This window comes from Candoia aspera, chromosome 1, assembly GCF_035149785.1.
Source record: "Candoia aspera isolate rCanAsp1 chromosome 1, rCanAsp1.hap2, whole genome shotgun sequence".
Taxonomy (NCBI): Eukaryota; Metazoa; Chordata; class Lepidosauria; order Squamata; family Boidae; genus Candoia; species Candoia aspera.
This window is the reverse complement of record NC_086153.1, coordinates 342218340-342289232: the sequence shown is the minus strand read 5'-3', so window position 1 is coordinate 342289232 and position 70893 is coordinate 342218340. Positions and strand designations below refer to the sequence as shown.

The 70893-nt window shown below is 51.2% G+C and overlaps 1 protein-coding gene across 1 annotated transcript; it reads right to left on the bottom strand.

Annotated features, from left to right (window-relative positions):
- Positions 1 to 12490: 12490 nt before the first annotated feature.
- On the bottom strand, positions 12491 to 50781 carry NRTN (neurturin). The gene is made up of 3 exons (XM_063290999.1): positions 50706 to 50781; positions 18746 to 18992; positions 12491 to 13099 (listed from the first exon to the last, which is right to left on the bottom strand). The coding sequence occupies exons 2-3, from the start codon at positions 18963 to 18965 to the stop codon at positions 12651 to 12653; spliced, it is 669 nt and encodes a 222-aa protein (XP_063147069.1). The 5' UTR covers positions 18966 to 18992; positions 50706 to 50781; the 3' UTR covers positions 12491 to 12650.
- Positions 50782 to 70893: the final 20112 nt, after the last annotated feature.

Sequence of the window (70893 nt, the reverse complement as noted above, 5' to 3'; positions counted from 1 at the left end):
CTTTCCATTGCCAATGTGGCCATGTGTTAGGGTAGCACAGAAAAACAATAAGCCAATCCCACCCACCCACATTCTTGGCACTGCCACGCCCCAGATCGCTCTGAGGTCCTTCCTCGTGGTGCCACTGCTGGAAGTAACTTACCAACTTCAGCACAGTGGCACAATATCGCCATCCGTGGCACCTCACAATTACACGCAAGCACCTGGGCGCATCGACTCAGCCCCCCTTTAGAAAGAATGTGTGATTAGTGATTGCTTCCCCCCCACACACATTTTGTCAACATCCATGTAAGCATCAGCAGCAGAGAGAGAAAAAAGTTGCCAAGGAATTAAAGCAACTGGAGTTAATTTCTTCTAGCTGGAACCAACACAGAGCGGTCATGAAGGAAGTCTGCCAGAAATCTCTCTATTTAGTTCACATTAATTAATGTTATATCCTGGGAAGATTCCACTGGGATTTTTCAGATCTGAGCCCCAAGGTTGGGATGGGCCACCTCCTGCACGCAGCCGGTTCAGACCCCCACACCCGCAAAGGTAGGGATTCCCTGCCTTTGGGATCTGCTGAGCAGATAGGAAGATACGCAAATTGCACGGGTGGGGGGGGGGGTAGGGGAGGCAAGAAGAGAGAGAAAAGAGGGAAGAGACAGAGAACAGAAGGAAACGAAGGAGTTGCAAGGGGAGAGAGAAATGCCTGTTGTGTGACCCCGGGAAAAATGGTCCTGATTTTCCCCACTGGGTTATAAAGCTGGCCCTCCCATCTTCAGCCACTTCAATATCGCACAGGGTCTGCAGCAAAGAAATGGCAAGCCCACCCATTGTGATGTCACCGTGCAAGCCCCTCCTTTACATGCTTGTGTTGTGATGTAGCTGCGGGGGGCGGGGCATGGTATTTATGTCACAGCACATGCACAGACATTGCACAAGCAGGTCTGGCTCCTCACTTGCTGGCAAAAAACAGTCCAGCTGGCCCAACTGCCTGTTGTCTGCTGGTAAGTGCCAATTACTGGCCAAGAGCAAAGCAGCTGCTTTTTTTTTCCTTTTTCCTTTTTCCTTTCTTCTTTCTTTTTCTTTCTTTCTTTTGCTGCTCTCTGCTTTGTTTTTTTTATTTTAAATTTTCTGGGAATCAAATTAGGTTGTCTTCAGGGACTAGATGCATCTGGATGCCTCCGTCTGCAGGAACCTCCTGGTCAATCTTGAAGGGCACATGGTGCCCAAATATTATTCCTCCGCCCACATCCTTTTGCTGCCAGAATTGTTTAGCAAAGGTTGACAATTTCATGTAGAGACCCAGACCTCAAAGCACCAAGGTCCACTACATTCAAAATGTCTCGTCATAATTTTCTGGCATTCTTGACTTCTTCTGCAGATCTTAAGAATTTCACCTTATTACGGACATCTGATTTGCATCCTCTGCAAATACAAAGCTGTCCACGCACAGTCCCTCTCTAGCCCAGCCCTCTGTGCCTGCTCTAAAGTCACTGGTCATTCTCTGACTCGTCACCAGTACCTCAGCAGCTCTTAGGGGCAGCTACATGCTTGTGAGGCCTGGTGGATGATGGGTAGCTGGGGCTAATGGGCCAGGAGATCCATCTTGATTTTGTATCTTTATGAACTCTGTATTTGAACTCTGTATACCACCTTTAATCTTTTTAATCTGGTGGCCTTACACATCTATCAAATCATTTTTATTATCATTATTATGGTTTTGAAGAATATGATGGAATGGAGGCCACTCCACTTCCAGGCTGGCATCCCCCAGAGGCTGCAGTGCAGCTGGTTCCTCATAAATCTATATCAGGAGTCCCCAAACTCTTCAGCTCATCAACCCCTTCATGAGGTTTCAGACTGTTCATCAATCCCCAAACATTTATTATATGAAAATAATTTAATAAATACTACTTTAACTAATAGTACTACAAATAATAGTAATAATAATAATAAACATCTGTCTATCCCAAGTCTTTGGGAAGGACTCGATAGGTGGACAAAAATGCCAAATCCAGTCTAAACATCTGGCTGACTGTGCGATCAACCATAACAACAACAATGGATAGTCCCATTGAGTCTTGGGCGTCAATATTGACTATTCTGAGGAACCCTGATCTATGTAAAAGATGACCAGCAGAGGCATCTTGGAGGAGAGGTCAAAAAGGTCAGGATGGCAGCCATAACCATGTGGATGAAGCCCCACCTCTCTGAAACATGTGTTAGCCAGAGAGCCAGTTTGGTCTAGTGGTTAAGGCTCCGGGCCAGAATCCAGGAGACGGTGAGTTCTAGTCCCGCCTTAGGCACAAAAGCCAGCTGGGTGACCCTGGGCCAGTCCCTCTCTCAGCCCAGCCCACCTCACAGGGTTGTTGTTGTGGGGAAAATAGGAGGAGGAGGGAGTATTAGGTATGTTCCCCATCTTGACTTATTTATGAAAATAATAAAGGCGGGATAAAAAAATTTTTAAAAACATGCAAAACACAAAAAATTAAGAACCAATAGGGCTTTGATTGTATGCTCATAGCTGCCATCTTAACTTTTTTGACCCCTGGTGATCCCCCACAGCATCTTTTTTCCTAAAAAGAGATCTGGAGACCAGGAAGCATAGACTCCTGGAATGGGAAAGGGGCCCTTGAGGCCATCCAGTCCAGCCCCCTGGTCAGTGCAAGAGTCCAATCCAAGCCACCCCAATGGATGGCCTATCAGCCTCCGGTTAAGCCCATCCAGCGAAGGGGACCGGCCGCTCCCCGGGCCATTGGCTCCCTTCTCCATACGGCAAAGCTCTTTTTTCTAACATTGAGAACATCTTGCCCCCCGAGGGGAGGCAGGCCCCCTCACTCCTGACCTTCCGGAGGGCCCTGAAGACGGTTCTGCCGTCTCGCCTGGGGCAGGAAAGTGGGCAACCATTCTTGGGGGTGGCTCGCACCCTGGAGCCCCTCCCACCAGCCTGGAATTTTCTAGCCTCTTGGATTTTATATTTATGTATTGCATTTTATATTTGTAATGTGCTTTATTTTTATGGGATTTTAACGTCTGTTGCTGTTGCTTGATTTTATTGTAAGCCACCCAGAGTCCCTCTTTTGAGGGAGATGGGCGGTAATAAAATTTGAATAATAATAATACTTCGAACAGCATCTGTCTTCCTGAAATGTTTAAACAGAGACATCTAGACTGTCAAGACTAGTTTAAAAATGGGGCTGGGTGGTTTATGCCAAGTTGGGGGACACACCCGTGGTCCAGTGTTGCCCTGAGTCTCTGTCTCCCTTATCTGGGCCGCCTGCTAAGAAAGTGCCCTTTGCTTCCCCCCCACCCCCGCCTCCCTGGGCCCACCTCCCACAGGTCTCTTCCCCTCCCCGGCGTCCTCCCCCTCCCTCGCATCTTTCCCAGACCCCCTTTGTGGCGGCTGTCCTCGGTCCCTCTGCAGCGGCTGCATCGTCCTTCAGCATGCTTGGTGGCCAAGCCTCCTGGATGGTCCGAACGCCCTCCTTGGAAATCCGCTCCGTTTTCCCGGCCCCCGGCCCCACCCGCTCCCCACAAAGAACCCCCCTGGGCTGTACGTTCCTCTTTCAAGAAATAAGATTTATGAGACTCCAAAGATGCTTAATAAAATATTTACAGAGTGTGGCTTTGGATAGTTGAGTTCCCCTGCCCCCTCCCCTTCCTGCTGCTGTCAGAAATCTGGGTGGCACGAGGAGAAATGTAAACTGAGCATTCTTCCGTTCCGCAGATGAGATAAATCTTCAGGGTTTTCTAAAGCTGTTTTTTTCCCCTCTACTTTTTTTTTTAAAGGGCACCATCAAATCTTTTTCCAGAGGTCTTATTGCCCTGCATTCCTATGGAAACCAAGCTTCTAGTCCTTAAGTTTTATGTTCTTTCATGTTTTAATCGTTCCCAGATTTGGGCCTTGTGCTGTTTGAAGCTGCCCGAGCCGAGCGAGTTCCTGTAGGTGTCTCTGCAGAAGGGCAAAAGAAAAAGGCCAAAAAAAAGGGGGGGTGCAAAAAATGTATTTCACCCTTCTCTGCACACACATAACATTGAGTGGGGCACTTCAATGGTAGCAGAGCCGCTCAGACCAAAATTCTCATTCCCTAGAAAGGAAACATACGACGCACAAGCAGGAAGAGGCGGCGGCCTGGGTGTGCATAAGATTTGTACCTACCCATCATTATACTCTTCAGCAAAGGATCGTTACCTTGCCGTGGTGCTGGAGCTTGAGCACCTCAATGATGCCATGAGCTAAACCGTGAAGGGCCACCCAAGACGGGAAGGTCGTGACAGAGAGGTCAGACTAAATGCGATCCCTGGGGAAGGCAATGGCAACCCACCCCAGTATTCTTGCCGTGAAAACTCAATGGATCAGCACAACCAGAGATATGTCGGTATACCATCGGAAGATGAGACCCCCAGGTCGGAAGATGGTCAAAATGCTACTGGGGAGGAACAGAGGATGAGTTCAACTAGCCCCAGACGTGATGACGCAGCTAGCTCAAAGCCGAAAGGACGGCTAGCGGCCGACGGTGCTGGTGGTGAACGGCGAATCCGATGTTCTAAGGATCAACACACCATTGGAACCTGGAATATAAGATCTATGAGCCAGGGCAAGTTGGATGTGGTTATTGGTGAGATGTCAAGATTAAAGATAGACATTTCGGGCGTCAGTGAACTGAAATGGACTGGAATGGGCCACTTCACTTCAAATGACCACCAGATCTACTACTGTGGACAAGAGGACCACAGAAGAAATGGAGTAGCCTTCATAATTAATAGTAAAGTGGCTAAAGCAGTGCTTGGATACAATCCAAAAAACGATAGAATGATCTCAATTCGAATTCAGGGCAAGCCATCTAATATCACAGTGATCCAAATATACGCCCCAACCACAGATGCTGAAGAAGCTGAAGTAGAACAGTTCTATGAGGATCTGCAGCACCTACTGGACGACACGCCTAAAAGAGATGTTATTTTCATCACAGGAGACTGGAATGCTAAGGTGGGCAGTCAGATGACACCTGGAATTACAGGTAAGTATGGCCTGGGAGAACAAAACGAAGCAGGACATAGGCTGATAGAACTTTGCCAAGACAACTCACTCTGCATAACAAACACTCTCTTCCAACAACCTAAGAGATGGCTTTATACATGGACTCCACCAGATGGACAACACCGAAATCAGATTGACTACATCCTTTGCAGCCAAAGGTGGCGGACATCTGTACAGTCCGTAAAAACAAGACCCGGAGCTGAGTAGTAAAGATCACGAACTTCTTCTTGCACAATTTAGGATCAGACTAAAGAGCTTAGGGAAGACCCACAGATCAGCTAGATATGAGCTCACTAATATCCCTAAGGAATATGCAGTGGAGGTGAAGAATCGATTTAAGGGACTGGACTTAGCAGATAGGGTCCCGGAAGAACTATGGACAGAAGTCCGCAACATTGTTCAGGAGGCGGCAACAAAATACATCCCAAAGAAAGAGAGAACCAAGAAGGCAAAATGGCTGTCTACTGAGACACTAGAAGTAGCCCAAGAAAGAAGGAAAGCAAAAGGCAACAGTGATAGGGGGAGATATGCCCAATTAAAGGCAAAATTCCAGAGGTTAGCCAGGAGAGATAAGGAATTATTTTTAAACAAGCAATGGGCGGAAGTGGAAGAAGACAATAGAATAGGAAGGACAAGAGACCTCTTCCAGAAAATTAGAAACATTGGAGGTAAATTCCAGGCCAAAATGGGTATGATCAAAAACAAAGATGGCAAGGACCTAACAGAAGAAGAAGAGATCAAGAAGAGGTGGCAAGAATATACGGAAGACCTGTATAGGAAGGATAACAATATCGGGGATAGCTTTGACGGTGTGGTCGGTGAGCTAGAGCCAGACATCCTGAAGAGTGAGGTTGAGTGGGCCTTGAGAAGCATTGCTAATAACAAGGCAGCAGGAGACGACGGCATCCCAGCTGAACTGTTCAAAATCTTGCGAGATGATGCGGTCAAGGTAATGCATGCTATATGCCAGCAAATTTGGAAAACACAAGAATGGCCATCAGAGTGGAAAAAATCAACTTACATCCCCATACCAAAAAAGGGAAACACTAAAAAATGTTCAAACTATCGAACAGTGGCACTCATTTCACATGCCAGTAAGGTAATGCTCAAGATCCTGCAAGGTAGACTTCAGCAATTCATGGAGAGAGAATTGCCAGATGTACAAGCTGGGTTTAGAAAAGGCAGAGGAACTCGGGACCAAATTGCCAATATCCGCTGGATAATGGAAAAAGCCAGGGAGTTTCAGAAAAACATCTATTTCTGTTTTATTGACTATTCTAAAGCTTTTGACTGTGTGGACCATAACAAATTGTGGCAAGTTCTTAGTGGTATGGGGATACCAAGTCATCTTGTATGCCTCCTGAAGAATCTGTATAACGACCAAGTAGCAACAGTAAGAACAGGAGTACGGCAGGGCTGTATACTCTCCCCCTACTTATTCAACTTGTACGCAGAACACATCATGCGACATGCTGGGCTTGAGGAATCCAAGGCTGGAGTTAAAATCGCTGGAAGAAACATTAACAATCTCAGATATGCAGATGATACCACTTTGATGGCTGAAAGCGAAGAGGAACTGAGGAGCCTTATGATGAAGGTGAAAGAAGAAAGTGCAAAAGCTGGCTTGCAGCTCAACCTCAAAAAAACCAAGATTATGGCAACCAGCTTGATTGATAACTGGCAAATAGAGGGAGAAAATGTAGAGGCAGTGAAAGACTTTGTATTTCTAGGTGCAAAGATTACTGCAGATGCTGACTGCAGTCAGGAAATCAGAAGACGCTTAATCCTTGGGAGAAGAGCAATGACCAATCTCGATAAAATAGTTAAGAGCAGAGACATCACACTGACAACAAAGGCCCGCATAGTTAAAGCAATGGTGTTCCCCGGAGTAACATATGGCTGCGAGAGCTGGACCATAAGGAAGGCTGAGAGAAGGAAGATCGATGCTTTTGAACTGTGGTGTTGGAGGAAAATTCTGAGAGTGCCTTGGACTGCAAGAAGATCAAACCAGTCCATCCTCCAGGAAATCAAGCCAGACTGCTCACTTGAGGGAATGATATTCAAGGCAAAACTGAAATACTTTGACCACATAATGAGAAGACAGGACACCCTGGAGAAGGTGCTGATGCTGGGGAGAGTGGAAGGCAAAAGGAAGAGGGGCCGACCAAAGGCAAGATGGATGGATGATATTCTAGAGGGGACGGACTCGTCCCTGGGGGAGCTGGGGGTGGTGACGACCGACAGGAAGCTCTGGCGTGGGCTGGTCCATGAAGTCACGAAGAGTCGGAAGCGACTGAACGAATAAACAACAAAATCATTATACTACAAATGCAACTTTGGAAATGACCACCGTAATGAAACCAAGGCACAACGCACTGGATATGTCTGGCCTGGAGAAGAAAAAACATCCACCTTCAAGAGCCTGCAAGGAGGCACAAGGCAGAACTGTTTTCGAGCTGTTCTGGAAGGCAGGCCAAGACACAAGGGGGTGAGGTCACAAGAAAGCAGATTTGGGTTTATCACCAGGAAAAAAAATCCTCCCTGGAAGAGCTGTTCAGGAATGGGACTGGTGGCCTCAAGCGGCCTCAGGCTCCCCTTTGCTGGAGCTGTTTCAACAACGGCGGGAGGGCCACCTGTTGGGGAGGCTGCAGTTCACGGATTCCTGCTCCGGACAAGGGGTTGGATTAGATGACCTCCAAGACCCCTGCAGGCTGCGGAAACCTCAAAACCCCTCTCCTGAGAACGCCGACAACCCAGAGACCCCAAGCCCTGATTCTCTACAACCGCACCTCTCTCTCTTCTTAGCTTCTGGGCTGGGCTGAGGAGACTTACAGACTTGGAGGCCCTAATAAATGCCCAACGTCCCTGGTTTTTACCGCCATGTAAAGCTGATCCAGATTTTAGCTTGCGGCTCAGACTCCACTCGGAAACAGCCTGCCTCCAGTTCGGTTCTCCTGCCTGGAGCAAGCGACGGCTTGCAAGGCCCCTCCAGCCATAAGGTTGTGTTAGTTGTGCCATGAAGGGGAATCAACACAGAAAGCCTCGTGTCTTCGTTAAGTCATTCTTTTTAATTGCTGCCCCCTGCTTTGGGTACGCATCACCACTGTACTTGGTTTTTTTTTCTTTTTTTAAGGCATGTACTCATCATTATTTTACTTTTAACTCATACTGCTTTTTGTTCAGAAGGAAATGGTAAAAAAAAAAAAAGCCAAAGGTTTGGTACCATTTTTGTGCAATAAATAAAAAACGAGGGAAACAAGAAAACAGGATGGAACCGTCCTCGATAGATAGATAGATAGAATGCACTTTGGATGGTACCTCAATAAATATCATAAGTTACTTTGAATAAATAGAGCTCATCTATAATAAAATACAGAGTTATTGCATCAACTTCTTAAGCTAAACTCACGAATATGTTTAGGACGGCCCACTGGAGAAACCAGACCCAGGATTTGTGGAATGAGGGTGGCCGGCCAATCTGCCAGGAGGAAATCTGCTGGGAGACAGCCCTTGAGGCTCTCCCATTCGCTCCTGTCCCTGCCTGCCCCTTTCCCAGGGCCAGCCTGACCTTTGGTGGAGTGCCCAGGCTGCCTCCTCCTTTGGGCGGATTGTTGCCGGGGGCCAGCCAGACCCACATCCCTAAAGCGCCCCGGACGAGATGGAGGACCGATTCTGGGGCTCTTGCCGAGCACTGTTCCAAATGGCTTGTGTGTGTGGAGGGCAGAGGGGGCCATGCACAGAAGAGGGGCTTAGCTGATCCTCTTTCCCCCCTTCTGCATTGGCTTCACCCCCTACAGGTAGTCCTCGACTTATGACCACTTGTTTAGCGACTGTTCAAAGTCATGACAGCGCTGAAAAAAGTGATTTGCAACCAGTCCTCACACTTACGACCATCACAGCATTCCCCCACGGTCATGTAATCAAAATTTCGGCAATTGGCAACCAGCATGTATTTACGATCACTGCATCCCAGGATTACATGATCACCACTTGTGACCTTCCCTGCTGGCTTCCGACAAGCAAGTCAATGCGGGAAGCTGGATTCATTTAATGACAATGTGATTCACTTAGTGACCACAGCAAAAGGTTGTAAAATCAGGTGTGACTCACTTAACAACTGCCTCACTTAGCGACAGAAGTTCCAATCCCAATCATGGTCCTAAATCACCACGGCCACCAGGAGCCCAGAAAGAGGGTCAAAGGGGGCTGGATGGAAACTGCTCCCAGTGGAAGGAGCTCTAACTGAGGACCGTTCTTGGGTGAGGAGGTGCCAAGAAGGCGAAGAAGGCAGCTCGGGGATGAGAACCCTCGAAGTCCAGGGCTGAGCGCCCTCCCGCAGGAAAGAAGGCTGGCCGGGGCCCTCTGGTCAGCACCGAGGCAATGAGGATGGAAAAGATGGCGCACGCCCCTTTTATCTGCCCCCCATCACTGGCCTGGCTGTGGAGGATGGACAGCCAGCCGCAGGGCTGCTTTAAAAGAAGGGCCTGCGCCAGAGAGGGAAGGGGCAGAGAGAGAACAGGGGCCCTTGGAAGACCCTGCCGCAAAGGGGCATCGTGAAACAGGGCCCTGCTGACGGCAGAGAAGCAGAGAGAAGTAAGCAGAGGGTGTCCGGAGCCGAAGTAGGGTGGCCGAAGAACCGGGGCTGGACACACAGAGAGCGGCCAGTCCAGCCGCCAGGAGGGGAGAGGGTGGGGCGCAGCAGGCAGCCCTCTGCCGGGGGTGAGAAAGGCCCCAGGCTCAGCCAAAGGACTCCCGGTTAGAGGAAAGAGAAGCTGGTTTCTGCCAGGGGCAGCCACCCTGCTCTGGTCTGGGACGCTCCGGGCATGCTTGGATTACACTCCCCCTGGCTGAGGAGGATGGGTCAGTTAAACATCTCATGCACACCCCAGATGCAGGAAGTTGGCCACAGAGCAGCTGGAGAGAGAGGGACGGCGATGACCCCTGGTTCTGAAAGTGTGCAAGGGAAGGGCGAGCAGAGGGCGCAGCTTGGATGACCCCCTCTGTGCTCCAAGGAATCACAGTGCGGAATCCGGGGAGGCGGCCCCACAATCCTGCCCTGCAGGAAGGGGAGCCTTTGCAACCCCCTCAAGCCACAGTGGGTCTCCCCCAGCCGACGCAGCTGCCCATGCACAGGGAGGTCTGAGGCTCAGGCCCAACCCTTGTGTCCACACACACTTGGGGATGATAGCTGGGGAGCCTCTGTTCTGAACACAGGCAGGCTGACCTCTCTGCTGCACGCCCAGACCGGACCAAGGGGCACCGGGGGAAAAGCAGCATTTCACAGCCGTGCCACGCTGTTTATTCCAGGAGAGAAGCAATCCGCCGTGGGACTCCTGCCTTTGCCTGGCCAGCTTCGTTTGTCTCCTGAAGAGACCCCCGTCCCTCCTTTGTGGCCCCCCAGGCTAAGAAGATGCCCCACAGAAGGACGAAACGTAATGTCCTGTTTCCGCCACGGGCATCAGCGGAGGGAGTGGGGCAAACGGGTTTCTCTCCATTCCAAACGGGCCGTTCTGCCCACAAGCAGACAGTCCTCATGGATTTCTGCACACAAAGGCCCCAAGGCCCCAAGACTGGGGAAACCCAGTCATGAAGGAACATCTTCGCTCCCGGCTGGCAAAATGGCAGGGAGGGAAGAGGCAGAGATGACCGCCATTTCCCTCCCTGATCGCCGGACAGACGGACCTCCACCAGGGAGGACCCAGGGGAGGGGACCCTGAATAAACTGGAGCAAGTCCAGGGAAGGGCTACCGAGATGGTGGAAGGACTGGAAAGCAAGTCCTGCGAGGAGCAGTGGAAAGACCTCGGTATGTTGAGCTTCCAGAGAAGGCTGGGGGGACGTGAGAGCTGCCTTCAAATACCTGAAGGGCCGTTGGCTTATAGTTGCTCCAGAGCAGGGTTTCTCAACCTGGGCCACTTGAAGATGTGAAGATGTGTGGACTTCAACTCCCAGAATTCCCCAGCCAGCCATGCTGGCTGGGGACTTCTGGGAGTTGAAGTCCACACATCTTCAAGCGGCCCAGGTTGAGAAACCCTGCTCCCGAGAGTAAGACTAGAATGAATGGGATGAAACGTCAAGGATGTAGATACAGATGAGATATAAGGAAGAACTTCTGGACAGGAAGAGCTGTCAGTCAGTAGAATAGGTTGCCACATGGAGCAGTTCCTTCCCCTTCCCTGGAGGTTTTCAAACAGAGGCTGGATAGTCTCTGGGGAGGGTGTAGTGAATCCTGCATGGCGCAGGGGGGTGGGCTTGATGACCTCTGAGGTCCCTTCCAACTCTAGGATCCTAGGATTCATGCTGGCCAAGTTTTTTTCCTGACTTAAAGTCAGATGTCCGGCCTTTCAGCTCAGCAGCGGAGAAGGTCCAAAGGGCTGCCTTCAGCTGGGCGCGAGCCTCACTCTTGAACCCGAAGCCCCATCCCCACTCCTGCTGGGCTGCGTTCCCTTCCCAAATGGAGGCAAGGCAATCAGACAGCAGAGTTCTGCCAATCGCCCTAACCCTCCAGGAGGCTGAAACTCCAGCCCTTCTTTGTCTACGGCCTGTCCCCTAAAAGTAAACTAAGATTCTGGTCCTCAGGACTCTCTCTGTGCCATAGGAACTTCGGAACAGCTGCCTTATGCCGAGCCCACTGACTAATATGTTTGGCAAGACCGTCTCCTTCCCAGCATTCCTCAAAGACTGAACCCAGGGCCTTCTGCATCCAAAACAGGTGTCTCGTCTCTGAATGCCTCATTGATCCTGGCATCAGCTCTCCAAAGTGTACAGAACCTGCTTTAAACAGACCCCATTAAGAAGTTGATGCAGTGCCAACTGAGGAATGAGGTTTTGTACATATCTGTCGATATTTTAGACCTATGTCTACATTCCTTATATATATATATTATATATATATATATATATTATTTTTACACAGCACTGTGGATAACTGTGCCTGTGCATTAACATAACATTGGGATCATCGTCTGACAGTGCAAGAGAAGAATTCCTCAACCTGTCAGCCTTTTCTTCTTCAGGTCTGAAAAGAAGAAATCTCGGCCTGCCTGACAGGAATTGAGGCCCCGCTCCAGTTCCCAAATGGAATCACTTAACGGAGGACCTCCCAGGCTTCGCCTGCGCAGACCCTCAGTGGTTGCTCCAAGACGTCAGCAGACGAAATCTGTCGAAGATCACAGGCGAGATCCCTTTCTCAGGCACGTAAGGCCTGCAACGAGCTAAGCGCTCCTGGTTTTTTCCCAGCCACGCAACGTCAGCCTTGGGAAGCCCCCTCTTCTGTAGAACAAGTTTGCTAAGGATGCGAGTTGGTCAAGATTCAGAAGAACGGCCTTCTGCCACGCTGCCTCTCCACCCCTCTGGTCAGAAGGCCGAGTGGTGGAAGCCACCGGGGAAGGTCCACAATCAAGCCAACTGCTTGGTGTATCCTGCCAGAGATGCTGGTTCCCCAGCCCGAGACTCCTGTGGCCCCGAGGTAGACTCTCAAAGCCTTGTTGCCGTCTGGTCTTCTCTCACCTGCTCTCCTTTGCGCTCCTCCTTGGACGAGCACCCCGGCTCGCCACCCTTGGGTGCAGCCGAGGGAGACGGGGACTCCCTCGCTTCTTGTTGGCGTTTCATCCTCCTGCCACCCGGTCACACGCAGCCACATTCCTTGGCTGAGACCTCGTTTACCGTGTAGTATCGGTTCCCCGCATCCAAGAAGGAGATGTCGTCGTCGTAGGACAAGGGCCGACAGCACGGACGGGCTCGCACTTTCTCCTTCCGGATCTTCCTCATGCTCCGGACGTTCTTCAGGGAGATGTCGTAGTTCCTCACGGCTGAGTCACAGGTCCCACTGCAGTAGCGGAAGAGGACCGTCTCATCCGAGTTGTAGCCCAGGCCCAGCTCACTGATGGTCACCTCCAGCTCCTTGAGGGAGCAGGGCTTGTGGCGGGCCTTGGCGCGCTTCATCCGGTTGCCGGCTTTGGCCAAGAGAGGCAGCTCGTGGCCGCCCGAGTTCATGGACTGGCTGTAGCGCTCGATCAGCGTGGAGATGAGCTGGTGGATTTCCCCCTCTGTGTAGCGCTCAAACAAAGTGCTATCTGAAATTAAAAGAGGGAGGGACAGGTGTCAGCAGTGGGAGAGAAACCTACGGTACATGCCAAGGAAGGGGCCCTGCGCACAGCGCCTAAAAACCTTAATTAGTGCCCCAGCGGGCCCCAGCAAGGAAACGAAAAAACCTTGATGTGATTTTCTAGAACGCCGGGACAAGTCTCTTTACCTGTGTGCAGGTTTACCACTTCTCTGCAGCACGCACGTGTGTCAGTAAACATATGTGCCGGTACGTGTAGGCATTACAGGCAGTCCTTGCCTAATGACTGCCCTGCTAAGCGACTGTTCAAAGTTACAATGGCGTTGAAAAAGTGACTTGATGACCGGTTCTCACACTTACAACCATCACAGCATCCCCACAGTCATGCAGTCAAGATCTGGACCCTTCGCAGCCCACAGGCACTTATGACCATTGCAGCCTCCCGCGGTAACACAATCACCATTTGCGTCCGTCACAGCCGGCTTCTGACATGGCGAGTCAATAGAGAATCCAGCAGCATAATCGCAAGTTGTGGTCAGCCGTGGGTGATTTGCTTAATGACCACAGCGGAAGGGGGGTCACAAGTCTGTTGCAGTCATGTGATGTCTCGCTGAATGACCATGTCACCTAGCAACGGAGTTGCCGGTCCCAGTTGTGATTGTTAAATGAGGACTGCCTGTACAAATGTGATGCAAATACTCTCTTCGGTTGATGCAAGCACCTTTATTCCTAACAGGACAGATGTTTTGCAGTGTTGGGTGACGACCGTGCATTGCTCAGCATGAGCCGCTCAGAGTCCCTCGCTCAGGTGGGCAGCTGTAGAAATCGAGTAAATAAATAGATGACGACTTTCAAGAGCACAACACTTTCAGTTCGACCTGTGGGATGCTGCAAGGGGAAGGTGCATGCTGTTTAGAAAAATCACACCCAGGGATTTCTCTCTCCTGATTCTGAAACTGACTAAAAACTGATGGGAGTGAAGAGAATGAATTCCGGGATAGGGTAGCCCTGTGAAATTGTGGGCAAAGCACCAGGGAGAGAATGAGAAGGAGGGGGCAAGGCCAGTCAGGGCCACAAGAGGGTCTGCATCACCCGAGGCAAACATGGATTCCGCGCCCATTTCGGCACCCCCCCCCCAGCGCGGCACCTGGGGCACATGCCCCGCTTGTCCCCCGCTAATTGCAGCCCTGAAACCAACCCCTCCTGGCCCTGGAAGAATCATAGAATTCTTGAGCTGGGAGGGTCCTTGGAGGTCTTCTAGCCCAACACCCGCAGGAATCATCAGACCACCCCAGACTGGCAGGCAAGATGCCGAATTAACTGATGGTTTGGGCCACTGCCAAAACAAACTCGATTTCTGGTACACGTAGTCCTTGTTTAACGAATGGCCCATTTAGCAACCGTCTGCAACTGTGATGAAAAAGTAACTTTGCGACCAGTCCTTGTATTTACAACCTTTGCAGGTCTATAAAGCAAAGGACAGCCGAAATGTTGTTGTTTATTCGTCCAGTCGCTTCCGACTCTTCGTGACTTCATGGACCAGCCCACGCCAGAGCTTCCTGTCGGTCGTCAACACCCCCAGCTCCCCCAGGGACGAGTCCGTCACCCCTAGAATATAATCCCTCCACCTTGCCCTTGGTTGGCCCCTCTTCCTTTTGCCCTCCACTCTCCCTAGCATCAGCATCTTCTCCAGGGTGTCCTGTCTTCTCATTATGTGGCCAAAGTATTTCAGTTTTGCCTTTAATATCATTCCCTCAAGTGAGCAGTCTGGCTTTATTTCCTGGAGGATGGACTGGTTTGATCTTCTTGCAGTCCAAGGCACTCTCAGAATTTTCCTCCAACACCACAGTTCAAAAGCATCTATCTTCCTTCGCTCAGCCTTCCTTATGGTCCAGCTCTCGCAGCCATATGTTACTACGGGGAACACCATTGCTTTAACTATGCGGACCTTTGTTGTCAGTGTGATGTCTCTGCTCTTAACTATTTTATCGAGATTTGTCATTGCTCTTCTCCCAAGGATTAAGCGTCTCCTGATTTCCTGACTGCAGTCAGCATCTGCAGTAATCTTTGCACCTAGAAATACAAAGTCTTTCACTGCTTCTACATTTTCTCCCTCTATTTGCCAGTTATCAATCAAGCTGGTTGCCATAATCTTGGTTTTTTTGAGGTTTAGCTGCAAGCCAGCTTTTGCACTTTCTTCTTTCACCTTCATCATAAGGCTCCTCAGTTCCTCTTCACTTTCAGCCATCAAAGTGGTATCATCTGCATATCTGAGATTGTTAATGTTTCTTCCAGAGATTTTAACTCCAGCCTTGGATTCCTCAAGACCAGCTTGTCGCATGATGTGTTCTGCATACAAGTTGAATAGGTAGGGTGAGAGGATACAGCCCTGCCGTACTCCTTTCCCAATCTTAAACCAGTCCATTGTTCCGTGGTCTGTTCTTACTGTTGCTACTTGGTCGTTATAGAGATTCCTCAGGAGGCAGACAAGATGGCTTGGTATCCCCATACCACTAAGAACTTGCCACAATTTGTTATGGTCCACACAGTCAAAGGCTTTAGAATAGTCAATAAAACAGAAATAGATGTTTTTCTGAAACTCCCTGGCTTTTTCCATGATCCATCAGATATTGGCAGTTTGGTCCCTAGTTCCTCTGCCTTTTCTAAACCCAGCTTGTACATTGTACATTATACCTTGTACAAAGGTGAAATAAGATTAAAAAATTGTGATGTTTCACTTAGCAATCACTTTGCTTAACGACCAAGTTGTGGGTCCCAATTGTGGTTGCTAAACAAGAATTACCTATACTACATAGACTCCTTCATGCAGTTTCTGGGCAACACGGAAATGGTTTGTTACATTCTTCAGGCAATTTTTTTCCCCATTTCCCAGTCTGGCCTTCAGCCCTGGGATTACCTCAAACTCCCCCATCCAGGTAAGAACCAGACCTGATCCTGCTTAGCTTCCAAGCCCAGCCAAGGTTGGCTACACCCAATGCACAGAAGCGGAGGAATGGAGGGTCAAACTTGTGCTAGCTTGCAGAATTGAACTCAAAACACAGAAGTGAGCACAGCAGGAAGTAGCAGGTATGCCCGTTGATTAGCAAACGCGTGCGTGTCTTAGTTCTCAGTCGCAAGAGATGCGTCTCCCACTCATATCCTGGTGCCGCATCGCATCACTTATTTGCCTTCCGAGCAGCAATTGCATTTTGGACAATTAATGCTTCTCTGGTGCAGAGCAGGTCCTGCCCAGATCATCGTGGGACGCTAAAATGCAGCCAAACGTTCCATTTCCACGCGTTTTCGTCGGGATTTGCACAAGGAGGAGGATCCAACCTCACTTTAAGCGAAACGCCAGGAGGCTCCTACAACATCAGGCCTCCTATGTCTGCAACGAGAGGCAAGGTTTTGGCAGGAGGGCCCCCAAGCCCTCCTGTGCATGCCAGGACTGGAAATGGTGCCTTTTTTGCACAAAGAGAGAGAGACTTGACCCCCAGCTATGGTGCCAGGAGAAGGGCCAGAGTGGGCTGCTGCCGCCTCCTGCAGCCTCGTTCGATGCACCTTCTTCCACGATTGACCTCTCAGGGTTCACTGAGGCTTGTTCCCAGGGCTGCAGCCACAAACTGCCCAGATCCCTTCTTTGCCTGTGCTTCATGCCACCACGTGCCACCACACACGCCTTGCGCCACCTCAAGGCTCTGCAGCAGATGGAATTGGTCTCTTCATCCGCCCCACCAGTCCTCCGTAGCACCCCTGAAGTACGTAAGTCCAGCAAAGTCCTGAAGGGCGTCGGACCTTCCTTTGCACACTGGGGGCCAGAGGCCCATTTGCCCAGCCCAGCCCAAGACCCACGGACCGTTCCTTGCCAGTCGTTTGCTGCAGCCAATTTTGGGGAAGAGCCCAAAATACAGATGCAAACATCCCAGTTCCTGTTTGTCCCATTCCTCCCCAGATTTGGCCTAGGAGGTACAGAGGGCTAAGGCTGCGCAGTGGCTTTGCTCCCCGAGGTCCATAAATTCTGCTGATATTCTGCAAACGACCCGCTAGGATAGACTGCTGCAACACACGCGGATCTATAATAAGCATGGATAAACATTTGGCTGGCCCTGTTTTAAAGGCCAGCTGAGCCCGGTGCCAGGAAGACGTTTGTGACCGCGAAATCTGAAAACATCTCAGTGGGACAGGAAGGATCGTTGCCAGGATCTGCTGACTCAAAGGCAGACATCCCCTCAGACCAAGTTTCCATGACATGAGCTAATGTGGATAATGCTATCACGAAAACCTTCTACCCATGATACACATTAGTGCACCAGAACCTCATCCAACCCAGGGTCCTGTTTCCAACAGCGGCCAGCCATGCGTGTCCAGGAAGCGTGTTAAAACAAACGTCCTCATTTGTTCTGCTGCACTTACTGGCATTTCAGAGGCGCTCCATAATCCTTAAAAGGTTGATTTAATTACCTATGCAAATCCAGCCTGATCAGCTGCCTCTCCTACTAGTCTCATTCATATGCAAGCATGCAATTAAATCCAAATACTGTAAAGCCTACCACAGCAGCAGAAAAATGCCAAATGTATCCCAGCTTAGGAGAAGCTTTGTTTTCTGCTCAAACAGACGCAATTCCAGTTGATCCTTTGTTCCCACTGACTCAGGAGGCGGGATCTGGATTTAATTGTAAAGGGTTATGTGGGTTGCCCTTCTGCAAAATGCAGTTGATAGGACTAGATCTGGGCCTTTGTGCGATTAACTGATTATCTCTGTTTTAGGAGTGTGTTTCCTTCTGAGAGAAGCTGTTTCTGAAACGCCCGGCTTTAAGAGGGATCTTTAGAAAATCAGCTGGAATTTCAGGCAACTGCTAACCCTTGCGAGAGCCTTGCGTGGTGCAGAGTGGCAGGCGGCAGTATTGCAACCGAAACTCTCCCCACGATCCGAGTTTGATCCCAGCGGAAGCCGGATTCTCTCTTGGGTGGCCGGCTCAGGTCGACTCAGCCTTCCATCCTTCCGAGGTCAATAAAATGAGCACCAGCTTGCTGGGGAAGGTGACGACTGGGGAGGGCAATGGCAAACCACCCCACTCTATAGTCTGCCAAGAAAACGTCGTGAAAGCGGCATCCCCCCAAAGGGTCAGACATGACTCGGTGCTGGCACAGGGGACCTTCCACCTTTTTTGTTCACGCTAACCCTTGCAGGCTTGTGGCGATCCCCCCTGCAGCAGGTGGTGTGCCCTTGTGTGACGATGCCCAGCGTTGGCGTGAGAAGGTCACCATCGCACGAACATTGGGCTTCCTCAGCACGCTGGAGATCTCAAAAGGTCTGGTCAGTCGTCAAATGTTTTAAAATGTGGGGATTCTGCAGGCAATATCTAGGAGCACCAGAGACGTCCTGGCACATGAGTAGCCACGTTTGTGGGCGCACCCATGATGTTCGTGGGGTCCAGAGGCAGGGACGCCGATGCTGGCAGACGAACGCCAGGCCCTACAGAGCCAGGCGGTGGCCTGAACACAACTGGCTATTAAGAGCGGAAGACCAGCTTGAGTTCAGGCCGTCTGCAGCCCCTCGGAGTGGGAAGAAGGCCTGCGGAGGGCACATCCCCCGTTCCCACACACTCTGCCGCGCCAGAGGAAGAAGGGGGCACAGACGGGCGTGATGGCTTACACTGGGAGATCAGCGACCCGCGGCGGCGTCCCAGCTCCCGTGGAAGTCTTCTCGGCCCCTGGGCCAGCGAGGGAGAGGAGGCGGCGGCAGCTCTGGAGAACAGCGACAAAGGGAAGGCAGCGGATTTGAGGCTGCGGCTGAGCACGTCTCTACAAACCAAAACCGAGACCATGGAGCCAAAGACCATGGTGCCTATGGCTGCGAACTTCCATACCTTCATCTTAGACCCAGTCAGAACATTGGGAATCTGGAAGAGAGTCAGAAGCAACAGGGTTAATTCCACCTGTCCGGTCCTGCCCGAGGACTCCGCACCTGAGAAATCCACAGGGGGGTCGTTGCGCCCCGGCTCGACGTCCTCTCCCCACCTCAGCTGGACGCAAACTCACCCGGAGCCCGAGGAGTGAGCCCGCCAGCCCTCCCCACTAGGAAAACGGTCCCACGTTTGCAGAACCCCCGGCTGAGAAGGAGCTGCCACCGCCTTCTTGTTTGCAGCCTGCGAGGGAGAGGCCCGTTTTTCTGGGCTGTGCACCTCCCCACCCCGCTGAATTTTGGATTCTGCATTTAGCAGCGCTGATGTATTCCATTCTAGCAGTTTATTCCTTGCCACAGGTCGTCACACTTCACTTTCTATCACTCCTTTGCTACGGTGTTTATCTAACTGCTGAAAACTCTCCAGGAAATACTTTTACTGGGGTTATGGGGGGGGCGAAGAGGGTTATCAAAAAAGTCATGACCCCTGTAAAAAACGGTGGGGCTTCAATCACCCAGCTGTAGCTGCCATCTTGACGTTTTTGACTTCCCCCTGCAGACGCTTCTGCAAATACTGCTAAATGCAAATAAAAGAAAAAATATTAAATGACTTGTTTTTTATGTATGTTGAGCTCCAGCCTTGTACAGACTTAACCTGAAAACTCTCTGTGGCAGCGTTTTGCAACCTTGGCAACTTTAAGATGTGCGGACTTCAGCTCCCAGAATTCCCTAGCCAGCCACAGCTCTATTGGCTACAAATTCTGGGCAGAGAAATTGGGTGGACAAGCTCTCTGAATTCCTCCAGGGAAAGGGCAAATTCTCTAATGCCTTCTTGAATGCAAGACTTGCCCCTCAGTGGGACAGGAGCCCCACAGTTTCAGGAGATTGTTCTCACCTCTGGGCTTCCCTTGATTGGGACGTGGGTAATGAAAGATGGGCACTTCGCTCGTCATTAAATCTAGAGGAATATCGGGATGGCCTTGGAGAAGGCATGCAGCACCAAGGAGCAAAACCTGAGCTTAGCCCGGGAAAACAGAAGCATGAGAAAGAAACGCAACGTCACCAGCCCCACCTTGACTGTCTTTGGCGTAAGAGGGAGGGACGGGCAAATGCTGTCAGGCTTTCAAGAGTCTGCAGCTATGGTCCCTATCAACAAAACAGAGTTCTCGTATTTCTTGTGGCGTCTGTTCCCTGACCTGGCCTACCTCAAAGGGCTGACATTAAATAAGAGCAAGGGCACCACCCCCATCCCCATGTGCCTCACTCCCCAGCGCTGTCGTCCTTTGAAAGGCCTCCAAAAGCCAGCCCTCTGCCACCCGCCGGAAGGAGAACGGGTGGGCGTTCAGTTCTAGCCATCGCTGCTGGCTTCCTTCTGCCACGGCTGAAAGGCCCCAGCAACACTTCTCTACCAGAGCTTCGCATGTGACGGCGCATGGGCTTAAGGAATGGGCTCCTCTGCCTTCCCTAAGACACTGCGACAGTTCCCCACATTGCAATCGGCCTCCAGAGTCCATGAGGCACGGAGCAGGAGAAATCCATGCACCGCTGGGTATTTGCGCCCTCACTGGATGGCTGGAGACGGAGGCACTGCATTTCGACTGATCAAATCAAGCTTGTCCAGCAAAGCAAGGGATAGAAGCAGACTGGGCCTCCATGAACAAGGGCAGTCTACCTCATGTTATTAAATGCTGGGGCAGGAAACCGCACAGGCCTCGGTTCTGGTGCAGCTGCAAGACCCTTCAGATGTTCTTGAGGCCTCCGCGGTGCCAAGCTAACTTGGAGACAGACTCTAGCTGACAGGGAAAATAGGAGAAGGAAGGGGTACTAGTTACGTTTGCTGCCTTGAGTTATTTATAAAAGTAATAAAGGCGGGATAGAAAATAAATAAAGAATAATAAGAATGTTGCAGCATCTGGGAATTCCCTGCAGTCCACCTTGCTTTTGTTTCCAACCATTCATGTGGGCAGATGTCAAACCCTCTCTGTGAATCTCAGCCAGCCTGGCACAGAAGGGCACAGAGATGGTATTCTCCATACATGTAGTCCTCACTTAGTGACCACAATTGGGACTGGCAAGTCCACCCCTAAATGCCACGGTTACTAAGCAAGACTTCACATGACCACAACTTGCGATTTTACTGCTGGCTTCTCCACTGACTCTGCTTGTTGCAAGCTGGCTGTGAAGTGCGCAAATGGCGATCACATGACCGCATGACACTGCGACAGTCGTAAGTGTGAGGACTGGTCATAAAATTACTTTTTCAGCACCGCCGTAACTTTGAACGGTTGCTAAACAAGGTGGTCAGTAAGCGAGGTCTACCTGTATGACAAGGTAGGATATAAACAACCAAGAAAGCTCCTCTAGCTAACCCCTCATTTTTACTTAAATCCCCCAAAACTCAAGGAAGGACATTTCAACAGCAAGCTCAGTCTGGCAGCAGAGGGGAAGTGTTGACGAATCTGTTTTTCCAATTATGCCTCCCCCACACCCTGTACCCATCTGTCTCTTAAAGAGACATTGTCAAGATGTTTAGGAAAAAGCCTGGATTAGAAAGCTTGAAGAAATTTTGCAAAATGAGGGGGAGGGACAGGATCTCTGATCGAAAAGCAGAGCAGGCCTGCTTGCTCTTCCCCCCCGGCCCCCATTTTTTCTTTCCATCATGTAAGTAAAAACAGTTGTTCTTGTGGGCACCACCGAACCCCCGCGAAGGTTCTCAAGAATACTTGGAGACGCCGGAGTGGGAGGGCGGGGAGCAGTGGCAGCGTTCTTCTCATGAAGGCATGAATTCATCATATCTAGCCCGTTCCCAAGCATTTAAGCATAAGCCCCCTCCTGTTCAATTTCCACCTTCCGACTCTGAATTTAAAAATACGCATTTATTCCCATGCACGATTTTCCTTTCTGCATTTGGCGCATCCTCCTCCTCTCCTCTCCGTTTGAAGTTTCCCCTCATATGCATATGTTAACATGCAGGCTCTCTTCTTTGCAACCCTTGGGCTGAACGGCCTCACAAGAGCAGCGGGCCAACCGGCCCAGGCACGAGGACAGAGTCGGCACACCTTCTGAAGACTGCACTTCAGACAGGCCTCTCTCCCACCCCATCACGAAAGGAGGCCCATGAAACAGGGGCGTGCCCCTTCTATGCAAAAGCGTGCCTCCTCCCAGCTTATATCCCATCATTACGGTGACCCCCAATGCTTCTTAGCTATCTTGTCCTCCAGGGACGAGGCCCGTGCTGCCCCGCTGGGCTCCTGAACTGTGAAGCTGCGAAGGCGCCCCCAGACACACAACCAGCTCATCCTCTCCATTGCATCCAGCCCTGATTTGCCCTGGGGTGGCTCTGCCTTCTAGCTGCAGCCTTCCTAGTAAGACATTCCTGGACAGGGGAAGTCAGCAAACAAGACACAGCACTTTGTTCCCCCCTGACCCAAATCCACATTATACAGGCAAAACCACCTAAGTGGCCAGACTCGGCCAACCTCACCTGGTCTGGGGACCAAAGCAGGATTAGGCTGGGCTGATGCTTGAATGGAAGACCACAAGAAATCACAACCCTGGGTTGTATGGCGATTGGCAGGAGGGCATCTCCTTCCAGTTTATTTTCCAGAAAAGGAGGGGGGAATGAAGAGAGAGGAACTGGGAGATTGGTGGGAATGGGGGAGAGGTGGTCCAAGCCCTAAGAAATCCCCACCAGTGACAGGTTCACAAGTATTGATTTACTTCCAGGGGAGGCAAGGAGATGCAGCGTAATATTAAGGGAACCTCCTGACAAAGCATTTTAAGGTTACTTAATAAAAGTTAATTCAGTTCCTGGTTTTAAACATTAACGAAGTGACTGAGCAGGACTCTCTCTTCCCCACGTCCACCTTTGAAAGAATTTCCAAACCAGGAAAGCGCTTGATCGCAGCCGAGCCAATAGATCCTTCAGAGAGATCTCTGGGTGAATGGGATTACGCGCACGTTTGAAAGCGAAGCCAAGAAGGAATCTCCCCCCCTTGCCTAGCAGGGAGGCTATGCGCAAAGCGCATCTCAGAAGCAAGAAGGGTGGCCTGCTGCCAAGAGGACGCCCTGCATCTGTCCACAACCCCTCCAAGCGGTTGGGCAGCTGGGCAAGACTTTGTTCACTTATCTATCTGTTAAATTCGTGTGCCCTGGAGTCCCGGGCACAATTCTGGGTGCCTCGTTTCCAAAAGGAGGGTCACTGGTTCGGGAGGTGCAGCGGAGAGCAACAAGGATGACCCAGGGACAGCCCCTCAGAGTTCCTTCAAAGGCAGCCCCATGTTGAGCGCACTGCAGCAGTCCAGCTGAGCAGGGATGAAGGCGAAACGGCTGGGGTGCATCCCAAGGACATACGGCGGCCCTCTTTTGTCCTGATGACGATGATGACGATTTCCCCTGGGGCGGCTCTGAATCCTATCCAGTAAAAATGAACCCAAAGAAAGCTCCAGTTGTTTGGATGATGGATACTTTGGCAGCGGATCCTGGTCCCATCAACAAGCTTGTATGTGGGGGCCAAGCGGGAAGAGACACGTCCCATCCCGTAGAAGATGACGGGAGCGAGCCAGGCCCCCGCTCCTGCGTTTATCTTGGCAAGACAAAGGTGATTCAAGTCACTGAGAAATGACGACTTACCTCCCATCAGCTGGCGAAATTCTCTTGGCAGTTCTCATGGAAGGACCGTCGCCAAAACCCCTTCTGCTCTCCCCCCACCCCTTTATTTCTTTGATGGGAAGAGGGCCCCCCAAAGGAGGCAGGTTTCCATCACCGGTCATGCTGGCATTTCTCAGACGGAAGAAGGAACAGCCCTCTTCTTGCCTGCTGCCTTACCAAAAAAAATCTGATCAGTGTTTCTCAACCTTGGCCACTTTAAGCCGCGTGGACTTCGACTCCCAGAATTCCCCAGCCAGCCGTTGGGGAATTCTGAGAGTCAAAGCCCACCCGTCTTAAAGTGGCCAAGGTTGAGAAACAATGCCTGAGACAGACAATAAATCCAACTTTCCCACTTCCAGAATGCTCCCCAGGACGTTTCGCATCGCACACGTCTATGTTCTTGCTTGCGCCTCCTCTCACTTCCTCTGGGCTGGCTCGTTGGTTAGCGAGTGTGCTCAGTGGTAGAAGGGAAAAATTGAAGCAAGAGGCTTTTTAAAGAAAAGTTGACCATCCTCACATCTCAGTTTTGAGCAATGTGCTTCCAGAAAAAAAAAAAAGTGTGCCGGGGGCAGAATAATAAGAATAGAATAGAATAAGAGGAGAGGAGAGGAGAGGAGAGGAGAGGAGAGGAGAGGAGAGGAGAGGAGAGGAGAGGAGAGGAGAGGAGAGGAGAGGAGAGGACTTTTATTGTCATTTCACTGTACACCAAAGTGTACATCAAAATGAAATTTCGTTACAATTGGCTCAGCAATAAAATAAAAATTCCCTAATTACCATAATACGTATATACATTCTCTACCCATTCCACTCCTCTAATCCTGATCTCTAATAAATATCAGTCCTACACCCAGCACGTGTACCCATGGAGTGAAAAGGGGTTATTAAGAGTTCAGGAGTCTAATAGCCCAAGAAACAAAACAATGACCTAATCTAGCTGTTCTAGATTAGATACAGGCTCCACATGATGAGACCGCTGAGCCACTTGGGAGTCTGCATCCAAATCCGTTTGGAAATCCAAACCTCCGTGTCTCCCGTCAAGTCTTTCTGGAAATCCACCATAACTTCTTTTCCTGGTTGGTATTATCCAGCGCTTGCACCCCAGCCCTGTAAATGCGGATGTTTGTTGAAGGGCAAAATTGGACTCAGATGAATTTGTAGATGGAGTTGCAAGACCGGCTAAGTTATTCAGGTTCAGGGAGACAGTGCGAGAGCAGGTGGTGAAGGGCAATGCATTTTGGAAGAAAAAAGGGGATTTATCTTCTTTTAAAATTCTTTGAGGTATGATGGATCTAACGAGGAAGCCTCCAGACTTTCGGAAGGACTGAAGAACTGGTTCCTTGCCCATTCCACCCAGCTTTCAGTCGCAAATGAAATAAATTTACATAAGAAGCAGCATGCATCCTCCCGCATCCCTTTCAAGGATCCTGGTTTTTCTGGCCTATTCTATCTGCAAGCCCTGCTCTTGCTGGAAGGACTGAGGATCCTAGAGAGGGTCCCTTGAGACTGTTGAGGTTTTCCTACTAATAGATTATTGTGCCTAGTCATTTTGGCTGAGTGAAAAAGGTTGCAAGTGATTGTCTCCTCGCACGTGCTTCATGCAAAATAGCCTGGGGGAGGACCTGCCCGGACTTGTTCTCACTTCTTCTTTTTCTCTCTGCTGGAAATGTAGCTCAGCAAGGCTTGCTCCAAACGGAGCTAAGTACTTTAAATGTTTTGCTTTTGTTTTTGTTTTCTGTAAATAAATTATTTTTATAGAAATGCTTGGTGTGTGACTTTTTTGACCTCTCCTGGGCTAAAGGCTTTCCCAGCATCTGCCAACAGGTTATGTGCCCAGTAAACAACGCAGTAAAACCCAGAGAGAAAAGAGAGATCAACTCCACACCTCATGCACAATTTAAAGGCAGGTAGCAAAGACCTGTGAAGATTTTCTTTGGAGCCACCTGGAGATTTTCCAGCAACTGCCGGTCTGCAGGACTTAGAAGCTAGCTGAGGTGACTTGCAAAAGAAGGAAGAAGCCATGGCTACCTCCCAGCCCTCAGCGATGCCTCTGGAGCGCCTATCAGAGACCAACTATTTGAATTGGGCCCTGAAGATGGAGATGTATCTTCGCAGAGAGAATCTTTGGCTGCAAATTGGTGAGCAAACCCCCCAAAATCCCAATGCTGAATGGCTGAGACAGGATGAGCGGGCTAGAGCCACCATTATCTTGGGAGTTGAGGACAATCAGCTAGTCCACGTGCGAGGCATGCAGTCTGCAAAGCAACTTTGGGACGCTTTGAGAGACTTATATGTAAAGGCAACAGCAGGGAGTAAAGTTACTCTGACGAAAAAGCTGTACAGAGCCTACCTTGCAGAAGGAGAAAGCCTTCCTGAGCACCTGCATTATATTCAGCAGCTGTATGTTGAGTTGCAGGAGAGAGGAATGGAATTTACACCTCTCACAAAATCCTATATCCTCCTGTCCTCACTAAATGAAACGTGGGACACGCTGATTTGTACCCTGGAGGCTATGCCTGAAGCAGACCTCACCCCATCGTATGTTACACAGCGCTTACTCGCTGAATGGGAGAAGAGAGAGGAAAGATCCCCCCCCATCTCTTCTGGAAAGCTGCAAGACCAGAAAATGAGGGAAAAGAAGGGAAAGGAACCAGAGGCCACAGCGCTAGCAAGCCAGCGATGCTTCACTTGTGGTTCAGCTGGACATTTGCAAAGAGACTGTGCCATGAGACCCAAGAGTAGAAAGACAGAGCAGAAGAACACAAGGGCAACACAGAAGAAGGCTCTTCAGACAACCCAAATTGCACAGGTTGCTGAGAAGGGTAATTCTGATGTATGGGTGTTAGATTCTGGGGCCAGTTGTCATTTATGTAATTGTAAAAGCTCTTTTGTGTCACTGTCTAAAACTGAAAGACAAAGTGTATCTTTGGCTGATGGGTCTGTCACCAAAATTATGGGACAAGGTGACTTGTATTTATCCTGCTTAGGAGAAACTGTAAAAGGTGTGTTGTATGTGCCAAATTTACAATCAAACCTTTTATCTGTGGCACAATTGGCTGCAACAGGGTATATCATAACATTTAAGAAAAATGGTTGTGAGATACGTAAAAATGGGAAATTGTGTGCTACTGGTATGTTAAAAGACTCCTTGTACATTGTGCAAAATGCAAGGAAGCCAAGCTGCAAGGCTGCAGTTGGCAACACACCATATCATGACCAATGTGTACACCTGATGCACAGGAGACTTGGTCATGCTAATTACAAGTATATAGCACAAATGCCACAGCTGTGTGCTGACCTAAAGATAAAACCCTGTGATAAATACTTAGATTGTGTAGTTTGCAAAGAATGCAAAACACTAAAAGCTCCTGTGAGTAAGCACAGTGACAGAGTTACAACTAGACCTTTGGAAATTGTACACTCTGATATTATTGGTCCTTTTGCTCCAAGTCTTGGACAAGCAAGGTATGCAATGACCATCATTGATGATTTCTCAAGATACACATTTATCTACATCTTAAAACACAAAGATGAGGCATTTGAGAAATTTAAAAGTTTTGTGACATGGGCAAATGGAAAATTCCCTAGGCCTGTATCTGCACTCCAATGTGATAGAGGAGGAGAATACCTTTCTCACAAATTCAGAAGGTTCCTAGTGGAAAAAGGGATAGAACAAATTCTTTCTAACCCGTACACCCCTCAGCAAAATGGTGTTGCTGAAAGAAAGGGCAGAACCTTGCAAAATGCGATGGAATGCATGTTAAAAGATTCACGATTATGTTTTAAGTTCTGGGGAGAAGCTTTATCGACTGCTTGTTATGTTCAGAACAGGTTGTATAACTCTATGATTCAGGACACTCCATTCCATTTGTTTTATGGTGTGAAACCAAAGGTAAGCCATCTTAGAGTGTTTGGTAGCACTGCATGGGTTCACATTCCAAAACAGCAGAGAAGGAAAGGAGGCCCCACAACAAAGAAAGCCATCTTTGTTGGCTATGAACAAAGCCAGAGGAGCTACAGGTTCATAATGGGAGAGAAATTAATAATTAGCAAAAGCGCTTCTTTTGCTGAACAAAACTGGGGGAGATTAAATTCTAGCTCTCCAGTTGAACTGACCACCACAAGAGAACAGCAAGGACTTGCTGATGGTGATCTTTTGCCTGATGAGGACATTAAACCAGAAAAGCAAATTGAAGATCTGTCTGATGAGATAGATGCTTCTCAGGAAAGTGATAGGAGTCAAAATTTAAGCCCTGTATTACCTCGCAGATCTCAGAGGAGTAATAAAGGCGTTCCTCCATCACGTTTTCAGGCTGAAACAGTAAAGGCTTTTCACATATTCACAGAACCTGAGTCTTTAGAACAAGTGAATGCTTTACCATCTGAGATTGCACAAAATTGGCATTCTGCCATGCAACAGGAATTAGCATCCTTGAAAGAAAATAAAACATGGAAACTGGTAAATCTACCTCCCAATGAACGCTGTCTGGGTTGTAGGTGGGTTTTCAAACTGAAAAGGGATGCTGATGGCAAAATCCAAAAATATAAAGCAAGGTTGGTTGCAAAAGGGTTCACTCAAAGGAAAGATTTAGACTTTGACAAGACTTTTGCACCAGTTACTAAAGGTGAATCAATTAGATTACTGTTAAAAGTTGCTGCACTCAAGGGAATGTCAGTTAACCACTATGACATTCAAACTGCATTTCTCTATGGTGATTTAGACCACAGATTATACATGCAGCAACCCCCTGGCTATGAAAAAGGGGAGAATCTAGTCTGTGAACTGCAGAAGTCAATCTATGGGTTAAAACAAGCTGCTAGATCCTGGAACCAAAAAGTAGATGAAAAACTGCAGAATTTTGGTTTTGAAAAAGGAAAAGCAGATCCCTGTGTATATATGAAGAAGGACAAACAAGGCTGTATGTATCTGTGCATTTATGTTGATGATTTGCTGCTATTCACATCAACAGAAAAACAAAGGCTTGATTTTGAAGCCTGCATGAAAAGCCATTTCATATTAAAAAGCCTTGGAGTTGTGACCAATTACCTAGGTTTGGAAGTACACAGAGACAAGGATGGTAGCTTTCTGTTAAACCAACGTAGTAAAATTCAAAAGCTCCTAGAAGATTTTAATATGCAAGACTGTAAACCAGTCTCTACTCCGATGATAATAGATTTTCAGAAAGATACAGGAGAAACTCAATTAACTGAGGCAGAGAACTATAGATCTGCAATTGGAAGTTTACTGTACATTGCAAACCATTCTCGCCCAGATATCTCAAATTCTGTGGCCATTTTAAGTAGACAGGTAGAGAAGCCTACATCTACTGGAAAAGCAGCATTGAAGAGGTTAATGAGGTATTTGCAAGGAACAAAGAATTATTGCCTGATGCTAAATGCCTCTGGAACTGAGAAATTGCAGGCTTTTGCCGATTCTGATTGGGGAGCAGATGTCAGTGACAGAAAATCCACTTCTGGGATTTTAATTCAATTTGCTGGATCTAGCTTAGGCTGGCATTCTAGAAAACAAACACTTGTTGCTCTTTCCACTGCAGAAGCAGAGTTTTATTCTCTAACACAAACCTGTAATGAGGTTACATGGTTTAAACATTTGTTAAAAGACATAGGCATGGAAGTGAACCAGCCTATAACTGTTTATGAGGATAATCAAGCTTGCATTGCTATGGCAAAATCTGAAGCCTGCAGAAGTAGAACAAAACATATCGATATTAGATATCAATATATCAAAGATATGATAAGCAAAGGAGAAATAATGTTAAAATATTGTGAATCAAAAGACATGATTGCTGATATTTTAACCAAACCTCTTCCTGTACCAAGACACAAAGAGTTGTCAGAGAAGATTGGTTTGCAACTTAATCTATAGTGTAAAAAGGGGAGTGTTGAGGTTTTCCTACTAATAGATTATTGTGCCTAGTCATTTTGGCTGAGTGAAAAAGGTTGCAAGTGATTGTCTCCTCGCACGTGCTTCATGCAAAATAGCCTGGGGGAGGACCTGCCCGGACTTGTTCTCACTTCTTCTTTTTCTCTCTGCTGGAAATGTAGCTCAGCAAGGCTTGCTCCAAACCGAGCTAAGTACTTTAAATGTTTTGCTTTTGTTTTTGTTTTCTGTAAATAAATTATTTTTATAGAAATGCTTGGTGTGTGACTTTTTTGACCTCTCCTGGGCTAAAGGCTTTCCCAGCATCTGCCAACAGAGACCACCTAGTCCAACCCCTTGTCCCAGGCAGGGATCCAAATTAAAATATCCCAGACATATGGCGATCCAGTCTTTGCTGAAGAGGAACCTGGAGCCTCTCTGGGGCACGGGCTCCATCGTCAAGCTGCTGTTATATTCTGGAGGTTTCATTCTAACGCCCAGTCAGAATCCGCCTTCCTGTAACTAAAGCCACTTAGGTTGTGTTTGACACTGGGACAAAACCTCTATTCAAAAAGTCTTATTCTGGGCGAAGAAGGGTATCTCAAGCCAGCTGCCAGACTCCTATTCTGGGCCTTCTTGAACATCACGGTTTCTTTTTCAAATCAGACCCTTCCTCAGCACCAGCACCTTGGTTTAGCTTTGCACCTTGGCACGTGGTCTGGACGCAGAAGATCCCAGAATGAGTCTCAGCATCCCCAGGGAAAGCCAGCCAAGCATCCGGCCCCAAAACCATTCGGCCAGCCCTCTCCAGTCGGCAGCGTCCCGGCCCCTCTCCCTCGCTCCGGCCAGTCAAAGCCCTCGCAGACCTCGCCATTCCGTTCAGGCCCTTAAAAGCCTCTCTCAGACCAGCCGCACATGCCAAAGCCGGACGAGCTGGCAGCGAGGCACGCGAAGCAGCTTTTCCCAGGAAGGAAGCTCGGCTCCTCGGCCACTCGCGGTGCCTCCTTTCCATTAATTGCTGGATGCGTGCCGAGAAAGGGAGAGGAGTGCTGGGGGTCTCCTGCCTGCACTGAGGGATTATTGACAACAGATTCCGTTTGCCTCTCGCTTCGCGCACCTCCATCCGGGCCCGAAGCGCAGCCGGAGGGAGGCTCTGCGATGCTCCGGTCCCGCTGGCCAGAGTCCTCCTGCGACGCTGGCCGGGCTGAGCCCCGCCGCAGCCTCCTCCCACCCGCCCCCCGCCCCGGTCCAGCGCCGGCTCCCTTCCCCGCAACTCCAGTTTCCCTGACAGAGGAGGAGACACCCCCGCCTCGCTTCTCGTCCTCCTCTGGGGGAAACCCCTCGCCAACTCCGCGAGCGCATGCGTGCCAGGGAAGCGGAGCCAAACGAGCGCCCTGGGGAACCCTCCCGAACGTTATAAATGGTCAGTGATAAAAACAAAAGATTACGAACCCCGGGGGATCAACTCAAGCCCACTCAGCGAAAGGCACCGACGTGGACTCGGTCCACGTGGCCCGGTCGGGGGGGAGGCATTCCGGGGGGAGGGGAGCGGCCCCCAAGGGAAATGGACGGAGGAGGGTCCCTCCAGCCCCCTCCATCATCCCCAGCCCCCTCCCCCCCGAGATGAGGGGAGCGTGGCTGGCTCAGAAGACGGGCATCTGGAAGCACCACCAGGCTGACCCGCGTTGCCAGAGGATGGAAAAACGGGACAGGAAGACCCCTGGAAGCAGCTGTTTCTGCCACTCAAAGCTGGGGGGGCGGTCGTTGCATTTTCTCATCTCGCTGCACGCGAAAGCAGCACGACTGGGGGTGGGGGGGGGGGGACAAGCACCTCACAGAGACCCACCCTGGGCCGCTTCACTTCTGCAAACAGAGCCCAACCTGGGCCGGAGCCCCGTCGGCGCAGAGAGGGTGGTGGTTGCAAATGCCCCGGGCTCGTGAGCGTTTTGCTGCGGAGGAGCCCAGAACGACCCAGCAGGCAGGCAAAGACTGGAAACCTGGTTTGGAAACGGTCAGAGCATCTCAGAAGGGCGGGGGCAGGATCAGTCTCGCCCAGGTCCTCCCACTGCACAGAGGGGCCCCCAAGGATGCTGGCGAGGCACCTCCGTGGCCCCCCTTCTCCCAGCAGCTCCAGAAACACCAGATGCTTTATCCTTCATTCATGGCTGGCTGAGGAATTCTGGGAGTTGAAGTCCACCCATCTGAAAGTTGCGAAGGTTGAGAGACACTGCCTTAGTTAATCGTCTGGCCATGTCACTCAGGCTACCTATAGCGGTTGCCCCATGGACTGCCACGCTGAGGGGGATTATGGGAGTGGTGATCCAACACCTCCACAAGCTGGTCTTCACAGGCTGGCTGAAGCCTGCCAAAGGTTCAGAAAAAAAGCCATTTCCAACCCCCACCAGGAGATTCCAGGGGCCAAATCTGGAACCCCTTCCCTCTCACCCCACAACGAAGTAAAATTCTACTCTGTCCTGTTCTTCTGGGGGGGGGGCTGTTTAAAATAGAAGGATGGAAACTCATGGAGGAGCACCAGAGGAGTGGCGTACTATCTCTCTGCCCAACCTACCCGGCAGGGTTGTTGTTGGGGATGTGACTTGAACAGAGAGCCCTACAGAAGCCACCCGAAGGAAATGCAGGATAGATCTCTAACCCACACAAGCTAAATAAAAACTGGAACCCTGCCTTGGAGCATGTCAAATTGTCCATCTCTTGAGCTGAGGTTTTATCTATCTGTCTATCAATCAATCAAATTTGGCATCACCCATCTCCTCCCACCAGAGGGACTCTTTTCAACCCTCCCCACCCAAGAGTTTGCCAACTGCCCCTGCAGATACCAGGGAGGCGCCCCAAGCTTTCGGCATCCGCTTCCTGGAGCTGCAGAGCAGATGGAGGAAAATTAGTTTTCAAACCAACTCGGTCCATCACCACGCTCACCCGACTTCCTCAACAGCAGCCTTGCGCTCCACCGTTTCACAGAGACCCTGGAGACCCTGCAGGGACTCTGCCCATGCTCTGTGCCTACAGCCTAAAAGGGAACCCCGTTAAAAAAAAATCACTTTCCATCCTCCTGGCTTTGAAGAAGTGGCCAGCCACCCTATTACAGCCGGTGGCACCAACTAGGAGGTCTTGATGTTCTCAAAGTAAAGCTAAGCATGCTCAGACCAGGTGAGTCCTTGGATGGGAGACCACTAGGAAATCCCAGGGCTGGAGAATAGTCCAGAAAGCTGAACAACCATCCTGGAAGAAGGCAATAGCAATACACCTGTAGGTGGGCAGCTGGATTTACCTAAAGTTTTGTCTTAGCAAAGCTAACCCAGCTCATAATAGCTTTCCAAAGACCCCACCAGATGCAGTAGAGGATTGATTGATTGATGATGTGCCATCAAGTCATTTTAAACTCCTAGCAACCACACAGAAGGATTTTCTCCATGATGATCAGTCCCCACCCTGGTCCTTCAGGTCTCCCAAGGGTGCCCCCATCGCCCCCGCAACTGAGTCCCTCCCCCTCGCTGCTGGTCCTCCCCCTCTTCTCTTTCCTTCCACCCTTCCCAGCATTAGGGACTTCTCCAGGGGGCTGGGTTTTTGCATAAAGTGTCCAAAGTAGGATCATCTGAGCCTGTTCATTGGTGCCTTGAGTGAGAATTCTGCATTGCATTAGAGAACAACCCTGGAAGTGCGGAGGAAACATCTGGAAGTCACCGGGTCAGGGAAGTGGTCAAAGAGGCAAAGCAGAGCCTCACCCAAGGGCCCAAGACGCACCTTGCAGAGTGGCTCAGCTGGAGGGGGATTTACTCCCATGTCGGAGCAGATTCTTAAGGAAACAAAGCAAGCCTCTTGCTTCTTTACAAACCCGACAAATACAGAGGTTCGGACTCCTGCTCGCACAGGCAGAGGGGAGCAGGACGAGGTCGTGCCCCGTAAATTGGACGGCTGGAGGGTTTCTCAGGGTTGCTGGCTGGCAGGTTGCCGACACCCAGCTGACAAGCCCGTCTCCCTCCAAGCCAGCCTCACCAGCAAGACGCGTTGGAGCCGGCGAGGGGCCCCTTCTCCGCTGGGGAGCGGTGTGACTTTCCTCAGGCCTGGATGGTGGCACTTGGCAAACGTGCTGCTGCTCTGGGATGTGGCTGTGGGGGTGATGCGCCTCTGTGAGATCAAAGGCAAAATCAAGCTCCCGTTAGCTACAAGGCTGTCCAGGGCCCCACAAGGGGGCTGGGACCGCAGCTCCCAGAATTCCCAGCCAGCCTGGCCCTTGGGCATCCCGGGGAATCTCAATCTCGCACATTTTAGGGGCACCTGATCCAGAAAGTCTGTGCCAGCTCAGGAAGGCTTCAGAGACCGTCCCCATCCTGAGCCACACCAAGCCCCCCCGGTGACCGGAAGTGGGAACCGCTGCTCAGAGGTGGGGCACTTCCATGCTGGGGGGCCAGAGGGGCATGACAGAGTCCTGGGAGAGGGGCCTGGAGTTTGGATCAATTCTACCTTTTAATCTTTCAGTGCCCTGCAAGGATCCCTGGGACGTTAACGAGAAGGGGTCAGTGCCCTTAAGACCTTCGCCAGGGGCTGGCAAGGAGGGATGGGAGGCCAAAGCAGCCCCTTGTTCTGCCAGCTCTCTGACAGAAGCAGGAGAGCCTCGAACGGTGTGTTCCAGCTGGCACTGCCCAGAGGCCGCCCATCTTTCAAACTGAAACATCTTCCAAGGCAGCCTTGCCAGGAAATTCCTTTCTGTTTACTTTTCCTTCCAGGACATTGACGACAAAGATAAAAGGGAGAGGGTTCATCTTCATCAACACCATCCATTATCTCCCCGGCAGGCTCCTGGGCACAACAGTGGTGCCAAAGAGAGGTGCCAGACGAGGCTTGCCAACACAGGCCTGGACCAGACCCTCCTTCCTAAGCTTACACAAGCCGAGTGGCACCGCTGGAATCCACCTGGCACAGCCTGGCCCTGTGGCTCTCAGGGGTGCCCTGCTACAGCTCAGGAGCCAAAGTCCGTTCCCGGGGCCTGCACAGCCTTTTCTGGTTTATCAGTTTGTGGAATTTATATGGCTGCCCAACTCGAGCATGGCCACTCTGGAACAGCTTGCACCAAGCCCCAGGAAGAGAACAGTCCTTAAAAACTGGACCACCATAAACAGGCTCCTGCGCTCTTCATCCTGGCCCCACACCAAGGAAGAAGCCATCTTCTGACGCCTTTCCGAAGGCCCACACGTATATCAGTGTAGGGGGAAGAGCCTGCCCAAGGCAGAAGGGCAGAAAGGCTTCCTGGGACCTGTTAGGTGGCCTCGCTTCGGGGAAGGGGCCCAAAAGGTGCCCCCTGTTGGAGGGTCTGGAATGAGCAGACACCGCTGGGGACGGGCAGCCCAGCCAACCGCCTGGTCCTGGGCCACGTAGGGCTGGGTAGGTGAGGAGAAGCAGCTTGAATTGCCCCTGGAAAGCAGCCGGATGCCAGGGCAGCTCAGAAATAGGGGGGCTGCGTGGGCATCCTGTGCCCTGGTGCCAAACCCTACGCGCCACCGCGAAGCTACACGACCCCTTCCTCAAAGCAGGAGGGGACGCTGCGCATGCAAGACTCAGCATCTGACAGTCTTGCCAGATGCCTCTGGAGACCCTGCCGGACTTCGAACCCCTAACCTTCAGCACCCAGCCCCACTTCCACGGGGCCGCAACCTCCGGGCCAGCGCTTCACAGCCCGCCCCAGCTGTTTCTCCTCAGGACCCTCCTCGGCCGCTAGATCGCTTCTGCACCCAGAATGGGATCCACCGGGATGCAGGATCTCCGGTTTGCTGCTGTCCTCACAACAGCCCACCTCAACAGGATGGGAGAATATGAGAACATCCCCAGACTTGGATCAGGGCAACATTTTTATCCCTGGGGACCAACCAGGTGCCGGCGCTTGAACTCCATCCTCCTCCAGGCCTGATGGCAGGATGCCACGGTGTTGCTTACGCAGTTTGGAAAGCACACGGCACAAGCCAGCATGAAGTCTGTGTCTGCGGGGCAGGGCTGAGCAGCAGGCTCGCCCTGCCTCCCCCCAGAAGAACTGCAGCCCCCACCTTGCAGCAAGTCCAGAAACAGGACAAAATTGTTTTATTTCAATGCACCTCTGGTCCTGGCTGGCTGGTGGCAGTTGCAATACTTTTTGTGATTGCGACTTTTTGTTTAGAAAACTGTTCTGATTTGCTTCTTCGTTATTATGGGTTTGGTCTTCTCTTGGGGGGGGGGGGGGCTGGCTGTACGCCATCCCAAGTGTGTGGGATTGGGGTGCATTATAAGCCCTGCATCCCTAAACACACCAAGTACAAACCAATCAATAAAGAGGCTGAAGGGGAAAAAAATCTCTCTCCTCAATATACTAATTAAAGTAACATTTGTACAACCGGCTTAAACAGAGCCATCTCTTTTAAAAACACAGATGGGGGGGCTTACAAAAACAGAACACTTAACCTCTTCTCTTCAATTCCTCCCACCTTTGAGTAATTCAGCTACATGGAGGGAGGAATAACCTTCCTGATTTTTTTTTTAGTAAGTTTCTTCTCTCTCAACCCAAGGAATTTCTTTTGCAAAAGCAAGCAAGGGAAAAAGAGTTCAGGCAGATAGACAGGGAAGCTGTTGCAAACGGCTTCCTTTATTTATCAGGGCAGGTCAGGAGCTGACAAGAGTCAGTAATAAATAGCTGGGGAGGCTTTGCAGAGCCAGCGGCCAAGAACAACACAGCACGAAATGCAACGGCACCATCCCAGGAGACTTTTGCCCCAACAGGAGGGCAGCGGCCCTGCCACGGTCTTGCTCAAGGGGGCGGGGGGCTCCGGCACTTCCTCCCACCTGCCTCCCCCTTCTTCTTCAGCCACTGCCTTCTGCATGGACACCCAGCACCACCCGTGAGGGACTGATTTTACCATTCAGCCTCCCCCTGTCCCGCTGATTTCACCAAACTGCACCCAAGAATGGACGATGTGCACCAATCCATGGGGGGAGGGGGTCAAGAAAGTCAAGGCGGTGGCCACTGCAGCATGATCAAAGCCCTGTTGGCAGATGCTGGGAAAGCCTTTAGCCCAGGAGAGGTCAAAAAAGTCACACACCAAGCATTTCTATAAAAATAATTTATTTACAGAAAGCAAAAACAAAAGCAAAACATTTAAAGTACGTAGCTCCCTTTGGAGCAAGCCTTGCTGAGCTACATTTCCAGCAGAGAGAAAAAGAGGAAGTGAGAAGACAAGTCCGGGCAGCTCCTCCCCTCCCCCCAGGCTATTTGCATGAAGCACGTGAGAGGAGACAATCTAATACAACCCCTTCACCTGGCCAAAATGATTAGGCACATATAGCAGTCTTAATCTGTTAGTAGGAAAACCTCAACACTCCCCTTTTTACACTATAGATTAAGTTGCAAACCAATCTTCTCTGACAACTCTTTGTGTCTTGGTACAGGAAGAGGTTTGGTTAAAATATCAGCAATCATGTCTTTTGATTCACAATATTTTAACATTATTTCTCCTTTGCTTATCATATCTTTGATATATTGATATCTAATATCGATATGTTTTGTTCTACTTCTGCAGGCTTCAGATTTTGCCATAGCAATGCAAGCTTGATTATCCTCATAAACAGTTATAGGCTGGTTCACTTCCATGCCTATGTCTTTTAACAAATGTTTAAACCATGTAACCTCATTACAGGTTTGTGTTAGAGAATAAAACTCTGCTTCTGCAGTGGAAAGAGCAACAAGTGTTTGTTTTCTAGAATGCCAGCCTAAGCTAGATCCAGCAAATTGAATTAAAATCCCAGAAGTGGATTTTCTGTCACTGACATCTGCTCCCCAGTCAGAATCGGCAAAAGCCTGCAATTTCTCGGTTCCAGAGGCATTTAGCTTCAGGCAATAATTCTTTGTTCCTTGCAAATACCTCATTAACCTCTTCAATGCTGCTTTTCCAGTAGATGTAGGCTTCTCTACCTGTCTACTTAAAATGGCCACAGAATTTGAGATATCTGGGCGAGAATGATTTGCAATGTACAGTAAACTTCCAATTGCAGATCTATAGTTCTCTGCCTCAGTTAATTGAGTTTCTCCTGTATCTTTCTGAAAATCTATTATCATCGGAGTAGAGACTGGTTTACAGTCTTGCATATTAAAATCTTCTAGGAGCTTTTGAATTTTACTACGTCGGTTTAACAGAAAGCTACCATCCTTGTCTCTGTGTACTTCCAAATCTAGGTAATTGGTCACAACTCCAAGGCTTTTTAATATGAAATGGCTTTTCATGCAGGCTTCAAAATCAAGCCTTTGTTTTTCTGTTGATGTGAATAGCAGCAAATCATCAACATAAATGCACAGATACATACAGCCTTGTTTGTCCTTCTTCATATATACACAGGGATCTGCTTTTCCTTTTTCAAAACCAAAATTCTGCAGTTTTTCATCTACTTTTTTGGTTCCAGGATCTAGCAGCTTGTTTTAACCCATAGATTGACTTCTGCAGTTCACAGACTAGATTTTCCCCTTTTTCATAGCCAGGGGGTTGCTGCATGTATAATCTGTGGTCTAAATCACCATAGAGAAATGCAGTTTGAATGTCGTAGTGGTTAACTGACATTCCCTTGAGTGCAGCAACTTTTAACAGTAATCTAATTGATTCACCTTTAGTAACTGGTGCAAAAGTCTTGTCAAAGTCTAAATCTTTCCTTTGAGTGAACCCTTTTGCAACCAACCTTGCTTTATATTTTTGGATTTTGCCATCAGCATCCCTTTTCAGTTTGAAAACCCACCTACAACCCAGACAGCGTTCATTGGGAGGTAGATTTACCAGTTTCCATGTTTTATTTTCTTTCAAGGATGCTAATTCCTGTTGCATGGCAGAATGCCAATCTTGTGCAATCTCAGGTGGTAAAGCATTCACTTGTTCTAAAGACTCAGGTTCTGTGAATATGTGAAAAGCCTTTACTGTTTCAGCCTGAAAACGTGATGGAGGAACGCCTTTATTACTCCTCTGAGATCTGCGAGGTAATACAGGGCTTAAATTTTGACTCCTATCACTTTCCTGAGAAGCATCTATCTCATCAGACAGATCTTCAGTTTGCTTTTCTGGTTTAATGTCCTCATCAGGCAAAAGATCACCATCAGCAAGTCCTTGCTGTTCTCTTGTGGTGGTCAGTTCAACTGGAGAGCTAGAATTTAATCTCCCCCAGTTTTGTTCAGCAAAAGAAGCGCTTTTGCTAATTATTAATTTCTCTCCCATTATGAACCTGTAGCTCCTCTGGCTTTGTTCATAGCCAACAAAGATGGCTTTCTTTGTTGTGGGGCCTCCTTTCCTTCTCTGCTGTTTTGGAATGTGAACCCAAGCAGTGCTACCAAACACTCTAAGATGGTTTACCTTTGGTTTCACACCATAAAACAAATGGAATGGAGTGTCCTGAATCATAGAGTTATACAACCTGTTCTGAACATAACAAGCAGTCGATAAAGCTTCTCCCCAGAACTTAAAACATAATTGTGAATCTTTTAACATGCATTCCATCGCATTTTGCAAGGTTCTGCCCTTTCTTTCAGCAACACCATTTTGCTGAGGGGTGTACGGGTTAGAAAGAATTTGTTCTATCCCTTTTTCCACTAGGAACCTTCTGAATTTGTGAGAAAGGTATTCTCCTCCTCTATCACATTGGAGTGCAGATACAGGCCTAGGGAATTTTCCATTTGCCCATGTCACAAAACTTTTAAATTTCTCAAATGCCTCATCTTTATGTTTTAAGATGTAGATAAATGTGTATCTTGAGAAATCATCAATGATGGTCATTGCATACCTTGCTTGTCCAAGACTTGGAGCAAAAGGACCAATAATGTCAGAGTGTACAATTTCCAAAGGTCTAGTTGTAACTCTGTCACTGTGCTTACTCACAGGAGCTTTTAGTGTTTTGCATTCTTTGCAAACTACACAGTCTAAGTACTTATTACAGGGTTTTATCTTTAGGTCAGCACACAGCTGTGGCATTTGTGCTATATACTTGAAATTAGCATGACCAAATCTCCTGTGCATCAGGTGTACACATTGGTCATGATATGGTGTGTTGCCAACTGCAGCCTTGCAGCTTGGCTTCCTTGCATTTTGCACAATGTACAAGGAGTCTTTTAACATACCAGTAGCACACAATTTCCCATTTTTTCGTATCTCACAACCATTTTTCTTAAATGTTATGATATACCCTGTTGCAGCCAATTGTGCCACAGATAAAAGGTTTGATTGTAAATTTGGCACATACAACACACCTTTTACAGTTTCTCCTAAGCAGGATAAATACAAGTCACCTTGTCCCATAATTTTGGTCACAGACCCATCAGCCAAAGATACACTTTGTCTTTCAGTTTTAGACAGTGACACAAAAGAGCTTTTACAATTACATAAATGACAACTGGCCCCAGAATCTAACACCCATACATCAGAATTACCCTTCTCAGCAACCTGTGCAATTTGGGTTGTCTGAAGAGCCTTCTTCTGTGTTGCCCTTGTGTTCTTCTGCTCTGTCTTTCTACTCTTGGGTCTCATGGCACAGTCTCTTTGCAAATGTCCAGCTGAACCACAAGTGAAGCATCGCTGGCTGGCTAGAGCTGTGGCCTCAGGTTCCTTTCCCTTCTTTTCCCTCATTTTCTGGTCTTGCAGCTTTCCAGAAGAGATGGGGGGGGATCTTTCCTCTCTCTTCTCCCATTCAGCGAGTAAGCGCTGTGTAACATACGATGGGGTGAGGTCTGCTTCAGGCATAGCCTCCAGGGTACAAATCAGCGTGTCCCACGTTTCATTTAGTGAGGACAGGAGGATATAGGATTTTGTGAGAGGTGTAAATTCCATTCCTCTCTCCTGCAACTCAACAAACAGCTGCTGAATAAAATGCAGGTGCTCAGGAAGGCTATCTCCTTCTGCAAGGTAGGCTCTGTACAGCTTTTTCGTCAGAGTAACTTTACTCCCTGCTGTTGCCTTTACATATAAGTCTCTCAAAGCGTCCCAAAGTTGCTTTGCAGACTGCATACCTCGCACGTGGACTAGCTGATTGTCCTCAGGATAATCTAGCCCGCTCATCCTGTCTCAGCCATTCAGCACTGGGATTTTGGGGGGTTTGCTCACCAATTTGCAGCCAAAGATCCTCTCTGCGAAGATACATTTCCATCTTCAGGGCCCAATTCAAATAGTTGGTCTCTGATAGGCACTCCAGAGGCATCGCTGAGGGCTGGGAGGTAGCCATGGCTTCTTCCTTCTTTTGCAAGTCACCTCAGCTAGCTTCTAAGTCCTGCAGACCGGCAGTTGCTGGAAAATCTCCAGGTGGCTCCAAAGAAAATCTTCACAGGTCTTTGCTACCTGCCTTTAAATTGTGCATGAGGTGTGGAGTTGATCTCTCTTTTCTCTCTGGGTTTACTGGGCACATAACCTGTTGGCAGATGCTGGGAAAGCCTTTAGCCCAGGAGAGGTCAAAAAAGTCACACACCAAGCATTTCTATAAAAATAATTTATTTACAGAAAGCAAAAACAAAAGCAAAACATTTAAAGTACGTAGCTCCCTTTGGAGCAAGCCTTGCTGAGCTACATTTCCAGCAGAGAGAAAAAGAAGAAGTGAAGAACAAGTCCGGGCAGGATTCCTCCCCTCCCCCCAGGCTATTTGCATGAAGCACGTGAGAGGAGACAATCTAATACAACCCCTTCACCTGGCCAAAATGATTAGGCACATATAGCAGTCTTAATCTGTTAGTAGGAAAACCTCAACAAGCCCCACCTCTTCTTATGTATGTAAAATCATGCCATCGCAGCCACCATCTTGACTTTCTTGACCTCCCCCTCAAACTCAAGGCAACGTGCGCAGTGCCACCCCCAATTGCTAGTTGCCAAATTCTCCCCCGCCCCCGCAAGCAAAAGTAGGACACGGCCCTCCTTTGATGCCTCCCTCCAATTAGATCCTTTCCTTACGATGGGCACCGGTGTGAGGTTCCAGCCAGCCTCTGACTCAGAAAGCGAAACTCTTTCTGAGTCAGAGGGGGAAACGGAAACTTACCAGGCAGAAACCGGGAAAGCAAAACCCAGAAATGACTCAGCAGCGCGGGAGAAGTCACAGACGCTGGTTGGCCAGTCTTCAGAAGATGATTTGAATCCTCCAATCAGCACGCGCGAAAGACGTGCCGAAAAGCACGCAAAGGAGAAAGCAGCCCGATTGGCTGCCGAAGGGAATAGGCGCGCAAGGGATCGGCATGAAAGGCAGATGGTCAAAGAGCAAGCTGCCGGAGACAACCGATCCTCCGAGCTCAGAGCACTTGAGGAAGAGTCCTTACCTGTGTCAGCAGCCTTCCCTGTAGCCGGCGTGGAACCAGCGCCAGCGTCTTCTACCTCCACGGAACTGCCTTCTGCACAAACTGCTCCAGTCAAGCCTCTCCTTGCCATCCCTGCGGAGCACAGTCTTGTGTTTAGCTCTGGAACTTGTTGCTGCGCTTCGGCGCGATCCAGGTGTGCTTCCAGCCTTGCCTCCAGTCCTCAGCCTTGCCTTGACTCTCCAGTCCAGTCCAGCCTTGCCTCCAGAGCCAAGCCTTGTCTAAGGGCTCCAGTCCAGCCTTGCCCCCAGAGCCAAGCCTTGTCTAAGGGCTCCAGTCCAGTCTTGCCAAGCCTCCACGTTCCAGACTGATCCTGTCTGCATGCCAGTCTACGGGAACTTGCCTTCAGCTTCTGCCTTGCCACGCAATCTAGCATCACCAGGTCTGACAGCTTCGACCAGAGAGTTAGCTGAATTCTGCCTCGCGGTTCTGCCTAAGTCTGACCCTGCAGCCTTGTCTGTTCATCCACCCTTGCCTGGGTGTCTGGATTGAGATTGCTTGCCTATTTATTCACAGACCTTTACTGTTGTAAATAGTTGTTTTAAATAAAGAGTTTGGTAATACTTCTGTTTGGCCACCTCATAGTCTGAACAGGACAATTGGCTCTCATCCCCACCAGCCAGTGGGGCTGGGGATGATGGGGTTCAGAGCCTAACATGCCCACTCCCTACAGGTTAGGGCAGGGCAGATGGTTCCAATGCAAGAAAACGGTACCTGGGCCAAAATCAGGTTGCCAGATGGCCAGCTAGAACCAATTGTAGAAGGGGAAAGCCATGCTATAGTTTATAGATTGACGCTTTTGAACTTTGGAGTTAGACAAGACTCCTGAGAATACCACGGACAGCCAAGAAAGCAAGCTGGTGGGTCATCAGGCGCATCAACAGAGTTCTCCCTGGAGGCACCAATGGCCAGGCTCAAATTATCCCCTTCGGACATGTTATGCGCAGACCCCGCTCTCTGGAGGAGGCTCGGATGCTGGGACGGGTGGAAGGAAAGAGAAGAGGACGACGACCGGCAGCCGGGGGCGGACTCAGTTACAGGGGCGATGGGGGCACCCTTGGGAGACCTGAAGGACCAGGATGGGGACAGATCGTCATGGAGACAGCCATCTGTGTGGTCACTAAGAGTCTACACTGACTTAGTGGCACCTAATCAATCAATTAAATTTTAAAAATACACACCACCAGAGTCTTGCGTTAAACTTCAACACATCTGTTCTTCCATGCATTTATTCTCGCATAAGCTTTTTTCTGAGCTCTTGGAAACCGTATATGAAAATAAATGCATTAATTTCTAAGGGTCCACAAGATGTTTGGGGGGGCGAGCTGTGGCCCCAGACCTTTCAATGCCAGCTCAGGCTCTGTCATCTGCCAGGCTCCCCACTTAGTTTTCGGCCCAATTTAAAGCACCCATTTTAACTCCCAAAGTCATGAACGGCTTGGGGGGAAATCTTTTTTTTTCCAAAACAAGCTCCAAGTCCTCTTCAGAGACCTCGGCCTGTGTACCCAGTGGAGTGAAATCTGCCTTTGATCCTCTTTCCAGCACCTTCTTCTCCCACCAGGCTTTAAATAACTTGCATTTTAAATGATACATGGACTTTTTTCCCCAATAGAAAACATAAATGTCTTTCTGTTTGTCATATTTTAAACACTGCATCATACATGCACCCTTTTGTCCTCTATTCTGCCAGAGAACTTGTAACTATGGGTGGTCATATAAATGTGGGGAATAAAAAAAGAAAGAAGCCCATCCTGCAGGGACTGAGCTGATTCTCAAACCTGGAAAGCAATCATTTTGCCACTGTGTTATGTCCCTTCTAAAAACAAATAAGGCTCTAGTCCTCAAGATACCAAATAAATAACAGATTCAAATAGAAACACACGAACCTGCTTGATATCTAAATTGGCCATATTGTCTGCATTATCTGGCAAGTAGCCCTTCGTTGGGGTCTCAGGCAGGGGTCTGTCAGCCTTCTGGCCACTGAAATATTCCCCCACCCCAGACCTGAGCCTAGGATCAGTATGAACAGCACTTTGACTTCCCAAGCCACGGACTGGGACCATGTAGGCATCCCAGAGTTAACATGCCCTGCACAGAAGAATGGTCTTTTGCCCCCAGCATGGTTCTCAGAACAGCCCTTTGATCTAAATCAGAGTTTTTCAGAAACTTGATTTTGCAGGATGGGGTTCTGTGAGAGATTAAGGAGAAAAAAGACTTCAAACGCAGCCAATTTTCTATCACTAGGCCTTTTCCTCTGATCCGGGACCTTCCCCCCCCCAACTAACAGGTTCCATGTCCAGAAAAAGTTTGGAAACCTGTTTCTAAGCAGTCAAAAGGGAGAAGAGGAAGATTTGAAGAAAGACACACACACACACACCCAAGCCTCGCACTTGCAGTGTGGGGATGATTTGAACCCCACCATCTTCAGTGACATCGTATCCTAGAATCATAGGGTTAGAAGGGAACTTTTAGGTCCTCTAGTCCAACCCCTTGCCCAGGGCAGGAATCCTCAGATCATTCCGGGCAAACGGCTGCCCATTCTCCAGTCGCCTGCAAGCTTCCACAGGAGCCAGTGCTGGACTCTCCACGTCCTGTGAGACATCAGGAAATAAAAGTGGGGAAGCCACCCCAACACAGCAGACCCCTAAAAGGCAGGCACATTAGCCAACATGCTCAAAGAAGGTGCCATTCAGTGGGTGGCCTCAAGCTAACAGGGGACTTTATGCAAAAGGCTTCTCTCCATTCTCTCTGCCCACCCAGCCACCCCGTTTATTTATTTCTTAATTAGCACAAGTCCCTGTAATAAAGCACACACTGAAGGAGGGAAGTCACGTTAGTCTTTTTTTTTTTTAATCCGTTCAATCATGTCCAGTTCTCAGAGACTGCCCAGATGAGTCCCTGCAGTTTTCTTGGCAAGATTCTGGAAATGGTTTGCCACTGCCTCCTTCCTAGGGCTGAGAGGGGGTGACTGGCCCAAGTTCACCCAGCAGGCTTCATGCCTAAGGCGGGACTAGAACTCTCAGTCTCCTGGTTTCTAGCCTGGTGCCTTGACCACAACACCAAACTGTTAGTCTACAGTAGCCAAAAATCAGAAGGCATTTGGGATCCCTTCTCCGACTCACACGTTTTATTAAAAGGCAGGAGCTGACCTCCTGGATTGTCCTCAGCTGTCTGCCCTTTCCAAAAATGCCCGCTGTGTCTATGCAACAGATTCATAGCAATTTCAGCCCAGCCGTCTGGGTGAGACCACACTTGAGTCCTGGGTAGAACTGTGGGCACCACACACCCAGCAAAAGGGGCAAAGATGATTCAGGGACTCGAGAACACGTCCTCTGAGGACCGGCTGAAGGACCTGGGGAGGTTCAGGCTGGAGAAAAGAAGATGGAGGGGAGGTCCAGGTCCATCAAGGGAAGCCACGGAGAAGACGGTCAGGAGCTCTCTTCCGTGGACACGGAAACCAGGACCAGAAACCATGAGGATGAGTTACAGCTACCTAGATTTCACTTATCCATAAGGAAGAACTTCCTGAAGGCAAGATCTGTCCAACAGTTCAACAGCCTCCTATGGAGCCTTCAGAGCAGTGTTTCTCAACCCTGGCAACTTGAAGATGTGTGGACTTCAACTCCCAGAATTCCCCAGCCAGCATGGGTATTCTGCATATCTCTGTCAAGATCATCTCTGTACGCTCTGCAGTTGGTCATCTCCCTCCCAAGCTCCATGCACAAACCAAACACCAGGTGTAGAAGATTCAGCAAGCCTGGCCCGCAGTGACCTCCAGTGAAAGCAGTCCCCCACTGCACCCTTCCAAGACTTTTGGCCTCTTCCAGGAGGAAAAGGTGGGGAGCAACGCAGTTTATCACAGCTGCAAGCAAGCAACAGGATCAGAGGATTGCTTTCGCACAGGGGAGAGGGAGGGAAGGAAGCAGAAGAGTTGTGCTGGAAGAAGGGGGGGCATCCAGACAAAGGGAGGGGAGGGGAGAAAGGAGGGAAGGAAGGAAGGAGGGAAGGATGGAGGGAAGGAAGGAGGGAGGGAAGGAAGGGGGAGGGAAGGAAGGAGGGAGGGAAGAGGGAGGGAAGGAAGAGGGAGGGAGAGAAGGACAGCTTCAATGCAGCCCCCAGTCCAGAGGATGCTTGAAATAGTTCCTTTTCTCTCACAGAAGATCCCAACTGTGCTGGGACCACCCCAGATCTGAAGGGAAGGTTCCAGCTGAAAAGGTTCCTTCCAGAGTGGGGCTATTCCCAGCCTCAGTTTGCCCAAACTTTTCAAGAACAGCACCTGTGGTGGTGGGAGGAGGGAACAAGAGGAGGAGGAGGAGGAGGAGGACATGGTGGCAAGGGGCCACCAAAGCCGACAGGCCAGTGGCGGAACAGCCATCCAGAACCACGCCAGATCCTTTCCCATCTGGTTGAGCAATGGCTATCCTGATAGACAGGCATTTTCCTGCCCCCTGAGTGAGGATTAGAAATGGGGGCAAAATGTATTTAGTAAGCATCTTAAACTTCCCTGGTTAGGCATTATCCATCCAACAGGAAAGCAGAAAGTGGGTTATTCTAATTTCTTGCTGCTTCCCCCAGATTCTACCATACAGTTCACTGTGACAGATGAAAGAGAGAGAGTGCGCACTGACAGAAGAAATGCATAAAAATGCATGCATTTGTGAAAGAAATGCACAAAACCACACTATATAAGGGAAGACGGCAACAAAAGATGTATGTTTGAGGCCATACGCCCAGAAATGCATGTAATGTTTACTGTAAACGTTTAAAACAACCCCTCAGATCCAACGAACTAGATCTGACATTTTTGCAAAACTGGGAAACTGAGAGACACTGGAACGGAAGTTACCCCTGCGCCAAAGGGGCCTTTCGGATTCCTACTTCCCAGCCCAAATCCGTGCACTGAGCAGTCACAACAGGTGGGGGGTCCGGCCCCCACTTGAACCCACCCCATGAAGAGAAGCTCAGCCCTTTCAGGGACAGGGGCTCCTCAACGTTTTCCGAGCATTCGGACTTTTTGCAACTGAAGGAGGAAACTCCCCACCCTGCGCTGGACCTTCAGTGCCGAAGGTCCCCAGCTCCTCCAATCCTCCTCCTCCTCAGGGCTTGGTTTCCGGTCCCCATCATCCTGTTCCAGAGGCCCAAGATCTGAGCTGTGAAATTCTAACCCTTTTCCGACACCCTGTGCGCCTCCAGATTTTTACAGCCTTGAGCTGGCAGCCTGACCCAGATTCTCACGTGCACCTGCTCCAGAGCGGCGCCATCTCACCCCCACCCCCGGCAGCAGAAGACCTCGCGTCATGCCAAGCTAGGTTTGCAGAGGGACAGGAGAGGGGCCAGCCTGCCGGGTCCTTGCAAGAGCAGAGCTTCGCCACCAAGTCCAGGGCTTTCCTTGACTGCAAACGCCCTTTGTTCCGAATTAGCCCGGCGCCCCGTGGGACACAACAGAGTTCGCAGTGCCCGAAGGCGGCGCCCAGTCCGCCCTGGCCCTGTCGGGAAATGCCAAAAGCAGCCGAAGCCGGCACTCTGCAGGCACGCGGGGCCGCCGGGAGAGCGCGGCGGGCCATCCAGCTAAGAGCAGAGCAGCCGCATCCCTCTCTGCCGGCACCGTCCTCGGCCCCACCGCGAGACCTTCGGAAGAGCAGAGGCGGCGCGCCCCAGCTCACCTGAGCCTGGGCTCCGCCCGCGAGGCAGGGCCGGGGCCGCGTCCATCCGGCACTCCCGGCTGGGGCTGCGGGAGCCCTCGGGGTGGCACCGCGCTGAAGCGCAGCCGCGCTCTCTAGCCGCACTCCGCTCCACGTCCATACCGGGCGGCTTCCGGGGTTCTTGCCGCAATCTGCGGTTCGCTCAGAACCAGGACGACGGGAAATCGGGGGGTTTCTGGGGGACTGAAGGCGCGTCACGCGGAACAGCTCCGGAGCTCTCGGATTCCAGCAGAGGGATCAGCCTCCACGGGTTAAAAACCGAGTCCAAAGTGGCTCATTTGCGGGGTCGTCGAATAGATCCGCCCTTCTCAAGCTCGGTGCCTGTCCCTGCCCTGTCCGGCAGCCCTCTGGGGTGGCGAGCGAGGAGGGCGGCCTTGGCGGAGGAAGGGGGGCTGGACGGGGGGGGGGGCCTCCATCGCTGCGGAGGCCAACCGCACCTGCACCCCTCCCGAGGTCAGCTTCCTTGCTTACTACACCTACCGCGGGGGACAGGGGGGGAGGCTCGATGCTGGAAGAGCCATTTGCTGTGTTTAGCCCGAAAGAGGCAGCTACGGAGGAGACATGAAAACGGCCTTCCGATACGCGGAGGGACGTCCCAGGGGAGGGGAGGTGGGTTTCTTCTCCGGAGCACCCAAAGGGGAGACAAGCGCCAAGGAGGGGGCTCTGCTTTGAGGGGGGGTCCAACCTCGAAATCAGGAGGAGTGTCCTGCCCGGGAGAGCCGTGAAGGGGTGGACCAGCCGCCTCCTGGAGCGGGGGGCAGGGGGGCTCCATCCCTGGAGGGTTGCAAGCAAGGCCGGACAGCCCCTTGTCCGGGATGGTCTGAGGATTCCTGCCCTGGGCAGGGGGCTGGACTAGGAGACCCCCAAGGCCCCTTCCCACCCGGGAGTTCTATGACTTACGAATATCTCTGATTCATTCCCCTTTAGATGATCTGCAGATCGCTCTCCCCTCTCCAGCTATCACTTGTGCTCCACGTGTGTCAGTCACATAAGTAAGAAACGGCTTAAAAGTGACTTTCAGTTACTTAGCCAGTTTTCAGTTACTGGTTACACACATGAGGAAAGTCAGATTTATAGCCCGGAATACATTCAGGAGGAGCTGAGTGAAGATCTGAAGATTCTGAAGATCTGAAGCAGGGGGCAGGACTAGAAGACCTCAAGGTCCCCTCCAACCCCAGGATTCTATGGTTTTGTGAAGACAGCAAAGGGCTTCTCACCTCCCACAAGAAAGGACATCCCACCCCCGTTGCTGGATTTGCCTGGCCCACTCGCCTGCCTCCCTCTGCTTCTGCCAGCCCTCCGCCCTGTGCCACTCTTCAAGTACCACGAGCGCCAATCACACCATGGGCCTGTTATAAACATGGCTGGTTTCACAGCGATGAAGAGGCAAACAAAACAGACAGTTAAAAAAAGAAAGGGCCCTTGAATGTTTCAAACATCTGCCGAACAAACGAGGAAAGGCTGCTTCCGGATGTTCTTCTGCAGCACCCCCCAGCCCAGCCCTGGCGGAGCGTCACCCAATCTGCGGTGCACGCATTGGCTGGCACAGGGTTGCCCACAGCCGGCTAGCCTCTTGCCGGGGGCCCCGGAGCAGCAGGGAAGGCAAAAGGGGGGCAAACCGATACCGCAGAGAACACCGAAACCCCTCTGCTGCAGCAAAAGCTGGTTTGCACAACCTGCTAAACCATCATAGGATTGGCTGGCTTGGGTTTAATGAGTTGGTCCACCCAGCCACGGTGGATGGCTTAGCACCAATTGTGGCTTCTTGGTGGCTTAGCAGAATGTGTCAAGCCCATAAATAAGAATATTTCAATTCTTATTGAAAAGTCCCATTATACAAGAGAGCCCATTTGGGGTAGTGGTGAAGACAGCAGGCTAGAAACCCAGAGACCTCGAGTTCAAGTCCTGCCTGAGGCACGAAGCAGCTGGGTGACCCTGGGCCAGTCCCTCTCTCTCAGCCCCGGGAAGGAGGCAGCCGTGGCAAGCCACGTCTGAAATCCTGCCAAGAAAACTGCAGGGACTCGTCCAGGCAGCCACCACGCTGACTCGAAGGCATGCACACATTATATGAACACTGACACTGGCTGGGTTTTTTTCAGGCTGCAAAGCAAAGGCCCTTCCATCACCCTGCGGCACCCAGAACCTGCATGTTCAGCAGCAGTGTACCTCTGGCAACAGCATGCCACTTATTTTCCCAGGAATCTCTGGTTGGCCTCCTGTTAGAAAAAGGACACTGGGATGGGCTAGGAAGCCAGTACAGTCTGAACTGGGCAGCAGGAGGTTGGGGAGCCCCAAGGAAGTCTTCCTGAGAGGGGCTGCCTTGGGGGGCAGCAACTTCGTGGTGGGATACACTTTCTTAACAGCAAGGCACACCGAGGCTCCTGGGTAGCCCCACCTGCTGAATAATGGCATTTTTACCGGGTTCTGCTTGGATGGGCAGATATTCGAGGGGCCATTTGGACTGTCTCAAAATGTCCGGCTGCAAGAGACGCGAACACTCCCTTCACGTAACTTTGCAAACAACCCCGTCCTCCACCCCCTGAGATGCTTTCAGTCCCCCGCACTTGCCTCCTGCTCCCCCACTCAGTTTCCCCGAACAATGTCCTGGCACCTCTGCCTTAAACGAATAAATGAAATTCTTCTGTTCCTGCTTGTTTGAATTAGTTGCCTTCAGTGATTTCATTTTAATTTTGAACGGCCATTGTTGCTTGTCTTAGCTTTTCAGGACCCTCTGCAGCGCGGCCAAGACGGGGTGCGGATAGCAATAAAGCCTCGCTGCCTTCCCCAACGTGGTGCCCTCTGTCACATCAGACTGAAGCATCACAAGCCACAGGCAGGTTCCCCAACCCCTTTCTCCAGCCCCACGCTCAGAGACACAATTTCCTCCTGGGCACCACTGAAAAGCCAAAAAGGCAAAAAAGTGTGCAAGATATTGGAAAGGCTGAATGCATGTTGAAAACAAAAGTTATGCAACTAGGGCATGTCATGTGGCCCTGGAGGTCAACCCCCCAAATGCAAAACGATGCAAAACGGCTCGTTCACCCCTGCATCGGAATCAGCCGGGGGTTCTGGCGACCTCAGATCTGCATCACCCTCTTAAGTCCTCGTCAAACAGCTCTCAAAGTCCTAATGCCATTTTCTTACCTGGGCCGATGCAGAGAATTGCACTGCTGGGGAGATGAACGAGCCACGGTTTGAGGAATCAAGCACAAACAGGAGGAATGGAAGGTATTCCTGGAAGGAAGCAAAGTAAGGCGTTCATACTGGCATCCCTTCCCTTCCCAAATTCCCTCCCAGCATGTTACCATCTCTAAGCATCATGAAGTCTGGAGCGGGGCTCAGTGGAAGGGAAGCACTAAGGAGACCCCCCCCAAAAAGGGAGGACTTTCTTTCTGGAATAGTGGAAATCACCCCCCACCTTTCTTAGCGAGGCAGGAAAGAGCTTCTGCTGTGGGTTGGGACCCGCTCTGCGTCTTTTTCTCCCCTAAGGCTGGTAGAAAGGTTCGTTTTCAGGGAGAAGGGCTCTTAATGTGCATGTCCTGGGCTAAATGGCCGATCTGGCCCGTTCTTCTTTGCATCTGCCCTGCATTCTTAGAACGTTGCAGTCCTATCCTTAGCTGAGAGATGGCAAACATCCACAAAGGAATAAAAAATGTGGATATTAGAACCATATGCACACTGAAATTTAAAGACAGCTGCATGACAATTATTGGGGGAGGGGTAGCCATAGACTGAGGCCAAAGCTAGGGCAAATGTGCCCTACAGGGCAAAGGTCCTGGTCTAAAGCAGTGTTTCTCAACCTTGGCGACTTCAAGATGTGTGGACTTCAATTCCCAGAATTCCCCAGCCAGCATACTGGCTGGGGAATTCTGGGAGTTGAAGTCCACACATCCTAAACGAGCCAAGGTTGGGTAACACTACTTTACGGCAGTGGGTTTCAAACATGTTGGTCTCAGGACCCCTTTACATTCTTAAAAATGATTGTATTCTGTCGGTCTTAGATTCTGCATTATGTGTCTTAATTATATCTTGAACAATTACTAATTAATAAAAAAGCAAAAATAAAAAATAACAATGATTGAGGAACTGAAACAGCTTTGGCTTACAGTAAATGGGTTATGTCTATCGCTAGTTGCTGTACTGTACCAGAAGTTAAAACTGAGAAATTTAAAAATACTTGTTTATTTGAGTTCATAGACCACCCGAAAGGTTCTCAGGGAGAACCACTGCTTTTGAGTATATAGCAGCATCCCCAGATCATCAAATGGTCTTTTTGGATTAGCAGACCAATTTCCTGGGCTTCACACCTCCCACCCAACTTGATCCCTAAATTAATCCATTTCTGGGTTCTGCTATGCAGTGTACCCTGAATCAACCAGATGGGCCCATACATACAAGCCCCCGCCCCCACCCCGCCAGCACGGACAAAAATCCAAGTTAGAACTAGCCAGGCTGCCAAGATTTTCTCTGACCTGGTTAATGCTGCCGTTGGCAAAACTTTTGTTTCTTTTTTGCCAGTTTTTTTTTTGGGGGGGGTGGAAAAAGAAGGAGGCCCTGACTGGTGAGGGAGCCAGGCCTGCTCCGTTGAACAAAGTGGGGGTGGGGGCGAGAAGCATTTCCCACATTTATAGAACTTTAGAGAAAAATATGGCAGATTGGGAGCTAAGGCCATATTTCAACTTTCACTGATGACACCAAAATGGAAAAAGGGTCCCAGGAGGTCATCTAGTCCATACCCTTCTCAGCACAGGAACTTTGCAGCTCTAACATCTGTTCCCAGTGGCCATCCAGATGCCTAAAGGAAACCCCAGGATCTGTTGCAGGGCCAAGCCGCTGCTCCTGCGGAAAACATTCTTCTCCCAGTCAACATTTCCACCTCATCAATTAAGTCCTGCGGCCACAGACAGGAGAGGGCCAGGATGCTTAGTCTCCAGTGCAAGGCCTTTGGACACCAAGGATGGATTTCATGCCCCCATGTATGGATCCGAACCCACAACCAGTCGGAGGCGCCTGCTTTTGTCATAACAGGGGTCGTGCCCAGCCGACTCAGCTACCTCCAGGAGGCTAAGTTAAACTTGGACCAGCCTTGGATGGGAGACCACCAGGGAATCCAGGGTGGTGGGTGAAGAAGAAATCTCCTGGAAGAAGGCGAGACCAAATCGCTCCTACCCCGTTGCCAAGAAAGCCTCAGGATGTGCCCAAGGTCCCCGGGAGACGAGGTCAGCCAGGAGGAGATTTAACTTCGCTGCCTTGCAGAGCTCCTGTCTGTCTTTCAAACAATGTGCAGCAACCAAGTGAGAAAGAGGTCCAGAAGCACATTAAGAAGCCAGGGTAATTAATCTGAGATTTCTCACAATGGGGAGGAGGGCTCCGCTGTGCACTGACACTGGGCTCCGGTGCGCAGTGAGCAAAGCCAGAATTATGTAAAACCAGGAGTTGAGCACATCCCCCCTATTTGCATAATGGACTCTGGCCTCTTTTCTTGGCACCATAGTCATTCGATGGTTAATCCGCGGCCAGGCCCATCAGCTCGGTGTTATTCAACGCGGGGGCGTGCACACGTGCCTACCTTCTCATGGCAATGAAGAGGAGAGGGCCCTACTCCAAACCTTAATGACACGGTAGGCTTTGGACTACAACTCCCACAATCCCCTGCCACTGGCCCCACGCGTTGGAGCCGGTGAGCAAGGAATCCTCGATTTCGGAGCTGTTCCTCTGCAGAACAGCCACCCGCCTCTCTGGTCCCTGCAGCGCAGAGGGAGGCCTCTCCAGGAATCCTGCTTCAAACTGGTAATGGGTTGACCCAAATATTAGAGACTACCAGGGGGTCAGTCTCTGCAGGGAGCAGAGACTGACCCCCTGCAAAGGGGGCCAGACCAGCTCAGCAGCCCTCGGTCAGAAGCCTTCTCTTCATTGCTCGTTGGTCCCTCTGCAGCACAGAACTGACCCGTCCAGCAGGAAAGGCTTGGGAGAAAGGGGGATCGAGCCCCGTGTGGGGCAGCAGGGGAAGGGGGGCGCGCAAAACAGACCCCCTCCTTCTAGCCAAGCTTTTTGCTTGGCCAGAGCCTGCCCGCCACCTTCCTGCCAGGCACTTGAAACCGTAATGCAGTAAAAGTTTATATGAGACACACACCCGCAGTGCCCGCCAGTGACTCCAGGGAGGGAGCAGCTGCCTGCGATATATTTACGGCGGAAGACCCATCCATCAGGCAGATGGAGGGAGAGGAAGAGGGCCTTGAAAGGGAGAATCCTCTGATTCACAAAACCAGCTGAAATACGTCTTTGGTGGCTTTTCCCCCTCCGCCAGAGACAAAACTCTAAACAATTCAATAACTTTGTTTTTCAAACACTTGAGCTGAGCTGCAAAGCAGAATAAAAAGGCTTTGTTGGCCGGCTACCAGCAGATACCATCCAACAGACTCTCATACGTTTCCCGTGCACCAGAATTACCTCCCCCTGCCCCGATTTGGACCTGAGTGCCAAAAGAGACCCACCTGCAGGTGAGGTTCAGCTGGACTCATCCAGGGTGAGAAGATCCTGCGTGGCAACAGGCCAAAGTTTGCTGCAGCCCTTGTATCCCACCTCCCTTCACCCCCGTCCTTTACGCAGCACTGTGGGGGAGCTGCTACGGAAATATATGATAATAAACGCCCCCAAATCCCACCCCTGCCTGTCCAGCACTGAACAAGAGCTGCAAGTTCCAAAGACGCACCATTATATAACAGCCACTGTTTAAAGAAAGTGGATTTCCACAGCCAAACTGTTTTTTCCTTTTTGTAACCACAATAAATAGCCAGCAGTGTGATTTTAAGGGAAAGATGCATCATTCCAGGGAGCAGAGGGAAAACAAGCCCAAAAGGACTCAGTGGCTGGATACCAATGGTTTCTGGAGGTAAATCCAGATCTCCAGAATGTCTCCCTTCTACCCCAGACCTCTAACAAAAAAACATTAGCCTAACGCTGACTATTTTATGCCTGGGGTTTTGTATGCATGTGTGTTTAATCTTGCTAAAATATGTGGGCAATGTCATTCTTGCTCTTGCAAGTCTTCTCTGGCAGAGTTACCCTGGGTATCAGAACTATGGGGTTCTAATTCATTAGTTAATTAATTTAAATTCCAGAGGAATTTGCGGCAGGGATCTGCTGGAACAGATTTTCCAGCCAAGTCTGGACAGCAGAGAAATCTGAGATCAAAGTGGGCTATTCCCCAGCACAGCCATCATTCCCTTTCTCAGAAAGAGCACCCCGATCAAAAGGGGCTGTGCTAGTCTGCCCCCCCCGCCCCGCCCCCCCCCCATGATTTTCTAGGAAAGAAAAACCTCTGAAGACAGAGTGGGAAAATACAAAATGAGATTTGGGCCGTCCGTAAAACCTTCTTTTGGACCTTCTGCGACATTCCACAGTGGAGGCAGTTGTGTAAGATGGACTCATCTGGAAGTGCCTGGCCCAGCCAGGAGAGGAGGTTCAGCCCCTTCCCCAAGTTGTCGGAATAAAAGCAGGGAAGAATTCCCAAGCATTTTGTCACCTCTTAGGCTGGGACTTCACATGCAGAGGGAATAACCGGGTGAAACAGGCACTCCCACGTACCTAGGAAAGACCCAATCCACACGGAGAGGCCTAGATGTCCAGGCAGCACTGGTAGGCTGCATGCAGACATCTTCCTGATAAATAAATTCACCCCATTCCCGGGTTGGTGCAAGACCACTGAACACCTGGATCGGTCCAAAGGCAGGGCCCAGCAGCCCAAAATAATTAACCCACTTTTAAAGGACCTGAAATTAGTATGTTGTGTGAATGAAGCCACGACATTCTTTGCCCGTCCTGAAAATGCCTTCTGGGGAGGGGTTTTCAAGGCTCCAGAACACTTTTTTTAAAGCCACCGGCCTGTTTCCTGCACAACTGGGACGGACAACCGGGGAGACGGCAGGCCCGACGCTCCAGCTCCAGATGTTCTGCGCGCCGTTTGGAAAGCAGGGCTCCGGCCAGGAAGGGCGCCGAGCCCCCGCCCGGCCCAGCGGGCCCCCTACACATTTGCCCCTTCTTCCCACCTGCTCCGGCCCCTCCCGCCGGCCCCGGCCCCGGGAGCGAGAGACGCGCCCTTACCTCTCCGCCGGCGCTTCTCCCACGGCTCCTCCGAAGCGCGCCCCTCCACCCGGGCGAGAAGGGCGCGGCGGGCGGACCCCGAGCGCGCAACAGCCGCTTGCCGAGAGGCGCGCCAGCCAGACTCACGCCCAGGCGCGCGGGGACCCGAGGACGCGGGGCGTCATGGCGCGAGCAGGCGGGCCGCCTTCAGAGGGACCCCCCGGGGGACCCGATCCCGGCTCCCAGCCGCCGCCGCCGCCTGCGCCGCGCGGAATCCAGGCCGGCTCGGCGCCCAGGAATCATCCTGGGGCCCCGCGCGCCCCGCGCGCCAGGGCCGAGCCGGGAGCAGGCGGGCGTCTTCCTCCGGCCCGCGAGGCCAAGCGAGGCGAGGCGAGGCGGTCAGGCGCTCCGGGCGTCGCTTGGGCTGCGCCCGGAAAGGCGCCGGACGCTGGGGGACTCCGGCGCTGGCCGGAGCGCAGAGCTCTTTCGCCGCGCGCTCTGCCCCTTCCTTCCTCGGCCGCTCCCGCGCCGGCGCCCCGGCTTTCCCGACCCGACCCGCTGGGCTCAGCAATGCTCGAGGGGTGCCCGAGGGAGGCGGCTCCGGATCGGCCCTCGCGGGGTCCCCGTTGCACTTCCCGGCCCCAGCAGGGCGCTGGGCGCAGGAGAGCAGGGGGCGAGCGCGCGGCGGCGGGCAGGGATCTGCGCCCTCCAGGCGGCAGGGCGCTGGGCGGGAGAGCAGGCGGGACCTCTGCGCCGGGCAGGGATCTGCGCCCTCCAGGCGGCGCCGGCGGCGGGGCGCGGGGGAGGTGTCAGCCGCCAGCCGAGATGCGGCGGGTGGGGTGGCCGCAGGCCCCTCCTCCGCCCCCCACCGCTGGGCTGCGGGTGTCGGGTTTCGCCCGAGTGGAGGCTGCGGAGGCCCCGGGAGCCCGAGGAGGTTGTGGGGTCCGGAGGGCTGACGGGGAGCCTCCTCCGCCTAGATCCCCAACTCCGCGGCAAGCCCCGGGACGCCGCCCCCCCACCCCGCCTAGTCGTCCTCCTGCAAATGTATCCAGGATGGCTTAGGATCCGACTGCGGGGAACCGTAGGAAAAGCCTCGGAACAGCCGGGGGAGCGGGCGAGAGAAGCCCAGGAGCGCGCGGAGCGAAGGCTGGGCGGGACTCAGCGGGAATCCCTGTGCTGATCAGGGGCTGGACTGGATGCCCTCCGGGCCCCCTTCCGGCTGGGCGATTCTAGGATGGCACGCTCCGAGTCGGCTCCGTTGCAGTCGCTGCCGTCTAGCGATCCACAGTCGCCAAGAAGGAAGGGAGGGGAACCGACGGGGCCGCACAGCGGAAGGGAGTTGAGGCTGGCCAGGAGAGAGGCCAGCGGAGGTCCCCGGAAACTGGTTGCTTTAGAGAGGGGGCTTAGCAAGGTGTGCGCGGGGGGCGGAGAGGAGCGGTCTCTTGCAGCTACCATGCCTGTATCCCAGCTTTCTCATACACCTTTTGCAGATGAACCAGTTAGAGCCAGTTGGGTCTAGTGGTTAAGGTTCTGGGCTAGAAACTGGGAGGCAGTGAGTTCTCCTCCCGGCAGGGTGACTTTGGGCCAGTCACTATGTCTCAGCCCAACCCACCTCCCAGGGTGGTGGTTGTGGGGAAATAGGAAGAGTATTAGGTACTTTCACCACCTTGAGTTATTTATAAAAATAATAAAGGCAGGATTTAAAAAATCTTTAAAAAATACAAGCACAATAAGTTTACCTAGAGCATTGTAACAAGGGCACTTGGGACAGACGCAGATTTTCCTTCTCACCCCAGAGTGACTTGCAGCCCCTGAGAAGGCAAAGGGAGAAATCAGTGACCAGGTGGTGGTGGGCAAGCTAAGGGCGGGGGTGGGGATTGCAGCCCACTTACTCAGCAGGGTCTATTGGGCAGCAAACTGGAGACTGCAGCTCAACTCCTGGAGTATGGCAGGTCAGGTCAAGCCAGAAATGCCACTGGTAAAGGGATAGGCACTTATAGGCCTGCAAGCTGGGAAGGCCACAATGCACCAAGCTTTGGTAAGTCCAAAAATTCTGCTTGAGAAGGGCAGAATTGCTGCAGTCTCTCACAGGATCTGCATCTTTCCTTGGAAAAATCAGGAGTCTGGTAGCACCTTTTCCATCCAACACATTTTATTGAAAGGCAGAAGCCAGGGCAGGGGTGTGCCGTAAGTGTCAACATGCAGGAGTTCAAGGTGGCCCACCACCACCCTGCTCTGCCCCAGTTCTTGTACTTGGCACCTCTTTCATGGCTGCTCCAAGGCACTAACTTGCTGATCAGAAAACCGCAGCTTGAGATACAGGCCACCCAAACAGGGAAACCACTTCCAAAACTGCACCTTCAACTTTGCACACGCCAGTTGTGCACCAAGGGGTTTGCTTTGGCGGTGCCATGGCTCAGCCGGGAGTGAAGCACACTGGAGCATTAACTAACGACTTTTCACCCAGCCTTATGGGCCCCGGGTTTACCGATGGCCCTGCGCCCTGCAGCAGATTGGATGCCATCCTCCTGGGACCCTTTGAATTCCCCCGCCTCACCTGGGGACCCAGCCCAGCTGCCACCTGCCTTTGACTCATCAGCCCTGAAACAAATTCCAGCTTGCAGAAGAGACGGGGCCTCCCCCTGCAGGGAAAGGCGGGGGCCGAGGGGTGGGAAAGGGCAAGGGGGGCGATCCTTACTTCTTGCCAGCAGACCTGCAAGGACTGGCTCTAGTGACAGTACCCTGTACATGCTCAGAGGCCTCTAAGAAGTAAGGGAAATCCATAAGAGATGAATTTCTCCTACTAATAAAGCATCCCTCTAGTTTAATGCCCAGGGCTTAAAGGGAGGCAACCAAAATTCTCCATGCAAACTTCAGGATACAGGGCTGAGAGGTAGACTGCTTCCAAAAGTGGAGGTTCCACTGACCCATCAGGGTGAATAGCTGCTCATAGAGGGATCCACTGTGAATCTGCCCAATCCACATTTGAGGAGCACTTAGTGGAAAGGCAAGTGAGAAAAATCGGGTGGGAAAATCCTGCTGTCCTGTGGAATTTCGCTTTCTAAATATGAAAGAGAGGCTGGTTTGAGTTGTAAGAACTGGATTCAAATTTCAAACCCAGAAAATTCCAGGGGTGGGGGGGTTGGGGGGGCAATCACAGAGGAGGAATATTTCTATGCATTAATTAAGTGCTGGGTTAATCTTTTGCTGCAAAAATCAATTGCTTGCAGCCTATCACAGAATAACCCCTTTATTCTTGCATAACCTTAACAGCCCACTGTATGAAACACAAGTCTGAATGCTGCAGCTCCTGCACCTCTCAACCCAGCTTAACCGTGTGCAAGCGGGATGTTGCAACCACACCAGGCAACCATTCAACCACATGATGGCTTCAGGTCTGGCCCACCCAGAGAGCAAAGCCGCGCTGCGGGTTCCCCTGAACCAGCTCCCTGTTTGCTGAGTCTGGAGGGTTGTGTGAATGCACCCTGAGTTCTTAGGAAGAAGAAAAGATGTGGATGGTTTCAACTGTTGGGCGGGGGGGGGGGACAGGACTCTTCACCTCTCCAATGTTTACAATGCCCCCTGCTCAGCTGTAAACCCCACTCAGTTCATCAGGGCTTATCCCCAAGAACCAGGGACTGGATTGCAACCTTAATATAAATCAACATGACCATTTCCCCAAGGACGGCTCAGCCAGATGGTTAACGTTACAAGTTAAAGTGGCCGGAAATGGCCACTTTACTAAATGGACTTTCTTTTTCCGAAAGAGGCAAGTAGAAAGGGTGGCTTCATGGCGCTGGGCCCCCCAATCAAAGACATCTTGACCTTTTTGACCACACCTTGCAGGCGCTCCTGACCCCCGAGATTCTCCAGCCGTGCCAGAACAGTGACCAGATGGACAAAGACGTTCGTGCCAATTAGTGCCTGCCTGTGTTTCCATTTCAGGGTTTCTCCACCGGGGTTCCACAGGAGGTCATGATTTATTTAAGAAATTATTTCAAATCAAACACGAGCCTTTCTGCTGCGGCCTTTTCTCTCTTTCGCTCGGTTTCGCTCTGCGGAGCCAAATCACTCCTTGGATTTCCACATTGCTCCTGTGTGTTGACTCATCTCCTCATTCCAGAAGGGTGACAGGATCCACCTCATCCCGTCTCTCTCGGCCAATCACCCCGGGCAGATGTTGGACCTTAAGCCTTTCCAGCTGTCCCTTGAAAAGGCGGTTTCCAGATGGGGAAGGGGTGGTTGCTGTCCACCTGAAAGATATTAGGGAGACTTTTTCTCCAAGAGAGAATCAGCAGCCACTCAACCGTATGGCTCAGCTGGATCTCAGTTGCCTCGCTGAAAGCAGGGGCTTAAAGCGGATTAGTGGATCTGGATTTTTCAAAGCCTGCAGTGGAGAGCCACTGACCAATGGCCTAAAAATGCTGGCAAACCTGCCTCTCTGCAGCAATGCGGGGGGGGGGGTGTCCCCCAGGGGGTAAGAGATCTTCTTTTCATGCAGAGAGATCCCTGAGGCTTCTCTGCATGAGTAAAAGCCCTGCTCCATCGACCAAGGCATGAAGAGCTGGGAAGAACTCTGCCACCCTCTCTGTCTAGATGGGACCATTGCTCTTGCGCATCCTGACCCAGGGGTGGGGGAAGGTCAGCCGCCTGCTGAAAGAGGCTGCCTGTGGCTTCTCTGCACGAGTCGCTGGTCTGTTGATCAGAAGCTGCATTCAGACACTCGGGTGTCTGTGCCTCTTGGAGAAGAGGAGGAGCAGGAGGAGGAGGAGGAGGGCTTTGAGAACCAGACCAGCCTCCCTCGCACTTGCTGGACTCTTCTCATGCAACAAAGACCTGGCCCTCAAGCCATCTGGATGGTTCCTCTCTCACTTGGTTTTATGCTAAGCAGGAATTGCAAGACTCACCTGGAAAATACCTGGCTGAACCATTCGAAGTGAAGCCTGGCCAAATCCTGCCCCATCCCAAAACAAACACACCTGATCTGGGATTCCCTCCTCCTTTCTGACCCTTAAACTTTCCAGGTAGGGGAGATATTTATTTCTTCCACAAACAAGACATTTCAATCCAAAGGTCCCTACAGGAGGTTGAACTGCCATCCTGCTCGGCAGTTTGGAATGCGTTCTCACAAAATGGCTGGCGGGTGGGTGTGGCCTGTGGCACCACGCCCCCTGAGCAGAAGGCCAAAGAGGCGCTCCTCTCTGGCCACCCGGTTTCTCTCTGCCTTGTTCCCAAGCAGGGGCACCTTTCCAAGCCCAGCTACGCTGCAGCTTCTTGGAAACGTGTTTTGTCATTAATTTGTTTATTATCCCTGTTTACAACGCTCTTCCTTGAGAAGCCCAAAAAGTAGGAACAAGAAAACATCTGGGGAAAGAACAGTTTGGTAAAACAATTAAAACAAGCTGCCATACAAGGTTAGGGCAGCGGGAAAAGTACAACGTGGATCCCTGTGCATTTAAAACAAAAATAAAGATAATGCTGCCCTCTGATCTGCCCAGGCTAGTTTTGTACGCATTTTTTTTCCCAAAAGTGTCATTATTTTTAAAAGTAAAAGTAAAACCAGGGTGCCTGGAGTCCACTGGGCACCAGCCCAGCTTCCCCTGGTGCCCACAAGCACCACATTGGGCACCTAAGATGTCGGCATCAGGTGGGCATCAAGATTTCCCATGTGATCCAGAACCACACTGGTTCCTGAGTGGAGCAAACTGGTGAAGCTTCCCTTCTCCTAAAGAAACTAGAGAAACAGGAATCTACCCCCAGAGGCCAACCTTGCCAGGCCTTTTCCCTTCCGTCTGTGGTCTAGTCTCTGTTTCCTCTCTCGGCCTGGTTTGCATTAGGCTGTTTGCTCAGCAGCTACCGGCACTGGCCAGAAACCTTTCCATGTACCCTTTGTTGTGGCTCCTTTGATGCATGCAGAAATTCCCTACTTGGTGGCGTCCTCACCCTCACCCTCACACGCACACACACAGATATAGATACACCCCTTCAGGGACGGCATTCTTGGGAGGGAGCGGGCAGGAAAGAGGCCCCAGGCATTTCTTAAAGAGATGCCGGGAGCTGGAAGGGGAAACCCCTCTCCTCCGAGCCTCTCCCTTCCCCATCCGCCCCTTCTGGGGCCAGCCTCCCTGGCTTTCCACATTTCCATCCAATGCAAGGGGGGGGGCTTTTTCCGGTGGGGAGGGGTGAGCAGCCAAGGAAGCTGCAGACGGACAGAAGGAGGGGTCAGAGAAAAATAACCCCTGGCCGTTGGCCCCCTCCATTGCCCCCACCCTAAAGAACATGCTGAAACTCCGATTCCTTGAGCTTGATTTCAAACAAACAAATAAATGTCTCTATTTCCATCAAGGCCACCCAAAATTTGAGCTGGCCCAAATTTCAAAACACCAAGAAGTGTTTGTTTTTATCTCTGAAGCCCTTGGAACAGGACTGTTTGCATCTAAACATAACTTCATTGGGTTTTTAGAGTTAGACACGACCTTTTTATTCAGCTGGGCTTCTTGCAAATGTTTTCATTTAAAATCCCCGCAGAATTCCAAATCTGGCCCCTCCTGTTTCCAGACTCTCTGGCTGCTGTTTTTGCTCCCTGTTTTTTCTTCTTCTTTTTCACGGCAAGTCATTTCTGAGGTTGACTCTTCGTCTGATTGATCTCCTGGGCCTTGTACTTTGTGAGACCTTCAGCCCCAGCATGAAACAAACAAGCTGACAAGGGAAGATGCCTGCCCAGGGCAGGGGGTGAGAATAAATGACCTCCAGGGTCCCTTTCAAAGGAGCAAGTCTTTTGCTGAAAAGAGAGACTTGGGCCCGGACGGAGGCCTCTGGCGGAGTGTCGTCATGACTTTGGATGCATCTGTCTAACATGTGGATATACCAATAAAAAACAGTTTCTGTAGCAACGGCAATTGGAAAGCGTTTGGCGTTCCCTTTGAGTTATTGATCTGAGTCGGGGAAGAGGATTAAGTTGGCCCAGGGAGGGAGGGGAGGGTTGGATAATAAATTGAGGGGGTGCGGACCTGCGCGGGTGTGAAAGCACGGCGTCTCCTGCCGCCAGGGATCTGGGCAGGGCTGGAGATGCATGGCCAGAAGTTCGTTCGCGGCGTCGGATGGATGCGCTAGAGGCCCTGAGCGCGCGCAAGCCTCCTGCCTTGCTCACCTCTGGCAACAGATCCTGCAGAGTTCTGGAGCGTTTCAAAGGCTTCCTTCCCCGGAGTTGACAGCAAGAGAAAGAAAACAGGCGGGTGGAGACCCGAAGCAACCCTGGCAGGGCCCACCTTCCCAGCTGCCGTCAACTATGTCATTGGCTTGCAGGCTTAGAAGGCCAATGAGTGAAGAACTGGGGAGCATTTTGGAGGGGGGGAACGAGGCCTCACTGCCCTTCCAGGCCCCTCATGCTCACTGCACTTAATGCCAGCCCTTGGATATCAGTTCCCTCATGGTCCAGAGCAGTGTTCCTCGCCCTTGGCAACTTTGAGATGTGTGGACTTCAGCGCCCAGAATTCCCCAGCCAGCCTAGTCATCCTCCTGCAAATGTATCCAGGAAGGCTTAGGATCTGACTGCGGGGAACCGTAGGAATTCCCTGGCTGGCTGGGGAATTCTGGGCGCTGAAGTCCACACATCTTAAAGTTGCCAAGGGCGAGGAACACTGCCCTTGAAGATCAAGGCAGCCCACACAACCCTGTGAAGGAGGTTGGGTTGAATCCCCAAGGAAGCTTCCCTAGCTAAGGAGGTACCTGAATCTGCCCCCCAGTCCTAGTCCAGAACCTTCCCCAATATGTTCCCCCCAAACTGCCTAAAGCCAACATTTTATAACCCACCTCCTCCTGGATATGCTGGGGGCCCAACTCATCTGCAGGTGACTGATCCAAGTCCCAGAATCCTGACTTGGAAGAGGTGGCGCAGTCCAACCTCTGCTCACTGCAGGACCCACCACAGCATCTCGGACGCATGGCCACCCAGCCTCTGTCTGAGGACCTCCAGCGAAGGAGAACTTCCCATTTCATGTGGCAGCCAGTTCCACCATTCTTCCCAGGACATTATTCCCGAGCCCAGCCTGTACCCCGGATCCTCTTCCCCACAGCAACGCCATGGGTCTCCAAGAAGATCTTAAGACGATAAAGAATGACCGATAACCAATGGTCCTTTCCCTACTCATTTCAGTGAGATTTCGTACCACCCACTTGCTTAACCATAGGTGTGTCAGCTCACCAGAATGGAAATCTATTCACTGCAAGACAGGGGAACCTATGTCCCACCAGTTTGTTGGACTACAGTTCCCATCATCCTTGACAGCTAGCCACGCAGGCTGTGGCTGATGGAGCCCACCCACCTCTGAAGGGCCCCGGCTCCCTGGATACCCCTGGTGCATTTTGGGCTTGTGGCCTAGAGAGGCCCCAACGCCACCCTGCGGTGCTTGTCCTTTGCTGATGGAGACGTGCCCGCCAAGCCAAGCCACCTGCTTGCAATTACTTTTGCTTCGGAGGCGGAATTGAATTATCGGGATGAAAGCTGAGCGTTTGATGCTCATGCTTGATGCCCTTCTTGATGCCCGTGTTGTTGTTGACGCTGTCACACCGCGCCTGGAAGGGACACGGCTCCTGCGCGGCGCTGTGATCATTTCCATCTGGAGCTCGCCGTAACCTGATCGGCCACGGGACCTCGCCAAGTGTGCTGTTGCTCAGATCTTGCGGCCTCGGTGCTCACAAATCTATTTTAAATATTTTGCCTGTCTTGTTAAATGGAACATAATCACAAACTAACTGAACCCTTGGCAGCGTGCGGGGACGCTCCCTCTCAAGGGCGCTCGTGAGTTTCCCCGGGGAGAGGATGGATCCCGCTTTCTGAGTGTTTTGCTGACGGGCCGGGGCTGCAGAAGACGCTGCCCATGTGGCTTTGGGGCCCGGGGGAGGCCAGGCTGCCCCCAAAACGCCCCCCGCTTCCTGGCAGTTCTTTGCCAGCCCTGTGAGGCAGCCCAGACCAAGAAAACAATGCTATCAGGCTACTTTTATTGGAACAGCTAGAACATCTGAATGTGCTTTATCTTTGTGCGAACTTGGGGGGGGGCTTGTCTGAAAAAGTTTCCTCACGTTCATTCTTGGCCGGGGCTCAAGACCCACATTTCTGCCCGTTGCCTGGTCGCAGCTCTTCCTCCCACCCTTCGAGGCCCTTCCCTCCGCCCTCTTCCCCGGCCAAACCAGAGACTTCGCGCTCGCCCCCAAGAGCTGGTGCCGGTGCGGAATTTCCCGCTGCGCTATAAAAATCGGAAAGTGCTCAACCCGGGAGCTTTTGCACGCGGGCGAAATCCACACCTACTTAATCCATACCGTTATTCCAGTCCTCCTGGTTCTATGGATGGGCTGGTTTTAAGGCCCCAGTTTTGAGAAGCATGAGGACTAGCGTTGCACTTTGCAGTTTAGGAACACGGATCTCTAGCCGAGAGGCAGGAGACACCCTTGGCAGGCAAGAAGTCCTCGCTGGGGGTGCTTTGCCCTGAGGTGGATCACGGCAGCCTCCACCCCTCGGCCCTTTCCCAGGAGAAATCTCTCAAGCTTGCTAAACCTGACCCGCCCCCCCACCCACAATTTGCCCCACATTGCCCTTACATTTGGAGCAGTTTCTCACTCACTGGTGGTCTTCAAACACAGGCTGGACAGTCACCTGTCAGAGAAGCTCTAGTGGATCCTGCTCTGAAAGGGGGGTGGACTAGAGGACCTCTAAGGATGCTCCCAGTTTTCGGATCCTATGACTTCACGCTGAAGCCCCGAAACCAAACATTTGGCTTATGACCACATGCACACCAGCCACCAGCCATCACCTCCATAGGCGAGATGCAGCTCATCCCACAGCTCTGGACCCAAGGGTGGGATTCACACAACGCACCAGACTCGGCTCAAAGACTGCGGGAACCACCCTCTGTCTTAGCAGGTTGTATGAAGCAGGCCCTCACATTAAGCCGGGATACAGCTTCTTTGCTTATCCACAGCATGAAATACGGAGACAGGATTCTGCTAACCGATGGGGCTATTCCAAGATGTCAGACTCTCTGTCTTCTCCTAAAACCAGCGCAAGTTTCTAGTCCTCATGAATCCGCCTAGGGATCAACATTTCAATGGGAAGGAACACACCATTGCTGTGCGGCAGCCTTTCTCCCCCACCAGAAAGCTCTCTCTTGTTCTCTCGCACGACAGGAAGTTCCTCGGTTGCTCTCCTGGTAGCCAGGGTGGATTTTTGCAAGCCAAGGTGATGAGCTTCAGGCATCTCATGCTGCGCCTCGGAGGCAGAATCTCCCCAGCGTGGCCCAGCGTGGCCAACTCCCCAGCAGCAGCGGCAGGCAGGTTGGTGGGGAGGGGGGGCCCAAATGTCACATTTCTCTCCCCCCACCAGGCCCAAGCAGGACCTTCTGAAAAATGCATCTCGTGGCCCTCATGAGCACTGCCCTGATCAGTCCCCTTCAGCTTCCTTTGGCCAGCCTGGGAGGGGACCACCAGGAGATACGTAAATCGATCATCCATCCATTGAAGGAAAAACCACGTTACCGGCCAGGGAGGATGGGAGACACTGTGGCGAACACATCTGCCTTTTAATAAAACCGGTGAGTCGGAAACGGTGCTGCCAGACTCCGGATTCCTATGACACCCCGGGCCCAAACCCCAAAGGACTTTAGGGGTGACAAGCAGCAACTGGAACACAAGCCTCCCCAACCCAGTGCCACCCAGCCTTCGCCCCACAATTCGAGTTAAGTACACTTCGTAGGATTCGTTCTCATGCACTTAATGCTGTATTCAAACTTAGAATCGCAGGCAGCTTTGGGAGGGAGGCCCTGGGGTATTGGGAGGCAGCGCTTGTGCAAGTTTGCAAGCCAGCTATCCCATTCTGGCTTAATGCAGCGTGGGAGCCCGTCACCCTCTCTCTCTCTCTCTGCCCCCCACCCCCACCCCTAGATTAGCCTTCCCCAACCTGATGCTTTTCAGAAATCGTAGACGGCTGCTCTCACTGGCCGAGGGGGAGATGAGAGCAATCCCCATCTAGGGACATTCTCCAGCACAACTGCACGAAACTTAGGGAGAAGACCTTTCCTCAAAAAGAAAGGCAAATCCATCTGGATTTCATCAGCTCGATCCCAAATGCCTGGAAGGCCTGGAGCTGCCCTTGCCAGCCTCCAGTTCCCATCCTGGCTTGCAAAGAGGGAGCCAAGGGCGGGCCAAAGGTGAGGCCCTGGAAAGTGGAATTCTCACAATATTTGAACGTATGGACTTTCTTCCCTCTCTCCCCCTCCTCCTGGCCCTGCTTCTGGACTTCAGCCTAAATTGCTTTCAGTTTTATGCCTTTCCAGGGAGGCCAGCGGAGGCTGCAGAGTGCTTTTAACAGTGCAGGGCAGCTGCTTTCCAGACCCTCCTTCGAGCGTGAAGGATTCTGTGTCTTCCCACAGAATCTTCCTTCTGTCCTCGGTTTATTTATGGGCAGCGTTTTAACCCCATCCTCCACTGAAAGGGGTCACAGGCAAGCCTGTGGGACAATGCCGATAAAAATATCATTGCAGACACCTGACATTCAAGGGTGCAGTCTCAAAAAGACACCCCAAATGAAGAAGCAGGGAGGGGGGAACAGCAGAGGCTGGAGAAGGAACTCAGCCAGAAAAATTGCATCTTATTATTGGCAGGGGAAATGGATAAAGACCCAGGTTTCTCTTTTCAGCTCCAAGCTCTTGCATACCCCAATGTTAGTTTGCTGCCTTGCACTGGCATGCACTGCCAAGATGGGGGCTCCAGCAGGTAGGGGCTCAGCACCGCAGACTTGGCCTCCAGAAGAGGAGGATGCAGTTTGGCTTCTGCTGGACCCCCGGAGGGAGGCTTTGCCTGGCGAGCAAAGCCAGGCCACCATTCCAGGATTGGGCTTCAGTGCATTGCATGAACCGGCCAGTGCAGTGGTGGTGGTGTGTGCCCCAGCATGTTGGGGGGCTCCAGCCAATTATGGTCAAATAAACCATGACTTGACATGAAGTGCAAATCTGGCCTGAGCATCACTCTTTAAGAAAAAAAAAATTAAGCATTTTTGGGAAAAAAGAGAGAGACAAAATAAAAGTGGAGAAAAATGCAGAAAGGTAAAACACGTGAATAAACAGAATAGAATTAAGCTAGAATTTTCAGTATTTCAGTAACTGATTTTAACTAATTGAATATACGCTATCATCTTGAAAACTTCAGATTGTTCGTAAAAATCTGAGCAACAGAGTGGCTGCAGTAGTCAGAAGAGGATAAACCATAGAACAAGATTAAAAGTCACAGTCAATTCTAGCCAAGCTACGGAAGATCTGTTCTAATTTAATGGATACTTTAGAGCTTGAGCGTTAAGACTTTAGGTTAAAAGATTTTTACAATGCACGTAAAAAGGGGCAAGGCTTCAATTGTGCAGTCTCAGCACCATCTTGACTTTTTGACACACACGGACACTCTGGAGGCCCCTGCGTATGCTTTGACCCCTGGTAACCCAGGTTATGCTGGTGATCAGCCTGGGCCAGTGTTTCTCAACCATAGCAACTTTAAGGCGCGTGGACTTCAACTCCCAGAATTCCCCAGCCAGCTATGCTTTCTCAACACTGGCCTGGGGTGTCCAGCCAAGGCGGGTCCCAAGATTCAGCAGCGGTCCAGCCCCCCAAGAGACCCCGGGCTCTGCTTCCAAGCCAGATTTGACCCCAGCACACCCTGAAAAGCCACCCAGGGCTGGGAGGGAGGCAGCGTCTTCCCCAGTCCCAGCCAAGGGGCCCTCCTGGCTGCACAGGATCCACAAGTTGCGGGGCCTCCTGGGGAGACCGGAGAGGAAGCCCCAGCGGGGAGCCAGGCAAGGCGGCCACCTGCCCCTTTCCATCGCCCAGGCCAGCAGCGTGTCTGGAAACAGCCCCGGCGGTGGAAGCCGATCTTCGTGGGACTGGCCGCTGGATGCCCTGCTCCCCGCCCCCAGTTAGCTGATATAAGGGCAACAGGAAGGGAATCCAGGACAACGGACGGCATCGCTGCAACTGCGGCAGTTAACTTACGGCCATGAGATTATTCCGGCCGTTTTTCTTTCGGCGTCATTTCGAGCTAAACGTTCACACGTGTCCCGGGGCTGCAGGACTCTCTAAGCGTCTTGGCTTGGCCAGGATGGGGATGGGGGCGCTGCAGCAAAACGTTGCAGTGGGGACCCTTCTACCCCACGCCCTCCTTTCCCGCCACCCCTCCCTGGGTCTGTCGGCATCTTGCAGGCTTCGAGCCATCCAGCAATGAAGCCAGGGGGCTGTATCGATCGATGGGTTTTTACGTCCCACCCTTCTGCCCTGCTGAGATCCAGAGACTCTTGGCAGCTCACGGGGGGTGTAAAACCAAATAAACCATCCACAATTTCACAACTATGAAAACAATAAAACAGCACTATTGAAGCAGCAAACAGTAAAAACAGAAACTGAAGATGGCCTGATAAAATCAGGAGAAGCCTGTCTGGAACAATGATGTCTTTGAAAGCTTCTGAAATGTCAGCTGGGGGGGGGAGTTGTGGGGGAGTAGCCTGATCTCAACCTGGAGGCTGTTCCAGTGTTGGCACTGCCACGTGAAAGCAGCACCTTCTCACTCCAGCCCCCCACCCCCCAAGACCTCCGGAAAATGTGGGACCAGTAAACTTTCTTCTCTTGGGCTTAATTGATCAGCCCATCCTGGTTGGAGCAGGTGCTCCTGCAGATATCTGGGTGCCAAGTGGATTAAAAACAGCTCCATCGATTAGACCCGGAAACCAATTGCCAACCAATGCATGCTCCGTGAAACGGGGGTTATTTGCCCCCCGTGGCAGGGTCAGAAAGGATGCAGGGCTGCTGCATTTTGGACCAACTGTACAGGTAGTCCTCTTATTTACGACCATCCATTTAGCGACTGTTTGAAGTTACAACAGCACTGAAAAAAGTGACTTATGACCGGTCCTCACACTTACGACCATCGCAGCATCCCTGCAGTCGCATGATCAAAATTCAGGTGCTTGGCAACCAGCTTGCACTTACGAAGGGTCAGGTGATTGCCATTTGCAACCTTCCCAGCCAGGTTGCAAATGACTTTTTGACAAGCAAAGTCAAAGGGGGAAGCCGGATTCACTTAATGACTGCAGCTAAAAAGGTCGTAAAATAGGGTGTGACTCACTTAACATTATTCACTTAGCAACGGACATTCCAGTCCCAATTGTGATCATAAGTCAAGGACTACCTGTAATTCCTGCATCGTTTTTAAGGACAGACCCAAGAAGCGGGTATTGGAGTCTTCTGGCTGGCTGGTGATAAGGGCAGGAGTTACTGTATGGCCGATCCCGCTCTTGGGGGCGCAAGGCTGCCCCAAACAGAATGAACGCCAACATCCCCCTGACCCCCCATCTATGAAGGCCCTGCTGATCAGACTGGTAGATCTCTCCAGAAATGTTCCCAGAACTTAATTCTGGCTCTGGTTGCAAATCAAAGGGGCTCTGCTAAGTTTTAAAACAAAACGATGCTTCCAGTCCTCATGGTGCTGAATGAAGGGCTGATTTTAAAAACAAACAGTGAAGATGGTCTTATAAAGAGTCCCACCAGGGGTCCTTCTACCCGGCTTGGTCAAATCCAACCATCCAGAAGTGTTGGACTACAGTTTCTATCCTCCCCAGCCAGCCCAGACATGACAAAGGTGGTCTACGCGAATGGTTAGCAGGTTGACGGATTCTGGCCCTCCCGGAAGCCTTGCTGAGGATTGAAAAGGGAATCTGCTGCCAATGGGGTCTTGCCCCCCGCTCCCCAACCACAGCCTGCCCTGCCTCTTTGTCCTGGAAAGTAAAATCTCCCTGGAGTCAGAATTCCTTTGGAGATCATGGAAATGACAGTCTTGTTTCCTCAGCAACAATGCGGACTTGCCACCCACTTATTCTGGGATGTTGTTTCAACTTCCCAGCCTACCCTCCTCCCCTGGGAGTCCTTGGTGGTCTCCCATCCGAGGACTAACCGGGGCTGGCTGTTCTTGGCCTCCGTGCCCAAAGGAGCTGCTGCTGCTGAGGCTCTGGACCATGTTTCTCAACCTTGGGAACTTTAAGATGGGTGGGCTTCAACTCCCAGAATTCCCCAGCCAGCCATGCTGGCTGGGGAATTCTGGGAGTTGAAGTCCACCCATCTTAAAGTTCCCAAGGTTGAGAAACACTGCTGGGGACCCTTGTCCTCTGAGCCCATCTGGCAGAATCACAGCCAGCAGCCCCAATCTCTCCCCAAACGGAGCAGAA

What these genes read in the sequence shown, in the direction of transcription:
- NRTN (XM_063290999.1), bottom strand. Translation starts at nt 18,965, where the DNA reads ATGAAGGTATGGAAGTTCGCAGCCATAGGCACCATGGTCTTTGGCTCC. An exon ending in CGGGTCGCTGATCTCCCAGT is followed by an intron (nt 13,100 to 18,745) that starts GTAAGCCATCAC and finishes TTTTAATTTCAG; the next exon opens with ATAGCACTTTGTTTGAGCGC.